Below are 72089 nucleotides of genomic sequence, written 5' to 3' on the forward strand. Positions count from 1 at the left end.
TGTAAATAGTTAAGGCCCTTGTGCAGGCTCAGTATTGGGGGGGGGTGTCCAGCAAAAGGGGGGTCCCTGCGATTGCAGTGTGTATAAAATGGGGGGATTTTTCCTTTGTGTACTGTGCTGAATGTAACACAAGTTTGTACATATGATCACACACCCTATCATGTGTAGGGCTGGAAATAGCCACGCCCCCTTGTAAGTATCTCCTCCCCATCCACAGTCGTGGCCTATTCCAGCCCTGCACCCACCCAGAGGTGTGAATGTATACATTTCTATATCATTGTGGTACACTGTGCTCTATAGGGTGTATACATGCACATCCCTGTGTCACGCTCTGTAAATAAACCTCTCATCACGCGTGTGTGTGTAGAGAAACGTGTGCACTGCTGTGTATAAATACACACACACACACACACACATATATATATATCGAAAACGGATTATATTGGTTTTAAAACTTGTCTAATTTGTTGCGTATGGGGGCCGTAGAAATGTATCATTTTGTTTAAGTCAAATCCAAGTCCCAGCCAACCAGATTCAGGGGGAAGTGACCCTTGTTTGTGTAGTTACCCATAGGAACCAATCAGATCTGCTGAGAAGCGGTAGCCGCACTCGCTCATTGGTTCCTGTGAGGTCCTAGAGCTTCAGCCCCTCCTTCCCTTGGGTTCCTTGATTTCAATATCTGCTTTGGTATCACAACTGCAATGGAGTGTTTAACTCTGCCCATTTAGTGTCAATATTCAATTGATCCAAAAAATGTTGTTAAAATCCGGGCTGTGTGTGTGTTTATACTGGTGCCTAGTTGTACACACACACACATATCTATACACACACACACAGACTTCTGTACTTACCTCTCTGGCCTCATTCATTTTCTCTCGTGATATTTTGCCTTATTTTTCAGTATTAAAGGTTTGAAATGAACTGACCGCGCTGCACCGTGTATATAGCGCTTCCAGCCGAGGCGCTAGAGCCGGGGGCTTTTTGTTTTTATTGCTGCAGTTTTTTGGCCACTCGCTGCTAAGGGCCGCGCCACGGACAGCTTTGTGCATTTAGTGCCCCCCGGCTTTTTAGTTAAATGGATATTCCGTGGCCTCACAAGTTGTGTGTCGCCCTGTGTTTCACAGGCAGACATTTTGCTTCTTTTTCTTGTCTGAGGAAGTTGTGTTCCAATAATATCCTGATAAAAACCTGTATGCAAAACAAATGGCCTTGTTGGTGTTTTGAATAAAGGAATTATGGGAAACTGCGGGACGATGGAGAAATGCTGCGTAAAGCCGAGCCAACATACCCTATGATATTGCAGCTCATTGTCTGCTGCTGATGTGTCCTTGTTACCCCACATCACATATAATATAGAAGCTCCGCTGTGCTGCATGTACTTGTATAACCCACATTTAGTGGATATTCCCTTCCATCGTTTCCATGTCCAGAGGCTTCTTGTGTTTGTGTGTCGGCGGGTGTTGCTTACAGAAGGACTAGAGATGGGCATCTGGCTGTAGATCTGCGTATATATCAATGAAAGAACAAAAGAGAGACCGCTCCATTGCGTCGCCTACCCCAACCAGGTGCTCAGTCCTCCGTGTCCTTTACTGTAACATATGGCAAACCAAAACGGATGGACGGCACTTCTGGACAAGGCTTTATTAGCCGGTAGCTGTACGTTGCCCGACGCGTTTCGGGAGTGTATCCCTATGATTAAGGCATTGTACAGCTACTGGCTAATAAAGCCTTGTCCAGAAGTGCCGTCCATCCGTTTTGGTCGGACAAATATAGTTTGCCCGTGCTCATTGTTTTGTGCCTGTTAATGTTATATTTTGCTGGGAGCACAGAATCAACTTTGCTACAACAGGAGCAGTTGGTGACAAAAATACAGAAAAGTTCTGCACCTCCAATGTCAACGCAGAGCAATTCTCAAGTACTCCCTCCATCTATAATCCATATAATCCCTGAGCATCAACTCTTACTCTTCCTTATTGCCTAATAGCATTGGTACCCGCTGCCCCCATCCAGCATTGATCTCTTGTGCCCGTTTGTATTCTTCTCCCCTGTAGATCATTGTTGCCCTACAATTATTCTTCCTACATTGATTCCACTTCTATTAATCCCTTTGATTTTTTTCTTTTTTGCAGTTTTTAGTTGCTTCCTGTCCATTCCTTGAGAATAGGTCTCCAGAGTCCACCCTCTGTTGCACCTTCAATCCCTTTACTCTCTAGTTTTGCTTCTAGAACAGTTTTGCACCCACTAGAAGTTGAAACCTTGTTGCTGGTAGTTCCATCTAGGCTTGCAACTAATTAGCTTCATAGATATGCTGTATGGCGAGATTTATGTGGGCACCTGGCTGTCCATCTCGTTCCAATCACAAGTGGATTAATATGAAGTTGTCCCCCTCCCTTTGCTGCTGTAACTGCCCTGGTGCTTCTCGGAAAGGTTCCCACTAGATATTAGAACTTTGTTGCTGGGAAGTTGCTTCTATTCAGCCACAAGAGCATTAGTGAGGCTGGGCACTGATGTTGGGGATCAGGCTCACAGTCGGGGTTCAAGTTCATCCCACGGTTTGAGTTGGGTTGAGGTCAGGTTCTTACCATTTCAGCAAACCCTTTCTGTAGGGACTAGGGAACATTGAGATATAAATAGCCCTTCCCAATGCTTCTGCTCCCTCGATGCTGCCATGTTGTAAGAATTCTCTGTGTATAAAATGTGTAGTGGAGCCAAGCAATCTATTTGTAGAGTGTCTGTCCTACGTATGACCCTTATCATGATCAGTGGGTCAATATAATGGTTACAGGAGAAAAAAAAAAAACACAGAAATTGAACTGTTTTATTTTTAAGTTCAAAGGGTGATTCTGAAGTCCAGCACTCTTGTCAGGCCCATCCATATTTCTGGAGATTGTAACCCATAGTTCTAAGAACAGGGTGTTTAGTGTTCTCCACTAGCGGACATGAGCTAGCTTCAACAGGAGCCTGGACTTTGTACCCACCAAGTAGAGGAGGAAGAAATCGATCATCCCCAGAACACAATGAGGACAGAGGTCTAGAGTGGAAACTACCTAAAGTTTGCCTCTGCTACTCTTGAGTACACCAACCTCCAGTGTATGCAGCCTCTACGTAAGGATATTGGCAGAACTTCCAGTTTGACCGCAGGTTCTGAGGTTCGGGCAATAACTGCAGCTAAACTTTATTGTTGAATTTGGTTACAATTCACCAGGAATGTTAATTACAGAAACTGTTATGTAGATGGCAGGAGAGCTTACATTTGTGTGCTGGTTGCACTTATTTACATATACTAAACCTTATGTCCGTCCCATCAACAGTCAAAATAGGGCACCTAAATATGAACTTCCAGGGAAAAACACCTCTACAACCCTAAAGCCAATGGTAAGTAAAATACAGAATAATTACATTCAAACTCCTTGGAGCCAAGGGATGAGTTTATTATACAGTTATTTTATTTTCCTCGACTGTTAAATGGCAGTGGGCACAGTTGGTTTAACCCCCCCAAGACATGTGAGAAGACAGGAAATGGCCTACAAACCTTCCCCTTCCTATTTCCTTTCCTGGGTGAAAGGAAACTCCCCTGCTAACAACAAGGCTAGAGAAAACTTGTAATGTTACAGTCCAAGAAAAAATCACATTAAGTGTGATACAATTTCTCCTTTAAATGTGAGTGGGACTTGGGCATCAATGGGGCAAGGACATTTTCCAAATGCTGCTTGACCAGCAAAAAAAAAACATCCAGTTTCATGTAGCAGAACTTTAAGGTAGTAATGGAAGCAGCCACTTTACAAAGGTCTTCTGGTGAGCCTGGGGCCCAGTGTGCCACCACAGCCCTGGTTGAGTGAGCATTAGCCAAAGATGGGCCGGCCACTGAACTGACTTGGTAATCTTCTTCAATGACAGATCTCTTCCATCTTCTGATAATATATAATAACACTTGGAAGCCCATATTCAGTGCTTCTGAAATAATCAGAAGCTTGCCCAACCTTCTCATAGATATTGCCCTGTCCAGATAAATTGTAACCCACCACAGCAAGCATGGGAAGGGTCAGGCTCACTAAATCTTGACTCCTATGAAACAATTTCATGTAAAAAGTAATCAGGCAGTCTCTTGAAGAGAACAGACGGGATTGGAATGCCATAGAGCCTGAATTTCGAATCGTTTTCTGGTCAATGTAATTGCCAACAAAACATTGTCTTCCAACATAAAAACGAAAGAGCCAAATGTTCCAGTGAGTCAAAGGGATGAGAAGTCCATAACCTTGAGCCTTTAGCTCTGGGCTTGAGTCTAAGACCTGAAAAACATCATGATTAATGGTTTCTGGGCCCAACGTGCCCCAGTCATAGCTTTCAAGGTGGATACCAGGATCTTCATAGTAGTTGGACTGAGCTCCTCATAGAAACCTATTGCAGGAAATCAACCACTCAGAAACCTCTGCAAACCTATCCTCTTGTTCTTTCAGTCATTGAAGAAATCTATTCCTGAAGTTCAACAATGTCTCAAAGATCTTAAGAGCCAAACCTCTCACCGTCATCCCTTGCCTTTCAAGCTGTAAGACTTCTGATCTTGGAACTGCCATCTGGAACAGTTGTGAAAACCAGTAGTATCTGGGCTACCACAGAAGAATCATCACTCAAGCCCTGTCTTGGCCCTGGAGGGTAACCCAGATGGAAAGAACAATGAATACTGAAGGTATCTGCCACTTCCACCTTCTTGTCTGAAACCTGAATAGAACCGCTAATGCTTGCAATGAATCCAAGATGTCATCAGATCTACTTCTGGCTGATCCAACTTTACGATCACCTCATAAATAGATCTCTTCCTTCAACTCCCTTTCCCTAAGATGCAGAGATATTCTGCTTCACCGATCCTCCCAGACATTCACCTTATCCCAGAAACAGACAGCCGTCCGCTCCAGTAGATTCACTACTACGTGTCTTTGTTCTCCTGGTCTTGGTAGCAACCTGTTTGTTTAGGTCCACTACAGTTGCTGTTACCAGAATTCACTCTGACCCATTTGGCCCTTCAGCATCTGATGAAAATGTAGTAGAGCAAGATGCAGTTCTGTCAGTTCCCTCCAATCAGAAGGGAACCTTCTCACTCCTGCGAGGTATCCCCCATCCTGAACCACTTGCATTTGTGGTGAGGCCTTCCCTGTTGGTGGTTGTCAAAGGCTTCCCCTGAATCTATTGCCAAGATCCTCTTGAACTTTGATGGCCAACCAGATTATCTAATTCAGCATGCTGTTGTGATTCCAGTGCCAAAGAAACACATTGTACAAACAATGTCCCACAGGATCTTTCCTGTCGACAAACCTGATCTTGAATGTCCAGTGTTTTTGCGGTGAAAGAAAACAGTTTTTTGAAACCATCACAACTCCCAGAAACATGATCTTTTGTGTTTGGCATTAAGGGGTAGATTTATTAAGGGTCAAATTAAAAATTCGAATTTTCATTTTTTTTATGATTAAAACTGTCAAATTTGATTAGGATATTATCTAAACTTGATTTGAGTGTTTTCAAATATTTCAAATTCAGCTATTCGCCACCTAAAACAAGCCAAATTACTGTTTAAGTCAATGGAAGTGGTCCAGGGATCCGCTTGAAGGTGTTTGCAGCCTTTCTGAGTTTTTTAAGGAAAACAAACTGGAATCTAGATTGATTGAATTTGAATCAAATTCGATTTGAGTTTCAGGTTGTTTAAGTTTGTTCGAGTTTTTTTAAAATTTGATTTTATCAATACATTTCGGCAAGTTGAATTTCGAATGCATTCGAATTTAAGGCAGTTTTAAAAAATAAAAAAAAAACTCGCATGAATTCGAAATTCGACACTTGATAAATGTGCCTCCCTGTGTTCAGAAAAATGATCATCCAACCATAATCTTGAAGGAACCTCCACCTCAATTCCACATGAATCAAAATGTCCTCTAGATAAACAAAGATGTTCACACCTTTCAGTCTTAGGAATGAAAAAAATGTAATAAAATGATTTTCACTCAGACTCGGGTATTTAAAAGGGTTGGTTCACCTTTAAGTTAACTTTTAGTATGTTATAGAATGTCATTTCAATTGGCCTTCATGTTTTCTTTCTTGTAGTTTTTTAATTACTTGCCTTCTTCTGATTCTTTCCAGCTGTCAAATGGGGGTCACTGACCCCATCTAAAAAACAAATGCTCTGTAAGGCTACAAATGTATTGTTATTGCTACTTTTTACTTCTCATCTTTCTATTCAGTCCTTCTCTTATTCATATTTCAGTCTCGTATTCAAATCAATACTAAGGGGCAGATTCATCAAGGGTCCAAGTGAAAATTTGAATTTAAAAATTAGATTTCCGAGCTTTTTCTAGTGTACTTTGACTGTCGAATAGTCCAACATTTTTAATTTGAAAAAAATTCAACTTTCTCTAGTCGGCCCTACTGTCAGTGCAGACGTTAGGGGTATTTGTCTTCATCACCTCTGGAGGCAGGACAGAAGAATTGATGTCTCTTGGCCCCTCCTACTGGTTATATGAGCTGGCTCCACCTCTCATCCTCAGTTCTTTTGTCCTGCCTCGGAGGTGTAGGACAGGCAATATTTCTCTCTTATTTTTTATTTTTTATTTTTTTCTCTTCCTTTTGTTTACAGCTTCATTTTTATTACCCTGTACTGTCAGGCACGCAGAGCTGCCGTTTTCAGGGTACAACAGGAACCAGGAGGACGTGGATTGCGGGCTGACACTCAAACTGAACACGCAGAGCTGTTCATGAGCAGCCTAGCAGACATGCAAAATCGTGCATGCGGGACCCAATGACACGCAGAGCTGTCTAAATGGGTTGCCTCACATATGCTCCAGGCATTTACACTTCCAAACTAAGACTACCGTTTTGGGCACTATAGACGCGTATTTTCACTGTATGGAGGGTTCGCAGTGTTCCCCTCTATGCGCCAATAACACTACAGGGCGCGGCTCACTCTCCAGAGGCGCGGGTTGCTAGGCAACGCCAGAACGCCATAGACTCTATACGCGAGTCTTTCGCGCCATTCCCGGCGCGTGTTAGACGTACTGACGTCAATGTCGGGCGCCATTTTAGTTCACCGCAACTTCATGTACAGCGCCTCCGGAGGCAGCCAACGCTTCCTCCTGCTCATTACACGGCCGTTCTGACTTGGCGACAGACTCCAGCACACTCAGATTACCACAGACGGCTGCAGGCACTGCTGCACTCACGCACACCAGCCTGCTAGAAACGTGAGTCCATTCCATTTACACAATATGGAAAAAGCTGATTCTCTGAGGGAACTCAGGGACGAGTTACTATCCACTAAAAAGGCAAAGAAGCCTGACAAACAGCCTAAATGCAAAACTTGCAAACATTCCTTACGGAAGTCTGAAAAAATATACTGCTCAGACTGTAAGAAACCTAGGGCGGAGGAGACACAAGAACCACCTGTGCTTTCCCCACAACCTGCTCAAGCCCTAGCTTTAGAGGGATCCAATTCTGCCCCAAATACCCCTCCACCAGCCATTCCTGGTACTTCACAACCTAGAGTGGAGACTTCTCCAGCCATGCCTTGGGAACAACTTAATCCATCCCCTGTACATCCACCTGCACCACCACAACTGGGAGAGTTTTTGCAGTGGATCATGCACACTGTTCAGAATCCACAGGTTCAGACAGGAAAACATTCTAAAAAACGTAAAAATCGAGTTCCTGAATCCTCAGCCTCAGAATCTGAGGAGGGGTTAGCATCAGACTCAGAGGAAGATAAACCCCCCTTTTTGGAATCCGAATTATCTGATCATGCACATTCATCCAACTCTGACTCTGATGATGATACTCCATCTGCAGCAAATCCAGATATGTCCAAGAAATTACTTAGGGAGATGCTACAAACTTTAGAAATCAGAGATGAGACCGTCACTCTGTCTAAGGCTGATAAACTACTGGGAGTCCATAAAAAGCCCAAGCAAACCTTTCCTGTTTTCGGTGCTATTACACAGGCAATTGAGACCGAATGGGCTCAACCAGACAGACGCATTGCTCTCACCCAGAGATTTTTCAAAACGTATCCTGTACCCGAGGATTATCAAAAGAAATGGGATAAAGCCCCTAGGGTAGATTCGGCGGTTGCTCGCCTATCCAGGCAGACCGCACTACCTGCGGAAGAAGCCGCATTCAGAGATCCCCTAGACCGCCGCATGGAATCTACTCTAAAAAGAGCATATGTTCAGGCGGCAGCAATTTTACGCCCGGCCGCAGCATCGGCGGGACTATCTCGCACGGCCAAGCATTGGGCACAGGAACTTACGCTTCACCCACCGTCATCTCACCAACAACTTCAAGCTGAGGTAGATAGGCTGAGTTCTACTCTAGCATTTTTAGCGGATGCTGCTATGGAGGTAGTAAAGTTGGCGGCCAAATCAACTGCAAACATTGTTGTGGCACGTCGTGCACTCTGGCTACGACATTGGTCGGGGGACACCGCTTCCAAACTAAGACTACTGTCACTTAAATTCGCAGGAGATTCGTTATTCGGCCCAGACTTGAAGCAAATTATTGCAGAGGTCACAGGGGGTAAGAGCACCTTTCTACCCACTGGAAAAAGACAGAAATTTGAGATGTCAAACCGAAACCAACCCAGACGAAACTGGACCTCCCAAAGTAGGCCCTTTCGGTCCACCTACAGGCCAACACCATCAGATCAGGGTAACAAACGGCCCAGACCCAGCTGGCACCAACAAAGCCGCACAAATAAGAAACCAAACACACCTAAACCCAACTCCGCCTGACTCCCAGCAGGGACTCAGTCCGCAACAAATAGGGGGCAGACTTCAGAGATACCTAGGAGAATGGCAAACACATGTATCAGATTCTTGGGTACTCAGCATAATTGGTCAGGGTTACAGAATTCCTTTCACTCCTCATCTACCACAAAGAAGGTTTCTCCCGTCTTCCACCGCTCCACACAAACAACACTTGCTTCAACAAGCAATTACAACACTGTTGAACACTGGGGTCATAGAGCCCGTACCAGAAATCCAAAGGTACAGGGGGTTTTACTCAAACCTTTTTCTAGTACGGAAGAAGGAAGGAACCTTCAGACCAGTTCTAAATCTCAAGCCACTGAACCCTCTAGTTGCAAATCAAAAATTCAAGATGGAATCAGTCCGAACAGTAATTGCAGCCATGGAACCAAATGTGTTCATGACCTCGATAGACTTACAGGACGCATACTTACACATTCCTATTTATCCGGAATCCCGCAGATTCCTACGGTTTGCCGTCAAAGACTCACACTATCAGTTTACGGCATTGCCCTTTGGGCTTTGTACTGCTCCACGGGTATTCACCAAGGTGGCTTACATCAGATCGTTGGGGATCCGCATAATCCCTTACCTGGACGACCTTCTCATTCTGTCCCCTTGTGCTTCACAGGCAGCCAACGACACAGCAACATGCTTACGAGTCCTTACTCAGCACGGCTGGCTGATAAACTACCGCAAAAGCAATCTCACTCCAAGCCAGAACATTCTTTTTCTAGGCCTCCAATTCAATTCAATTTGCCAGAAGGTGTTTCTTCCATCAAACAAGGTGGAAACTTTGATCTCCACCACTCAAGCTTTCCTGACCGCGACAACGGTTTCGGCAGAGGACTGTCTTCGTCTTTTGGGGTTCATGGTCTCCAGCCTGGAGGCCATTCCATTTGCCAGGTTTCACATCAGACCACTTCAACGCAACTTCCTAGCTTATTGGAACAAGAACCACAGGGATCTACAGCAGCAAATTCCAATCAGTTCGCTCACCAGAACCAGTCTAGTATGGTGGACAGTACCAGACCATCTACGACAAGGTCGAAGCTGGGCAAATCCCTCGTGGGAGATAGTAACTACAGATGCCAGCCTACGGGGCTGGGGGGCAGTCTACAAACATCACACGCTTCAGGGCCTGTGGACGCCAGAAGAAGCGTCCCTACCAATCAATATCTTGGAGCTTCGGGCAGTTGTACTAGCTCTACAGAGATGGACACCCCTACTACAGTCCTTACCGATCAGAATTCAATCGGACAATGCCACAGCAGTGGCCTATATCAACAAGCAGGGCGGAACCCACAGCGCAAGAGCTATGCAGGAAGTATCACACATCCTGAGTTGGGCAGAACAGTACGTTCCCAACATATCTGCAGTATTCATCCCAGGGGTCCAAAACTGGGAAGCAGACTACCTCAGCAGAACGACAATAGATCAAGGAGAGTGGTCACTGAACAACGAAGTGTTTGCCCGCTTAACTTACAAATGGGGCATGCCGGATATCGACATGTTGGCTTCCAGGCACAACCACAAAGTCCCCCTTTACTGCGCCAGAACAAGAGATCCGGGGGCAGCCTTTGTGGACGCACTCGTCATTCCGTGGAATTTCAGACTAATATACGCATTTCCACCATTGGCCATCTTACCAAGGGTAATCAGAAAGATCAAACTGAGCGAGGCCACGGTGATTCTCATAGCACCAGACTGGCCCAACAGAGTGTGGTACACAGATCTGATTCGACTGTCCATTGCCAAACCTTGGAGACTGCCACTCCAACCAGCTTTGCTCTCTCAGGGCCCTCTCAAGCATCCACATCTACCCCTTCTACGTTTAACGGCGTGGCTCTTGAATCCGCATGGTGGACCCAACAGGGGTTCTCACAGACAGCAGTAGACATTTTATTGAAAGCACGCAAACCATCTACAGCCAGAATATACCATAAGGTGTGGAGAACTTTCATTGCCTGGTGTGACCGGCATCAGACCCCTTGGCAACAGGTGTCCACCATTCACGTCATCGAATTCCTAACGGATGGTTTTCAGAAAGGCCTAAGCTTACGCACTTTAAAGACTCAGGTGTCGGCCTTGTCAGTCCTCACACATAATCGTTGGGCGGACGATACCACCGTTCAACAATTCTTTAAAGGAGTGATTCGATTCAGACCACCTCTCAGGGAACCGCTACCACCATGGGATCTCCCCTTAGTCTTGGATGCCCTGCAAAATCACCGTTTGAACCACTCAGTACGTGTGATCTCAAATGGCTGTCGCTCAAGGTAACCTTTCTTATTGCAGTGACGTCAGCTAGACGAGTCTCTGAGATTGCTGCATTCTCATGTAAGGAACCGTGGTTGGTTATACATCAGGATAAGGTGGTTCTGCGCACTACTCCCACGTTTCTGTCCAAGGTCGTTTCTGACTTCCATTTGAACCAGGACGTCGTTCTGCCGTCCTTCTGCCCTAATCCACAAAATGATAAAGAGGCAAAATTGCATACATTGGATGTCGTCAGAGCTGTTAAGATTTATTTGAAACGGTCAGCATCGTACCGTTCTTCCGACTCTTTGCTGGTCTCTTACTCGAAGGCTTATAAAGGAAAAGCTATTTCTAAAAGAACTGTGGCACACTGGCTTGTGGAAACTATCCATTCTGCTTATGATAGACAACAGAGACCTAGACCATTTGCTGTGAAGGCACATTCCACCAGAGCTCAAAGCACATCCTGGGCTCTTTTCAATTTGGCATCACCTGCACAAATCTGCACTGCCGCCACATGGGTTTCACCCAACACTTTCATTAAGTTTTACAAGTTAAATGTTTTTGCTTCACAATCTGCCATTTTTGGCCGAAAAGTTCTTCAAGCTGCAGTAGCTCAATAGCTAGTTCAATCTGCAAAATTCAGTATTGATTACCCACCCAGTTCACGGGACAGCTTTGTTACGTCCCCTAACGTCTGCACTGACAGTAGGGCCGACTAGAGAAAAAGGAATTTTGTACTCACCGAAAAATCCTTTTCTAGTAGGCCCGTACTGTCAGTGCAGTAAGTCCCACCCAGGCTGATTTTAGTATGGGCCACGGGACCTCTTTCTCGCTATCCTTTCTGCCTTTTGTCTCTTGCCCTTCCTTCTACTCTTTCTGTCTCCACCAACTGAGCTTTACAACCGAACTGAGGATGAGAGGTGGAGCCAGCTCATATAACCAGTAGGAGGGGCCAAGAGACATCAATTCTTCTGTCCTGCCTCCAGAGGTGATGAAGACAAATACCCCTAACGTCTGCACTGACAGTACGGGCCTACTAGAAAAGGATTTTTCGGTGAGTACAAAATTCCTTTATTTGAATATCGAAATATATCATGTACTTTCTCTTTAAAACTTCGACCATTCGCCATCTAAAATCTGCCGAGATGCTGTTTTAGCCTATGGGGGAACTCCTAGAACCTATTTGTAGTCATTTGGTGGACTTTTGAAAAATCTAAGTTTTTTGGGGCAAATACTTTTATTCTAATATGATCGAATGTGTTAAAACTTTCTTTTGAGCGATTCGAATAAACAGCCTATTCACCCGAAGTTAAAACTTCGATTTTTTTAAATAAATTTTGATTAAAACAAAACTCCCCCATTACTTCAAAATTTGGCCCTTGATAAATCTGCCCCTAACAGTTAATTTTAAGGTGAAAAACCCATTTAAAATTTTACTTAGGGGTAGGTATGTCCATAGGGGAAGTATTTTCAGCTAAAGATTATTCTGCGTCAGGTACTGCCTTATTTAACTCATCCATCCTGGGGTCATCCCATAATTGTGGAAGAAAACAAATCTCAATCGATTGTCCCAGAAGATCTGGCAGCCAATCAAAGCCGAGCTTCCCGTTTGCGTTATTAAAATGTTACATACGGGAAGCTTTGGTGAGATTGGAAAGACTTTGTTAAATAATATTCATATTCTACAAAAACATGATATATAAGGAGTTCCCTTCCTTTGTTATATTCTGTGCATTGAACCGTAACTTTTATTTTATTCTTTTCATGTCATATTTTGTGATAAGAAATACTGTAAAAAAAATTTCAAAACCAAAACAATAAAAATCTAAATTAAAAAAAAAGCACTTTAAAACATTAATAAAAGATCGAAAATGCAGTCACCTTCTTGCCCTCATTAACATATGGCGACTTTTTTTTTTAATAATTTTTTTTTTTTAGAAGAAACAATTAACATTTGAGTTCAGGCAGCTGAGATGGCTAACAATAAAGCATAATGATATTGTCACATTTTTAATGAGGAATACCATAAATATATTTAGTTAATGTGCGTAAGATAATTTGCATATATTCAAATTTCAAGTAATAAGTTATAAATTGTGTCTACAGCTTTGATTTTCAGCTAATATGCTATTGATATGTTTGTATCATACGAATATAGTAAAATGAATCAATAATATGGAAAATGATGTCTCTGTTACTGTTGTGGACATTTTTCAGCACTCCCCCCATTTTCTAGCCCTAATCTATCACCACTTCTTAATAAAGTACCTTGTGGCGTATTCTCCATTAATAATCACCTTCTCTTTTAATTAACAGCACCAGATTTATGCTTTCAAGAGACTTTGCCATCCCTGACCTTCATTATAACACAAAAAGCTGAATCTTGGGGGAATGGGGACATCTTTAGCTGAGAGGGGAGGGAGACTGGTACCAACAGATAAAGGGGAAAGAACTGAAGGATCCGAAGGAGGACTAACAGATTCTTGTTCAGGCAGAAGGAACTGAAGGCAAACTTGTGAACAAATAAATGGAATTTACAGGCGATTAATTAAAATGGCTTCTCGATCATAAATATGGCGCCAGCACTTCTTCTTTCCTGGTATAAAAGACTGAAGGGGAACTCAGGGCATAGCCTTTCCTCATATAAGGGACCAGTGCCCTAACTAATGATTCTTATCGAGGCATTACCACCCCAGCCAAATATATGAAATGCAGCATGAAGGGGCTCAGTGAATGTGGCAGTGAAGGTGTGTAAGTGTCTGATTGGCTCACTCAGCTCATAAAAGGACAGACGTCCCGCCTCATAGTCCAATGAGATCCTGATTCTTCTACAAAGAGTCACATAATCTAACTTGGTTTCATTACCGTCGTGTCTCTTCGAGCAATTATATCCCCATCTGCACAAACTCCAGGACTTGTTATTACTCCCAATGCCAGTTTGATCCCCTCTCCTCTCTATACTGGTATAGGCCACCCCTACCTCCCAGTCCCCCATTTCACTGCCCTCCACTTCCCAGTAATGTCGCCCTGAGGAAAAGCTCTTCGTGCTTAAAACCTGAGCAGCATCCTGAAATCTCTCTGGGGTGTGTGAGTAACGTTGTTCAGTTTTTGAGTACAAAGCAGTTTTTTTGTCCCCTGATACAGATATTTTATACCCAGTCGTCTTTATATCCAATAACAGGTCTGCAACCTTCTCTCCATAGATCCTTCCCTTTATCCAAGTAGAAAACTCAGCTAAGCCTGTGAGTAATGTCTCTGAGACCTGATCCACATCCAGATCCCCTACAGCAGGGACATTTATATAATATCCATCAGCAACTCTATCGGATTCCTGTAGGACAGTGAGTGGATCTGCCATGTTGCACAGCTCCTCAATTTGATGGATCTTCCTGGGCAGCTCGTCCTTCTTTATTTCCAGCTTCTGCATTAGATCTGAGAGTTGGAGAGAATGCTCCTCTTTCTGCTTGGAAATCTTACTCAGGAGTCTCTTCTCTAGGACTTCCCACCACTCCTTGATGTCTCTAAACAGGGCAGTGACTGTCTCTGTGTCACCGGCTGCTTTTCCTTCCACATCTCTCCTGAGCTCCTGCAGCCTTAGGATTCGTTTCTCATTCTCCTCTATCTGTGGACTCAGGTTCTCCAGAACATGCCTCAGTGTCTCTTTCTTCTTCTCAGAGGCCTCACTCAGCACCCTGTGGCCCCTGTGCTCACCGGCCAGACAGCAGGACACACAGACACAGACAGACTCCTCCCAGCAGTAATACTCCAGAACCTTGTCATGTGTAGAGCATTTTCTGTTCCCCACAAAACTGGTGGGTTCCGTTAAGATGTGTTCTGCTGACTTGCTGTGCACCCTCACATGATCGTCACACAGAGAAGCCTCACAGTTCAGACAGGATTTAGCAGCAGGTACAGGAGAGTGAATACAGTAAGTACAGTAGATCCCAGTCCCATCATGCTCTGGGTGACTAGAAAGGAATCGCTCTGCTATGTTACCCAGAGTTCTGTTCCTGGGCAGGGCAGGGCGCTCCTCATACTCTGCTCTGCATTCAGGGCAGGAATAAGCCCCAGATCCCTCCTGGGTGCCCAGCACCCTCTCAATACAGCCCCGGCAGAAGTTATGGCCACACGGCATCATTACTGGATCAGTATAAATGCTCAGGCAGATGGAGCAGCTCAGCTCGTCTCTCAGATCAGCGGCCGCCATCACTGAAGCAGAAAAAAAACCAAAACTGTAAGTTCTCTTTCTAAGATACCAGCTATCCCTTCTCTATACACAGGGTGCAGCAAGTTTCTCTTGCTCCATGGCTACCCAGTAGCTGTAGTGTTGTATAGTTAAATACAGTATAACCCGAATTTACGTCCCCGGATCTTACGTTTTCACGCATTTTACGTCCTTTTTTTGTGGTCCCCCCCGCCTCAATGCATTTCTATGGGTGTTTTTCCAGTTTTTTAAATTTTACTTTCCCTGATTTTACATTGTTTTTTAAGGCTTGCCCCTACCCAAACGCTAGGTTTTTAGATTAAAAAAAAGCCCTTACCCCCGTGATTTAAGGCTCCTTAAACTTCAGAATCCTCCCTGCAAGTCTGTCCTGAGATCCCGTTAGAAGCAGAAGTGGGCGGGTAGCTGTGCCGGGAAAGGAAAACGTGACCCTGCAGGCAAAAGTGACCAGCACAGTGAGACTGGAGAAGGAGGGGCTGAGAAAGGTGACTGTGCAGGCAGAAGTGAGCTGTGCTGTGCAAGTACCTGACCCATGCTGCAGATGGAGAGGGCTGGAAACATAAAGTGGAGAGTGATGCTGGGACACAACACAGAGGACTAAAAAGCAGTCGGAAATGGTGAGCTGTGTTGAAGGGGGAAGTACATGTGAACTTTTAAATAAAAAAATGACTCCTATACTTATTTCTTTACATAAATGTGTGTTTAATATATTTCCCTTATTTTACATCTTCCCGGATTTTACATCTTTTTTCCATGGTCCCCTGAAAAACGTAAATTCAGGGTTTTACTGTACATAAAACTTTATTTTAGGTATCAACATTCTTTTAAAAAAATTGCATTTTCATTCATTTAGTCCTTTATATCTATTTTTGTCATGGAACAACACTCTAAACGTGAGAATTTGTACTACCGGTATTTTCAATTTTTTACTATTGCTATCCATATACATTTTTGGAAATAGTCTTTGCCTACAAAGCAATCAGTTCCTCATTTTCTATCTATGCTTTCCCAATTACTCTTTTACAACAGTAGTATTTAAAGGCTGTAAAAGAAGTCTCTGTTCCGTCTGATTTGTAATTATTAATTATTTATCTCTTCTATTAAAGGGCACCAATCATGGGCAATATCATTTACTAAGTAAATTCACTATGTGAAAGTTCAAGAAATCCGATTTTTAAAACAGTTAGAATTGTTTGTATAATGTAAATGATCAGCTCACTATTCCTTCTGCAAGATCTCCCCTATCTCCGCTGCAGTTCTAGCTGAGGCAGCCATCTTGGATTTCACTGGCTCCTCCTACCTATATCTTCCCAGCCAACTGCAGCTCTGAAATCTCGCACATGCTCAGTTGAAATTTTTTGTTGCTTATCAACCCTTCTAAGCTATTTTCAAATCAGCCAAACGTCTGTGTGTTAGCTGCTGTTCAGTAGTGCTGCCACCTGCTGGAAGTTACTGTGTGTCCTTCATTTGCATAATGACATCACCAGCAGGGGACAAGATAGGGAAATCTCCTGATACTTCTAGTGGAGGAGTTTACTAAAACAAGGCATTCTGGGTAGAATACTCAAAGCAGTGCTAGAATCTGAGCATGCTCCTGAAATTTGCATATTAGAGTCTCTGTTATAGTCACAGTATGGCCTCCTTCAGTGAAAGAACCCATTTGACAAAGTAAGGGATTTTTTTAAAACCTGCAGTTTTTTCAAAAAACTATATATATAGTTTGATTAAACATGTTTAGCTTGTACTGGTCAGATTGTTAATATGTGTTTGATTTTGGCTGTGATAGGTGCCCTTTAACTTTGTCACGTCTGAGTTAAGCCACATGGGGGGTCCTTATATTTCCTTCTTAAGAGAATAAATTGAAAACAGTAAGGGGCACATTTACTTAGCTTGAGTGAAGGAATAGAATAAAAAATACTTCGAATTTCGAAGTATTTTTTTGGCTACTTCGACCTTCGACTACGACTTTGAATCGAACGATTCGAACTAAAAATCGTTCTACTATTCGACCATTCAATAACCGAAGTACTGTCTCTTTAAAAAAACTTCGACCCCCTACTTAGCCACCTAAAACCTATCGAGCATCAATGTTAGCCAATGGGGAAGGTCCCCATAGGCTTTCCTAGGTTTTTTTGATTGAAGGAAAATCGTTCGATCGATAGATTAAAATCCTTCGACTCGTTCGATTTGAAGGATTTTTCCTTCGATCGTATGAACGAAGGAAATTAGGTAAATCCTTCGAAGTCGAAGGATTTTACTTCGACGGTCGAATATCGAGGGTTAATTAACCCTCGATATTCGACCCTAAGTAAATGTGCCCCTAAGTGTTGAAACTTCAATCTAAGTATTGCATGTGAATCAGGGCAAGGACACACGTTTGCATTACGTCCCTCCAAGAAACGCATCGTCTCTAAGCAGATTCCTGTAGTTGCACTGAGGAGCGCTGGATACTCAATGTGTGCTTTGCCTTTAAGTGTTTCACACGTGTTAGAAACCAGAAGGCATTTGGTGTTTGCTGTGCATGCTGGGAGTGCTGACTGAAAAGAGGGAGTTAGTGGAAATAACTGGCTACTGTGTTTTCTGAGGGTTGCCTGGCTGAATTAATTAATCTCTTTTTTCTCTATAGGTTTGAGTTAAGTTGGTGGATAAATATGTTTTATATATAAATATGATATAGTTATTTAAGGGGCACCTTTATTAGGATTAGTATTAGTGGGGGGAGGAGAAGGGGCAGTGGAGGCTAATGAGGGAGGGAGGTTTGTTACAGTTACGATAGGAAGTGGGGGATGGAAGGGTAGGGGGGCTGGTCCACAGCTTGTTCAAAGCAACAGATTCGCAATTTTGGGTGAAGATACTGGGGAGGAAAGCTCTGAGCTGGTGTGTATGGAGCAGACTGACTCTCGGAGCACCCTGGGGGGCAGTGTCTCTAAGGAAAGACAACTTACAGTTATAGGGGATTCGATTATTAGAAATGTAGATAGTGTAATCTGTCGTAAGGACTCTTCATGCCCAACAGTCTGCTGCTTGCCTGGTGCTAGGGTTCTGCATGTGGTGGAACAGTCTGCTGCTTGCCTGGTACTAGGGTTCTGCATGTGGTGGAACAGTCTGCTGCTTGCCTGGTACTAGGGTTCTGCATGTGGTGGAACAGTCTGCTGCTTGCCTGGTGCTAGGGTTCTGCATGTGGTGGAACAGTCTGCTGCTTGCCTGGTGCTAGGGTTCTACATGTGGTGGAACAGTCTGCTGCTTGCCTGGTACTAGGGTTCTGCATGTGGTGGAACAGTCTGCTGCTTGCCTGGTACTAGGGTTCTGCATGTGGTGGAACAGTCTGCTGCTTGCCTGGTGCTAGGGTTCTGCATGTGGTGGAACAGTCTGCTGCTTGCCTGGTGCTAGGGTTCTACATGTGGTGGAACAGTCTGCTGCTTGCCTGGTACTAGGGTTCTGCATGTGGTGGAACAGTCTGCTGCTTGCCTGGTGCTAGGGTTCTGCATGTGGTGGAACAGTCTGCTGCTTGCCTGGTACTAGGGTTCTGCATGTGGTGGAACAGTCTGCTGCTTGCCTGGTACTAGGGTTCTGCATGTGGTGGAACAGTCTGCTGCTTGCCTGGTGCTAGGGTTCTGCATGTGGTGGAACAGTCTGCTGCTTGCCTGGTACTAGGGTTCTGCATGTGGTGGAACAGTCTGCTGCTTGCCTGGTACTAGGGTTCTGCATGTGGTGGAACAGTCTGCTGCTTGCCTGGTGCTAGGGTTCTGCATGTGGTGGAACAGTCTGCTGCTTGCCTGGTGCTAGGGTTCTACATGTGGTGGAACAGGCTGCTGCTTGCCTGGTGCTAGGGTTCTGCATGTGGTGGAACAGTCTACTGCTTGCCTGGTGCTAGGGTTCTGCATGTGGTGGAACAGTCTGCTGCTTGCCTGGTGCTAGGGTTCTGCATGTGGTGGAACAGTCTACTGCTTGCCTGGTACTAGGGTTCTGCATGTGGTGGAACAGTCTGCTGCTTGCCTGGTGCTAGGGTTCTGCATGTGGTGGAACAGTCTGCTGCTTGCCTGGTGCTAGGGTTCTGTATGTGGTGGAACAGTCTGCTGCTTGCCTGGTGCTAGGGTTCTGCATGTGGTGGAACAGTCTACTGCTTGCCTGGTGCTAGGGTTCTACATGTGGTGGAACAGTCTGCTGCTTGCCTGGTGCTAGGGTTCTGCATGTGGTGGAACAGTCTGCTGCTTGCCTAGTGTTAGGGTTCTGCATGTGGTGGAACAGTCTGCTGCTTGCCTGGTGCTAGGGTTCTGCATGTGGTGGAACAGTCTGCTGCTTGCCTGGTGCTAGGGTCCTGCATGTGGTGGAATGAGTGGACAGATTATTGGGAGGGGCTGGGGAAGACCCGGCGGTCTTGTTGCACATTGATACCAATAAGAAAGTTAGAGGAAGGGGGTAAGTCCTCAAGAACAAGGTCCCCAAACTTTTTTACCCCTGAGCCATATTCAAATGTAAAAGAAGTTGGGGAGCACCACAACCATGAAAAGTGTTCTTGGGGTGTCCTATTTGAACTCTGATTGGCTATTGGTAGCCCCTATGTGAACTGGTAGTACAACTGTTTTTTATGAAACTAAAACATCTCCGAACCTGGAATTCAAATATAAGCACCTGCTGTGAGGCCACTGGGAGCAACATCCAAGAAGTGGGTGACCAACATGTTCCTCATGAGCCACTGGTTGGGGATCACTACCAGGATTAAATATATGTTACTAATGCAAAAAGCCTGACTGGTACCATGGGAGAGCTGGAAGTACTGGAACTGGGGATCTGAGGGAATGGACCGGTACCTGGATTAAGGGGCCCATTTACTTAGCTCGAGTGAAGGAATAGAGGAAAAAAACTTCGAATTTCGAATGGTTTTTATGGCTACTTCGACCATCGAATGGGCTACATCGACCTTCGACTTCGACCTTCGACTTCGAATCGAACGATTCAAACTAAAAATCATTCGACTATTCGACCATTCGCTAGTCGAAGTACTGTCTCTTTAAGAAAAAACTTCGACCCCCTAGTTCGCCACCTAAAAGCTTCCAAAGTCAATGTTAGCCTATGGGGAAGGTCCTCATAGGCTTGGCTAGCTTTTTTTGGTCAAACAAAAATCGTTCGATTGATGGATTAAAATCCTTAGATCGAACAAATGTGTAGGAAACCCACGGGTTGTTTGTTACTTTCATGTAGTCATGTAGTTAATTAACCCTCGATATTCGACCTTAAGTAAATTTGCTCCCATATGTCTGTTAATCATGAAAAGCAATCACATTCTCTAACTTGACCTTTCCTTAATAAAGCCATGGTTATTCCTACCTATAATGTCATTCTCCAGAACATCATTTTCAATGTGATCCCTTAACAAGCCTTCAAATGACTTTCTCTCCACGGATGTCAGACTTACTGGCCTATAATTGCCAGGCTGAGATTGTAACCCCCTTTTTAAATACCAAGAGTGGAAAACATTGTCACGGCTAGAAAATAGACAATAGTAACTGGCTTTACTAAGACACTACACTAATTCTCACTATTGTCTATGGCAGGGTAGTTTGTAGCCACTGAATGTAGCCACTACTAGTGTTTTAATTGCCAGATCTCTCATGAACAGTCTATTTTTATTTGGTTCAAATTCTTTCAAGAGGGTTTTGGCAAAGGCCAATGGCATTAAGGTCCAAATTTGAACCTTTTTGCTCTTTTGGTTGGTTTGCTCTGATTGGTCCAAAAATACAAAAGTCTCTTTAAATTTGGAATCTTATTTTGTTCCTAAAGAAACTGTGTGTAAATGTAAAGTACCTCATGAACCTTTTGAGGACTGCACCACTAAAGGGCCCATTTACATCCGCCAGAGGAGCAACCAAAGGGCAGTTTTGATTGTAATCGCCGTGTTTTTAATCAGTGCAGAGTTTTTTCCTGGAATTCCAGCATTTTTGCATTCAAGCACAGGATACACAGTAGATAACAGATAAGTACTACTATAGTTTATATAAACAAGCTGCTGTGTAGCCATGGGGGCAGCCATTCAAGCACAGGATACACAGTAGATAACAGATAAGTACTACTATAGTTTATATAAACAAGCTGCTGTGTAGCCATGGGGGCAGCCATTCAAGCACAGGATACACAGTAGATAACAGATAAGTACTACTATAGTTTATATAAACAAGCTGCTGTGTAGCCATGGGGACAGCCATTCAAGCACAGGATACACAGTAGATAACAGATAAGTACTACTATAGTTTATATAAACAAGCTGCTGTGTAGCCATGGGGGCAGCCGTTCAAGCACAGGATACACAGTAGATAACAGATAAGTACTACTATAGTTTATATAAACAAGCTGCTGTGTAGCCATGGGGGCAGCCATTCAAGCACAGGATACACAGTAGATAACAGATAAGTACTACTATAGTTTATATAAACAAGCTGCTGTGTAGCCATGGGGCAGCCATTCAAGCACAGGATACACAGTAGATAACAGATAAGTACTACTATAGTTTATATAAACAAGCTGCTGTGTAGCCATGGGGGCAGCCATTCAAGCACAGGATACACAGTAGATAACAGATAAGTACTACTATATGTCCCACCATTTAAATATTCAGTGTCCCAGAAAAAATCTGATTTTACCTCGGAAAATGTCTCTTTATCACTGCACTGACCCCTCCCTGTTGCTCTTCAGGATAGAGTGAGATATTGACGTGTACTTTTATACTTCCACAGGAAATGGTCATAACTGTGACTGACATTCCTATCTGTCCAATAGCACTGCTTGTCCCGCCCCCTCCCTTAATTCTGTATCCTGCCACAATGTATTGCTGGCACTCATTCTATACTGTCAGTTCCCACTTGAACTTTTGTCATTTAATCTCAACTGCAACGTCAATGTACAGCGGGAAAACAACTAAATTGATAAAGGGAATGGAAGGGATCAGTTATAGGGAAAGGCAAGTTGGGATTGTTACACTGGAGAAGAGACAGTTAAGGGGAATATGATCACTATATATAAATATATAAGGGGATATGATCACTATATATAAATATATAAGGGGGATATGATCACTATATATAATATATAAGGGGATATGATCACTATATATAAATATATAAGGGGATATGATCACTATATATAAATATATAAGGGGATATGATCACTATATATAAATATATAAGGGGGATATGATCACTATATATAAATATATAAGGGGATATGATCACTATATATAAATATATAAGGGGATATGATCACTATATATAAATATATAAGGGGATATGATCACTATATATAAATATATAAGGGGATATGATCACTATATATAAATATATAAGGGGATATGATCACTATATATAAATATATAAGGGGGATATAATCACTATATATAAATATATAAGGGGATATGATTACTATATATAAATATATAAGGGATATGATCACTATATATAAATATATAAGGGGGATATGATCACTATATATAAATATATAAGGGGATATGATCACTATATATAAATATATAAGGGGATATAATCACTATATATAAATATATAAGGGGATATGATCACTATATATAAATATATAAGGGGATATGATCACTATATATAAATATATAAGGGGATATGATCACTATATATAAATATATAAGGGGGATATGATCACTATATATAAATATATATAAGGGGATATGATCACTATATATAAATATATAAGGGGATATGATCACTATATATAAATATATAAGGGGGATATGATCACTATATATAAATATATAAAGGGGATATGATCCTATATATAAATTATAAGGGGATATGATCACTATATATAAATATATAAGGGGATATGATCACTATATATAAATATATAAGGGGGATATGATCACTTTATATAAATATATAAGGGGATATGATCACTATATATAAATATATAAGGGGGATATGATCACTTTATATAAATATATAAGGGGATATGATCACTATATATAAATATATAAGGGGGATATGATCACTTTATATAAATATATAAGGGAATATGATCACTTTATATAAATATATAAGGGGATATGATCACTATATATAAATATATAAGGGGGATATGATCACTTTATATAAATATATTAAGGGGATATGATCACTTTATATAAATATATAAGGGGATATGATCACTATATATAAATATATAAGGGGATATGATCCACTTTATATAAATATATAAGGGATATGATCACTATATATAAAATATATAAGGGGATATGATCACTTTATACATATTAAGGGGGATATGATCACTTTATATAAATATTAGGGGATATGATCACTATATATAAATATATAAGGGGGGATATGATCACCTATATATAAATATATAAGGGGATATGATCACTATATATAAATATATAAGGGGATATGATCACTATATATAAATATATTAAGGGGGATATGATCACTTTATATAAATATATAAGGGGATATGATCACTATATATAAATATATAAGGGGGATATGATCACTTTATATAAATATATAAGGGGATATGATCACTATATATAAATATATAAGGGGGATATGATCACTTTATATAAATATATAAGGGGATATGATCACTATATATAAATATATAAGGGGATATGATCACTTTATATAAATATATAAGGGGATATGATCACTATATATAAATATATAAGGGGGATATAATCACTTTATATAAATATATAAGGGGATATGATCACTATATATAAATATATAAGGGGATATGATCACTATATAAATATATATTGATATGATCACTATATAAATATATAAAGGGGATATGATCACTATATATAAATATATAAGGGATATGATCACTATATATAAATATATAAGGGGATATGATCACTTATATAAAATATATAAGGGATATGATCACTATATATAAATATAAGGGGATTTGATCACTATTATATAAATATATACAGGGGGATATGATCACTATATATAAATATATAAGGGGATATGATCACTATATATAAAATATATAAGGGGATATGATCACTATTATATAAATATATAAGGGGATATGATCACATATATAAATATATAAGGGGGATATGATCACTTATATAAATATATAAGGGGATATGATCACTATATATAAATATATAAGGGGATATGATCACTATATATAATATAAGGGATATGATCACTATATATAAATATATAAGGGGGATATGATCACTATATATATACATATATAAGGGGGATATGATCACTATATATAAATATATAAGGGGGATATGATCACTATATATAAATATATAAGGGGATATGATCACTATATATAAATTATATAAGGGATATGATCACTATATATAAATATATAAGGGGATATGATCACTATATATAAATATATAAGGGGATATGATCACTATATATAAATATATAAGGGGGGATATGATCACTATATATAAATATATAAGGGATATGATCACTATATATAAATATATAGAGGATATGATCACTATATATAAATATATAAGGGGATATTGATCACTATATATAAATATATAAGGGGATATGATCACTATATATAAATATATAAGGGATATGATCACTATATATAAATATATAAGGGGATATGATCACTATATATAAATATATAAGGGGATATGATCACTATATATAAGGGGATATGATCACTTATATATAAATATATAAGGGGATATGATCACTATATATAAATATATAGGGGATTTGATCACTATATATAAATATATAAGGGGGATTTGATCACTATATATAAATATATAAGGGGGATATGATCACTATATATAAATATATAAGGGGGATATGATCACTATATATAAATATATAAGGGGATATTGATCACTATATATAAATATATAAGGGATATGATCACTATATATAAATATATAAGGGGGATATGATCACTATATATAAATATATAAGTGGGATATGATCACTATATATAAATATATAAGTGGGATATATCACTATATATAATATATACGGGGGATATGATCACTATATATAAATATATAAGGGGATATGATCACTATTATAAATATATAAGGGATATGATCACTATATATAAATATATAAGGGGGATATGATCACTATATATAAATATATAAGGGGGATATGATCACTTATATATAAATATATAAGGGGATATGATCACTATATTAAATATATACGGGGGATATGATCACTATATATAAATATATAAGGGGATATGATCACTATATAAATATATAAGGGATATATCACTATATTAATATATAGGGGATATGATCACTATATATAAATATATAAGGGATATGATTCACTATATATAAATATATAAGGGGATATGATCACTATATATAAATATATAAGGGGGATATGATCACTATATATAAATATATAAGGGGTTAAGGAAGGAAGTGGTGTTACAGGGAGAGTTGGGAAGTTGTGGGATTGTTTCCATGAATCAGTGCTAGTGATGTAAATACATTACAGAGGTACAAGATACATTTGGAACAACCTAAGTATTTGCTTCATTTTACATGTAACTGCTCTTTCTTCCCCTTTATTCACTTATTTGGAATGGAAGTGAATTTTTTGGGCAGTATTGTTATATAATACACAAAAGCCATGAATATCTTATAAACGATGACTAGTCATATGTCACATGACTCACTAAAACTTAATAAGCAGCTTCATAAGTAACCTCAGAGTTCCATGATTTGTAAAATATTTATATGATTATGGAACTGCGCGGTGATTATAATATCCTTATAATACACAAAAGCCATGAATATCTTGTAAATTATATCCTTATAAACGGTGAGTTGTGATGTCATCAGTTATAAACGGTGAGTTGTGATGTCATCAGTTATAAACGGTGAGTTCTGATGTCATTTCTGTCACATGACTCACTGAAACTTGTGTATTATAATAAATAAAGTACCCCCAGTTGTAAAATACGAGGATATTATAAGTTACCTCGGAGTTCCATGACCTGTATAAAAACACTCGGCCTTTGGCCTCGTACTTTTATATGGTCATGAAACTCCTCGGTAACTTATAATATCCTTATATTTTACAATAGGGGGCACTTTATTCACTATATAAATACAGCTGAAAAGATCAGTATCAGAAGGGGTGGGATTGATTTTTAGTAAGAGAGGAAATAGTTACTAATTTAGGGACTGGGGTCAGGGAGAATTTTTTGCAACTTTTTTATCAAAACCCCAATAAATGAGCTCAGGGGTGTATAGGCAGAGACACCCCAGTATATTAATAGTATATTCACTGCTGTAATAAAACCACCGGGTGATGAACCCTGTTCCTGAGGTTTTCTCTGCAGCAACAGTTTCTGCACTTTGGGTGGGATACAGACTCTTGGGTGGGTGTAAGTGTCCTGCTGGGAGTTACAAGTAATTGTCAGGTGGCTCGCTGGACTTCTCTATTAGATCCTTTGTACTAGACATACTAACATAGTAACATACTAACATAGTAACATAGAAACATAGTTACATAGTAACATACTAACATAGTAACACAGTAACATAGTGACATAGTTGGCTCCCTCCTGTCTGCTGGGAGGAGCTACTGGTGAATAAAGCATCCGACCCTTCCTTGTACCTATCTAATGTATCAGCCTGTACCACTGATTCACTTCCCAGCTCTCCCTGTAACACCCCTTTCCCTCCTCTAATCTCATTGGCTCCCTCCTGTCTGCTGGGAGGAGCTACTGGTGAATAAAGCATCCGACCCTTCCTTATACCTATCTAATGTATCAGCCTGTACCCCTGATTCACTTCCCAGCTCTCCCTGTAACACCCCTTTCCCTCCTCTAATCTCATTGGCTCCCTCCTGTCTGCTGGGAGGAGCTTCTGGTGAATAAAGCACCCGACCCTTCTTATACCTATCTAATGTATCAGCCTGTACCCCTGATTCACTTCCCAGCTCTCCCTGTAACACCCCTTTCCCTCCTCTAATCTTATTGGCTCCCTCCTGTCTGCTGGGAGGAGCTACTGGTGAATAAAGCATCCGACCCTTCCTTATACCTATCTAATGTATCAGCCTGTACCCCTGATTCACTTCCCAGCTCTCCCTGTAACACCCCTTTCCCTCCTCTAATCTCATTGGCTCCCTCCTGTCTGCTGGGAGGAGCTACTGGTGAATAAAGCATCCGACCCTTCCTTGTACCTATCTAATGTATCAGCCTGTACCCCTGATTCACTTCCCAGCTCTCCCTGTAACACCCCTTTCCCTCCTCTAATCTCATTGGCTCCCTCCTGTCTGCTGGGAGGAGCTACTGGTGAATAAAGCATCCGACCCTTCCTTGTACCTATCTAATGTATCCAGGCCGTGTCGCCTTTTCTGAAGAGGAGTGCAAGCGGAGTTTCAGCAAGTTATTTCTTAATAAAGGCTTTGCGATTTTAAAGTTTAATTAGTCTTGGTGTTATATTTTTCTATGTATAAAAACACACTTTTTGATAAAAACATCTTTGATGTTACTGGTCCTTTAACTACAGGTATGGGATCTATTATACAGAAAGCTCTGAAATACAGCCATGCTCATTTAGAAAAACGATTTCTTATTTCGGATTGATTTGTGTTTAATAACAAGAAATGAAGTGCAACTCATAAGAACGAATCCACGACCAGGTGAGTGATCTTGGGATTTAATTGGTTTTCATTGTCCGGATTATTAATGATCGGGGGTCACAAGGCTGAAAACGAAGCAGAAAGTTGTGACCAGAATAGGCCTTAGAAAAACCAACCCGGTGCAACTTTATTCCTCACCCTGACAAGTAATTAGCTGTTACAAATAATTAGCTAATTAATAAATGGAATAACTTCCATCAAATGCCAGTCCTCCTCCTATAGACTCACCTAGGGGCCCATTTACTTTGTTTGAGTGAAGGAATAGAGGAAAAATAGTTCGAATTTCGAAGTATTTTTTTGGCTACTTCGACCATCGAATGGGCTACTTCGACCTTCAACTACGACCTTCAACTTCGAATCGAACGATTCAAACTAAAAATCATTCGACTATTCAACCATTTGATAGTCGAAGTACTGTCTCTTTAAAAAAAACTTCGACCCCCTAGTTCGCCAACTAAAACCTACCGAGGCCAATGTTAGTCTATGGGGAAGGTCATAACAATTTTCTGATCAAAGGAATATCCTTCAATCGATAGATTAAAATCCTTTGAATCGTTCGATTCGAAGGATTTAATTGTTCGATCGAACGATTATTCCTTTAGATCGTAGGAATAGCGCAAAATCCTTCGACTTCGATATTCGAAGTCGAAGGATTTTACTTCGACGGTCGAATATCGAGGGTTAATTTACCCTCGATATTAAACCCTAGGTAAATGTGCCCCCTGGAGACGCTACTTCCCCCTCCCCCACAGCAAAATCATTTCAGGGTCCCCATAAATATAGGGAAGAAAACATTATTCATAGACATTTACTGAGACTGAGTCTGTGCCCCCACTGAACCCCCCGATGGCTCCTGAGCCCCCCAGTTTGACACAATGTGCTCCCTCTATATCAGGGGGCCCAGAAGGTGGAGCGGATCTACCAGGAGACTTTAGTTGGGGATCAATCTCAAGACACTGTCAGAAAACAATTTGCCTAAATCACCCTCATTCTTTTCCTTCAGTTATTTATTATGTTACTGTTACATGGAAAGTTTTTTTTAAAGAGACAGTACTTCGATTATCGAATGGACAAATAGTCGAACGATTTTTAATTCGAATCGTTCGGATCGAAGTCAAAGTCATAGTCGAAGGCCGTAGTATCCTATTCGATGGTCGAAGTACCCAAAAAAATTTGATTCAACGTTTTTTTACTTCGAATCCTTCACTCGAGCTTAGTAAATGTGCCCCTATGTGACTGAACCCGCTGCATCAGTAACGAGTATCTCATGATAATGTGCCCATTCTTATTGCCACTATGACATCACTTTCCTACTTGTTGCCCTGCCCGGGGGCATTACATGGGCAGCAGATATTCTGGCCTATCTGAGACAAGATTATTTTGTGTTGCTACAGAAGTGGATACTGGGCCTGTATGTAATGACATCATATAATATATATATATAATAATATAATGACATCATCATCTAATAATAATATAATGACATAATATAATATATATAATAATAATAATAATATAATGACATAATATAATATATAATAATAATAATAATAATAATATAATAATAATATAATGAAATAATAATAATAATATAATGACATATTGACAGAACTCCCCATAAGGAAACAGTATCAGTAGAGACGTGACCTTCAGAAGCAGAGAATTAATCACTGGCTGTTGGGTGAAAGTCTAAGAGCAGATTTGAGGTGACTCTTGGCACCCGGGTGCACAGTCATTGGAGGACGAGGTGCAGATGATCAATGGGGTAAATGTCCTTCTCTATTGGCTGCTGAGCCGGCGGCAGATAATGGGACAGAACCAGTTCCACTTGCTGTTACTTTCGTAGCGTCAGGGCCAGTGGGAAAATAGTAATAATGGGGGGATTGTGTGCAAGATCATGATTTTGGGTGCTCTTGTCATTAACTCTTCATGTGCCAATGACAAGTGAAGTCGAGGTGGCAAGTGCTTCAGTGACCCATTTATAATAAATGGATCAGTATAGGACCAGCAAGTTATTATTGTGTGGGTCACCCCATCTGGACCTGCACCCAACCCTTCCCACCCCATCTGGACCTGCACCCAACCCTTCTCATCCCATCTGGACCTGCACCCAACCCTTCTCATCCCATCTGGACCTGCACCCAACCCTTCCCACCCCATCTGGACCTGCACCCAACCCTTCCCACCCCATCTGGACCTGCACCCAACCCTTCCCACCCCATCTGGACCTGCACCCAACCCTTCCCACCCCATCTGGACCTGCACCCAACCCTTCCCACCCCATCTGGACCTGCACCCAACCCTTCCCACCCCATCTGGACCTGCACCCAACCCTTCCCACCCCATCTAGACTTGCACCCAACCAGACCTGCACTTTTATAGATTTGTGAGACCTGATCCCACCCTGTCCTCCAGTGACATCATAAAGTCCCTCTGGGGGTGCAGAGAATCATATAAATAAATACAAGCATTAGTTCTGTGCCCCAACAACCAGGACCCATTGGCACCTACAGAATCCTTGTGCCTCTGTTTCACCTCCCAGTGGCTGCTGGGAGTGGTAGTTCACTATCATGTGCAATTTCTGAGTATTTGACAAGGCTCCCCCAGGTCTGGACTGCAAGTCAAAATAATCCCTGTCATTACAAGTAGACAGAGGCCCAAACAGCCCCACGATGGCATCTTACAGCAGCCCCCCTGCCATTTGTTGGAACCCACAGATTGCCAGTTCCCTGCCCCTCAGGGATTATATTACATATATAGATACAGTATATAGATATATCACCATTGAGGGCGGTACCAATGAAAACGGCAAGGAGCCGATACAGCAATGTTATCACACAGGCTGCTCAGTGACTGACGGAGCAGAATCTGGTTCTGTATCAGCCTATAAGGCAACTTATCTCCTGGGCCTCACCTTCCCCTCAGGGACATAATGATTGGGGGAGTCACAGGAGTAGAACTAAAAAGGGGGTTATTGTCCCTTTAATGATCAACACAAGCCCCATTCATTGTATTTATGTTACAAAAGTGGGGCGGTACTGCCCCTTTAATACCCCAGGGTTGTTCCTCATTATCCAGACACAGTTTCATGTTATATTCAGAGAACATGTTCCGGGCCCTGTGGTGCTCTGTTCCATGCAGAAACACATACTGGGTTTAACTTCCCCTTTACTTGGATGGACAGGCAAAGAAGCAGATCCAAACTCATAAAAGGACCAACTCACCCCCCAAAACATGACATTATAAACAAACCCAGAGTTGAATTGGGATGAGAACCAGTTGTGTCACAGTGACATGTGTCTGTGCACCCCAACAGCTGCCTCCTGGGGTGCCTCAATGTCCAGTCTGTAGTGTTGGCCAATGTATGTAATGTGGGCCAGATTTGTTCTGTTGGTACCAGTGAGCTGACGCTCAGATAGTGCCCTGTATCCATCTCTATTGAGCTGCTGCCATGCTGCCCCCCTTTATTCTTTACAAGTGGATGTCCAGCTCTTGTGGAGACATTTGTTCTGCATTTTGCCCCCCTAGGATATGGAATAATGGCACCGTTATTCTTCTTCCAGTTGGGCACTAGAGTAATACTGAGTATCTTGCAGCAATGGGTGGGGCTTGTGGCCTGATATCAGGAAGATCCTCTGGACCCAACTGAATGTTACTGAGCCTTATTGCTGATTGGCTGCTTTGTAGCATAGAGACTTCATGTTTACTCTGTTGGTTCAAGAGAAGGATCTCATTATTCTTGAGCCGCAGGTTCAAATCCCCCTGAGGCACCAGGTCCAAAACATGGAGATTTTGTGTTTTTTGCTGCTTTGTAAATCTCTAGTGGAACATCCGACAGACAGATGGACACCCTTGTACTTTGAAGGTACCGAGTCTTATCTACACCTTGTTGTAAGGAGACTGTTATTAACTGAAGCTGCTTCTGACTCTGCTCATTTAACTGAACCCCAATTTAGTGTTGCCCCTGGGTGGAGAGCTGTTCATTTGTGGAGCACATCTGCCCAGGGAGTGGAATCTCTGTACCTACTACTGTATAAAAGGTGCAGGGTGCACAGCATTGCGTCTGTGGGTGCATCTGAATGACATGCAAGTTGGGGGGGTCACCTACATTACCCCCCCCCACACACACCTGCACTGCTGAACACCATCAGAACTGTATCCATGAGCCCAGAGACCTGCAGTGGCTCAAGGACAGAGTGTTAGATAGATGGGGCCCCATCACGTGATCATGGCTCTGGACTCATTCCCATACAAGTAGGGAGAGGAGTTTGGTTCCAGGGTTCCAAGGTAAGAGAACGGAGCAACCAATTCACCCTGTTTGGTGATTTCCCAGCAGGCCCTGGGCTTTATCTGCCAAGAGTTCTGGAGGGAAGATGGGGTTCTATACTGGCATTGACATATATCACAGTGACCTGTAGGGGACCCAACTGTCATATCTGAACCTAATGGGCAATGAGTCCTTGGTATTCCTTCTGGTCCACTCTCCTCCTCATCCATCCAAGTCCCCACCCTCAAGGGACCAGATTCCACTTAAACCCAACATTTAGCCCGTTATAGGTGGAATAATATTATGATTTCTGGCTAAAAACTGACCAACATCCAGAAAATCACTTCAAATGAAGGTTCTGACCCATTGGTACCGACATCTCTCTCTGGGCAGCGATCATGAACCCAGTGCTGGACCCCATGATACTCAGTCAGACTGGGGCTCAAGGCTCCTCGCTACGTCTCATAAATACTGGGGGAGCACTAGAGAAACACCCCAATAATACTCATTCATTTTATTAAAATCAGTGAATATTTTATGCTCCAATTCTGTGAACATAAATACACTAAATTTGCCCCAATCTTCCCCATTCAATGTCCCTCATCATAAGCTTCTAATAATAATAATAATATATAGAATCCATTTCTGTAATATTTAATAACATTAATGGGAAATATTAGTCAATCTGAGGTCATTTGCACAAGGAAACTCTCGGCCGGAATTCATTCCATATATTTCTTTTTTATTCAAGTTTTAACAGAGACATTTATGTGCTTATATATCAAAAATCTAATTTGTGAAGTTTTAGAGGTTTTTTTTCTACTTTGATTCACAAAACCTGAATGTTACCATATTTATTACAAGATGCAAATTTAAAAAATGTGATTGAATACAATTGTGAAAAAAAACTTGAATACCTCAAATTTGTGAGCTTACAAAAAAAACCCCTCACTAATCTCGAATTTTAAAAATGGAGAACTCCCATTGACTTCTACATGAACTCCCAAGCTTTTAGATACAGACGTTTTACATTCAAGTTTTTTGTGCTTAATACAAACATTTGAGTTTTGGAAAATATCATTCAAATTTGTTTTTGTGCAAACAAATTTGAATTGAATTTGAACCTTGATAAATCAGCCCCTTAAACATATCGCAGAAAAACAAAACTGTTAATTTGAAAAATCAATATTTTGGATACATAATTCAAGAGAATAAGGTTGCGCTGAAATAGTACAGTAACAACCAGAGAGGATATTATAACTATATATATATATACATTATTATTTAACAAGATAATTGTCAGTCTCTGTCTGTTCAAAAATAAAGTAAATTAGAGAATTAAAGTTGTGGAAAATTCATTCATGGTCAAGAATAGGCAGAATATAATAAATTAAAGTGAGGTTCCTACTCAGGAATTATACATGAATTTTTGGATGACTATTTTTTTGCCAGTATCCTGTAAGTATCAAGATATATATTATATAGAGCAAGCGTTCAGAAATATTCTCTAGTTTTTAAATCTGAATCTGATCACTTCTTGTAAACAAAGGCATCACAAAAATATTCAAACATCTTTCATTAGAGGAGTTTCTTCTTTAATGCAAAACAGACCCGGGCAACCCAGTTTTTTGAAGGGCTGTTCAGGTCAAAACTGCCAGATCGGTTTTCCAAAATAGGAAACGGGGCAGGATTCCCCAAGATTGACACAGTGATTGTCAATCACTGGTCATAGCCCCGCCCCTGATATCACCGGACCTCCCCCTTATATTATGGTCCCATCCTCGGCCGGGAGTTACCACTGGGTACGCCCTATGTACAACCTGCAGTGATAACAACTGAAACAAACTTCTTGATTTGGGCAACAGGTTTGATTTTAGCTTTAGAAAAAGTTCCTACTTCTTCAGATAAAGCCAGGAGAGCAAAATGAGGGGAGAGTTTGAATTGAGAGTTTTCTTTGTAAATAAAATTAAAAAAAATCCCTATTTTAGGGCAGATCCATAAACAATGAAAGATCGTTATGTTGGGCTCTTTACATTTGGGGCAGAGAGAGTAAGTTGAATTTTTTTGAAATCCTAAAAGAGGGTCTCCAGAATCTGGGTCAACAATTTGTTGCATTTGGGAGAAACCTTTCTTTTTCCAGTAGGGAATCAACATTTTCCTTTCATGTTTAAAGTAAAGTAAATCAAATGGAAATAAAAAAAGTTGTTACAATCACATTGTTTAAAAAGAATTTTCCATGTGACAAATGTGTCCCAATAAAGAACATTCGTCTTCATTTCAATATTTACAAATAATTCGCTGAATGTCCAAGGCAAGTCAAAGTATAAGTCAGTAAAAGTCTCTTTTTCAGAAATCCATTGGATTCGGTATCTTCTGAGTGAGACAAGGCTGAACTCTATAAAATCTGGAACGTTCAATGTACATGAAGGGATTTATAGCAGAACTGAAGATAAAAACAAATTCACTCAGAGTTTATTTTAGCTTTCGTTGAAGAAAACTTCTGAAAAAGAAAAACTTCCAATTGAGTTATTATCAACTCGGTTCTGAGTGACAAAAATAATTCCGGATTCTGCACATATTGAGCATATTTTTGGCAAGACCATAGGTGATGGTCCTACTAGGCTGGGAGCAGAATACACAGAATTGTCTATATCTTCACATGTGTCCTGGGTATTAAATATCAAACCACCACTACATTTATCCTTCACATAAAGGTGGTCCTGTATTTATACAGCCGTGTGTTCTGGGGTAATATCTATGGAAATGACCCTGGGATTCAATAAAGGAATGAGAAACACAAACACGTCCACCTTACACACAAACACACACACACACAATGGCACATGAGCAAATGGGCACACACTGGAAGCTCATCTCTCATTGGCTATGAGGGGAAGGTGGGCTTTAGGGTTAGGGGGTTTAGGGAGATGGGAGAGACTACAAGTTAGGGACTGAGGAAAACTCAGAGTAAGAAGGAGGTGCCTCTTTTTCACTTGAGGAAGGGGTTGTACCCTGAAATAATGGCTACTGGAACTGGGAGCAGAAGTGAGAAACCTAAGGGAGGCTGGTACATTACAGGGTATATTGTCCTCTTCTCTTGTTCATCTTAAACAAGCCCCCGGTACTCCCTTCCTTTCCTGGAATCCCTGGGCTAAGGGCACCTCTGGGAATAGCATTCTCTGTTGGGGAGTCAGCGATGCCATAACTCATGATTCTAACCCAGGAATCCAATGCCAAGAAGGCAGCATGGAGGGGCTCAGTGAATGTGGCAGTGAAGGTGTGTAAGTGTCTGATTGGCTCACTCAGCTCATAAAAGGACAGACGTCCGGCCTCATAGTCCAATGAGATCCTGATTCTCCTGCAGGAAGGGCCGTGGGGCAACTTGGTTTCATTCCTATCATGTATCACTAAATAGCTGCTTCCCCATCTGTACAAACACCAGGACATGTTATTATTCCCAATCCAAGACTGACCCCCACCCCTCTCTACATTGGAATAGGTCACCCCTAACCTCCAGTAACCTAATTCACTGACCTCCACTTCCCAGTAATGTTGCCCTGAGGAGAAACCCCTGGTGCTTAAAGCCTGAGGAACTTGAAATCTCTCTGGGGTTTGTGGCCGACGCTGGTCTGTACGTGAGTAGGAAGCAGATTTCCTGTCCCCTGATACAGATACATGATCCCCAGCCGTGTTTATATCCAGTAACAGGTCTGTAGCCTCCTGCCCATAGATCCTTCCCTTTACCCCAGTCACAATGGCAGCTAAGCCTGTGAGTAATGTCTCTGAGATCAGATCCACATCCAGATCCCCTACAGCAGGGACCTTTATATCATCTCTGCCCCCCTCATTATCTGCAGCTCCATGTGATTCCCGTTCCTGTAGGACAGTGAGTGGATCTGCCATGTTGCACAGCTCCTCAATGTGACGGATCTTCCTGGACAGCTCGTCCTTCTTTATTTCCAGCTGTTCCATCAGATCCCAGAAGTAGAGGGAAAGTTCCTTTTTCTGCCTGGAGATGTCACTCTGGAGTTGCTTTTCTAGGACTTCCAGTTGTTCTCTTATGCCCCTAAACAGGGCAGTGACTTTCTCTGTCTCACCAGCTGATTTTTCTTCAACTTCTCTCTTGAGCTCCTGTAGCCTCTGGACTTCTCTCTCATTCTCCTCTCTCTCTGGACCCAATTTCTCCAGAACATTCCTCAATTTCTCTTTCTTCTTCTCAGAGGCCTCACTCAGCAGCTCCACTCTGTGGCCCCTGTGCTCTCCAGCCACCCAGCAGGACACACAGATAGAGACAGAGTCCTCACAACAGTAATACTCCAGAACCTTGTGATGTGCAGAACATTTTCTGTTCCTCATAGAAGTGGTGGGTTCCATCAGGACATGTTCTGCTGACTTGCTGTGTACCTTCAGGTGGTCATCACACAGAAAAGCCTCACAAAGTGGACAGGATTTAGCAGCAGGTACAGGAGAGTGAATACAGTAAGTACAGTAGATCCCAGTCCCATTCTGCTCTGGGTGAGTAGAAAGATATTGCTCTGCAATGTTCCCCAGAGTTCTGTTCTTGTGCAGGGAAGGGCACTCCTGATACTCTGCTCTGCATTCGGGGCAGGAATAAGCCCCAGATCCCTCATGGCTACCCAGCAGCTTCCCAATACAGACCCGGCAGAAGTTATGGCCACACGGCAGAGTTACGGGGTCAGTATAAATGCTCAGGCAGATGGAGCAGTTCAGCTCATCTCTCAAATTAGCAGCCGCCATCATTGAAAGCAAGAACACAAACAAAACTCAAAGTTCTTTCTCCCAGTTTTATCCTTATAGATACAAAGGGTGTGGCAGGTTTATCTCTTGGACTTTCTGTTAACACAATAAACACAATGTTTTTATCTTTAACACTATACATCCCAGCAGCATCAACCCTTGTTACTTATATCACCTGTATATGGGACATAAGGATTTTTTGGGGGCGTCCCCATAATCTTAGCCAAAAATATGTTGTCATATTTTGGGAAGGTTGGAAGACAAAATCAGTGGAGCCAAGTGAAAATCCTCAACTTGAGTTTGTAAAGCTTCCAAAGGAAATGTATGAGAAGTCAAAGAAGGCAAAAAAAAAACTCCTCTCCTCAAGATTCATCCCTTAATTGTTATCCTGTTCAGGTTGGAACATCACATGGGGAGGGATAGTGGCCATGATGAACTCATTCTGTGGCTTTGTCAAGATGTAACCCCACCTAAGTCTGAAACCTCTTTGGGCAGAAACGTATCACTCAAAACCACCTTATCTAGAAAGATAGAAAGAAAATCTTCAGATATAGAAAGTGCCTGGAGTTCTTTCAATCTTTTGGATGAAGCTATAGCCAATGAGAATAGTGTTTTAGTCAACATCTTTACACATTGAAATGGTTCAGACATAAGAACCTTCAGGACAAACAGGAGGTCCCAAGAGGGCACTTCATCTCATTTTCAGATCTAATACCCACTTAACAGCTTAAAGTGTCAATAAATTGCAATTTCCTGAAGAAATTCAACTACTATCTCTGAAGGAGGTGCAAGAAATGTTTGTCATGCATCAATAAAGACATTTTTTACAAATCCAAAACAGGAGTTTGCTAATGTACCAATCACTTTGTCTGAATGGTCTTTCGTTATCATGATTTGCATTTTTATGTCCTTGCCTTAAAAGACCACCTCGGTTGATGAGGGTATAGCAGAGGTTGTGCTCGATGCTGTCTCCAGGAGGTCCACCTGTGCGATACCCATTTTGCTGTTGCAGCTGCTGATCTGATCCAACTCCCATTCTCACAAATTCATTTGTCTTCTTCTAACAAATATAATTGACCTTTAGTATGGGCTGCTCAGTAAATAATGATAAGCGTGATCTGAAATAACTTCTTCTCCCTTATTTGCTGATATATTTAAGTCCTGTAAAGTTCTTTGAAACAATATTGATCGATTGATTGAACTATAATCTGGTTTTGAAACACATGAATTGCTTTGCTTTCTACAATCAATTTCTTTCTTGTTGGAAGCTCTATTCTTGGTGTCCATAGTCCAGATTCCTTCAGCATGAAGTCCATCTAGATTTGTGTCCCAACACTTGCATCTCTAGTCAATAGTCAGATGTTTCCAGGTTGTTTCCTTTAAACTGTTTTATTGTTTGAGATTTTGTGCCACCCTAAATTGGATTGTAGCAGAAAATCCAGCTACAGTGGATTCTTCACCTTGTCTGGAAGCACAATTACTTTTTTGGTGGTGATGAACATGATTCCTGGAAATTTCATGGACTGGAATGTACTGGGAGTCTCTTTTGGACCTTGTAATAACTAATAATACTGAACTCATCTCTAACATTTGTGTGGGTGAGGGGCATTTAGGGAATAGTGATCATAACATGGTCTCCTTTGAGATTCTGTTGCAGAAGCAATTCTATAAGGGACGAACTAAAAAAGGGACTTTATACTTACTGGAAAATCATTTTCTAGTAGGCCAGAACTGTCAGTGCAGACGTTAGGGTTTTGTCTTCAATCACCTCTAGAGGAAGGACAGAAACATGATGACCTTGCCAAGGAGTATGATGTCGGTGAGGAAGTTTCTCCATACGCTATGGTAGAGTTTGGCTGTGGATGGTTTGCCTTTCCCCAGTAGAATGTCTGGGAGAACCCCTGTTGTGTCCACCAAGTGGCCTCAATAGCCAAGCCGTTAAAAGGAGTAGGGATAGGTTTGGGTCCTTTAGGGGGGCCCTGGGACAGCAAGTCTGGTCGTTTTGGCAGTGGCTAAGGTGTTGCTATGGATAATTGGATCACATCTGTGTACCACACCCTTTTGGGCAAGTCTGGTACTATCAGAATCACTGTGGTATCGCTAAATTTGATTTTTCTGATTGCCCTGGGTAATATGGCTAATGGTGGAAATGCATATACTAGTCTGAAGTTCCAGGGAGTGACCAGTACGTCCCCGAATGCTGTGCCTGGGTCTCTCGTCCTGGCGCAATAGAAGGGAACCTTGTAGTTGTGTCTGTAGGCTTCCTCTGGTGTGCCCCATTTGTATGTCAATTGGATGAACACTTAGTCGTTTAGTGATCATTTCCCTTGGTTGACCGTTGTTCTGCTGAGTTAGTCCACTTCCCAGTTTTGGACTCAGAGAAGCTGGTTACGGAGTGCTCTGCCAAAGTTAAAATCCGGGTCACCTCCTGCATGGCCAGCTTGCTGCGTGTTCCGCCCTGGTTGTTGATATATGCCACTGCTGTGGCTTGTCGGATTGTATCCGTATTGGTTGGGATTGTAATAGGGTTGACCAACCCTTCTGTGTTAGAACATTTGCCCTAAGCTCTAAGACATTGATCCCTGTAAAGTGTAGTGTCTGTACACTGCTCCCCAGCCCCTGCGACTGGCATCTGTGGTTACTATTTCCCAAGGGGGGTTGCCCAGCTCCGACCCTACTATAGGTTGGCTGGCGTTGCCCACCATGCAGGACTCTCTCTGGTGTTTGGGTTTATAAGTATTTGTTGTTGCAGGTCCCTCTGGTCCTTGTTCCAACAGCCTAGGAAGTTGTGCTAGCGGAATGTGGAATCCAGGGCAGATGGATGGCTTCCAGGGCAGAAACCATGAACACCAGGAGGTGAAGGCTGATACTGTCGCTGCTGCCAGGAATGTCCGAGTGTTAGTGATCAATGTGTTGATTTTGTCTGGTGTTAGAAACACCTTCTGGCTGAGTGAGTTGAATTGGAGGTCTAGAAACAGAATGATCTGGCTCGGGTTGAGGTTGCTTTTGCGGTGCTTGATTACACACATATACACACACTATTCTCTGCAGTCAGGGACGTGGCCCCTCTTTTTATTATTATTTTATCATCAGCAGTATCAACCTTTGGGTTTAACCTCCCTTCATCAAGATACAATGTCAAGTGCAACGATCACCTTTATGAGCATAACCCCGCCTGTTCACCCACAATCCAATACTCACAATGAACACATTTTTAACCCATTGGTAATTCAAATTCAAAATAAATAATAACGTGTAAGTCCAATTTCGATAAAAAAGTCTTTCATAATATGCAGTGGAGGTTCACAAATCCAATGGTTCTTTAACATTTTTTCATAATAAATAGTAGAAAAAATAGTAGAAAAATACATCAACCATAAGAAAAACAAATTAGTTACACATAATTGAAAAGAGTTACTTACTACCGGTGGGTTTGTTACTACCACCAGACTCTTTTGTTATCCCCCAGATATTTCTCATCTATAAAGAAAAAGGGGGAAAACATGTTAAACTAAAACTCTCATTGAGGCCCTTTGGAAAAAGTGTTTTTATTTGCCAAATCCAAAAGGCCTCATCTTAATAAAGATTTCTTTACATCATTACCTTCTGTACCACCTCTAAAATCTGCCATCTTAATTGAGAAATATTATGTTTTGTTTTGAAAAAATAATTCGCCAATAAAGTCTGTTTTTATATTTTTCTTTTCCTTTCTCTTTATTTCTGTTGGTATCAGTACTTTCTCCTCTTGTATTCGATCAGTCTTACTTTAAAAGCCCTGGATGTCTGACCCACATAGACAAGTCCACATGGGCACTTCATCAAAGCAAGTGGTTGAGTGTTGTCAGGGCCCGAAGGCTCCGTTTGAAGTTGTGGACCCAGGAGGAAGCTTGTCGATTTAAAACACAGTTCGTGGTACAAAAGGGATCAAGAAGAGGAGTAGTGAATCCAGGCAAAAAGATCAATTCAGACAGGCTCTTAGTCAGGATACAGGCCGAAGTCAAGATCAGGAGTTGAATAACGATAAGTCACACCCAGGAACACAACAGAGTTGAACCTATAATCGGGCAATGACTGTAGTCTTCTGGCGTCCTTTTATAGTTGAATTTTCAAGCCAAAACATGTGTGATGATGTCATGCGTCACACGTTTGGACACTGGCGTTAAGACGCTTGACGCTGGCGTCATGACACTGCGTCCGAATTGACGCTCTGACATCCAACGTCCACGTGGTTCCTCCTGGGTGCTGCCATCTTGGATGGAATGCCGCCGTGGAACGACGTGCTGGACATTGCTCCTTACAAGTATTCATGTTCAGATACAGTAATTCGGATTCTTCCTCGGAGTCTGAGGCTAAACCCTCCTCTGATTCCGAGGTGGAAGATTCAAGGGCCCGAGTTTTGCACTTTTTACCATACCTTCCTGTTGGTACTTGTGGAGTTTGGACTTTATTCATAATTCACTGTTGGATTTTGAGCCCAAGTCATGCCTGGTGACAGTGCCGCTCTAGCTTGCGATGTACTACGAATGGTTGTACTTCTGGGGTATCTGGAGTTGAGCCAATGTCCTTTAAAGGTTGGGCCTGAGCAGGTTGTGGGATAACACTGGTGATTCTTGTATTTCCTCTGCCCTAGATTTTCTGCAGTCTGAGCAACAAATCTTTTCAGACTTTTGCATGTTTTGCATCTGGACTATCTGTCAGGCTTTTTTGGAAGGGAGCCTTCTTTTTAGCTGACTGTAATTCATCCCTTAGTTCTTAGAGGGAGTCAGCCTTCTCCATAATTGGTACTTATTGATTAGCGGTGCATCTTCGCTGTGTTTAATGTGAAAAGTGTATCACCCCTGTGTGACGTTTGTGGAGCGGTTCTGTTCCGAGCAGGTGCCTCTCTCCGGCTGCTAAGTCCAGTCGCTTGTCAGGAGAACTATGTTTGCCGACTTCCCGCTGCGTTGTGCTGCTCATTGGCGTCTGGTAGCGACATAATGACGTCTAATGCACGCAGAGAAAAGGCCGCTAAAACCCCGGCACTGTATTTCCTACACACGCTAGTTGTTGTCTGGCAACCTGTGTACGGACATGTATGTAATGGCGGCTGTACCTGTTTCTCTGCACTGTGCCGCCCGGTAATGGTACATTTAGTGGGATTTAGCTCATGTTACACTCTGGGGAGGCTCAACTTAGCCAGTTCTGCGTGTCTAAGGGAGGATTTATGAACCGCTGTGTGTGCTCAGTAAATATACGTGCTAAGGATTAAAAACTCGCCCCAGTTGAACAGACAATTCAGAGGATTGTGCCTCTGTATAGATCTTGGGATAAGTATCAGTTCAGTTTGAGTGCTAGCCTGGTGTATCTCCTTCCACTCATTTAGGATTACAATTCTGCGTGTAGTCTAGTGTAAATACTGTATGTTCCTGTAGTCAATATTCAGCTGTAAGAAAAAAAATTTTGTCGTGAAAAATAATTGCCTGTATTTCACCTCCAAGTCTGAAGATTAGAGGAGGAGCCAGCACTTATAGGCAGTAGGAGGGGCCAAGAGGCATAATTTTTCTGTCCTGTCTCCAGAGGTGATTGAAGACAAAACCCTAACATCTGCACTGACAGGAGGGCCGACTAGAGAAACACTACATTTTATCTGTGCAACTGTGACAGTATAAGGGCATCTCTGCAACATATTAAGTGGAAAATGCTTTTCATGGGGTTAAACACAGAAGAAAAATAGGACATATTTAAAATGCTGCTTAAATATACAAGTTGTTATATTCCCATTTTAAGCAAGGAACGTCGTCACAAAGGAAAACCTTTGTGGTTTAATGGAAGTGCTGGTAAGAAAAGACCTGCTTTTAAGGCTTTCACGTTACAGCCGGAACATTTATAAGCTACAAGGAGGCCAATAAATCATGCAAAAAAGCTATCAGACAAGCTAAAATAGAGTATAAAATGAATCCAACATTATTATTTAAATATGTAGATAGTAAAAAAAAATGAAGCCGGAAGGGGTGGGACCCTGGTCGATGAGAACAGAGAAAAAGCAGAGATTTTGAACTGTTATTTTTCATCTGTTTACACATGAAGAACCAACTAATGAAGGTTTCCTTTTTAATAGTCCCAATTCTAGTAATATAACTAATGATGTATGGTTAACGTACGAGGAAAAGAGACTAGAACATGTAAAGATAAACAAAGTTCTGACATCAGATGGTATTCATCCCAGGGCTCTGTGATTGCCAAAACTCTTTACTTAATTTTTCAGGACTCATTGAGATCTGGCATAGTGCCGAGAGACTGGCGAATTGCTAATGTGGTGCCTCTATTCAAAAAAGGATCCCGTTCTCAGCCTCAAAACTATAGGCCAGTTAGTCTGATGTCAGTGGTAGGAAAGCTTTTTGAAGGGTTAATAAAGGATAAGATACTGGACTTTATAGCAAATAACAATACTATGAGTTTGTGCCAGCATGGTTTTATGTGTAATAGATCTTGCCAGACTAACTTAATTTCTTTTTACGAGAAGGTAAGTAGAGACCTGGATTCTGGGATGGCAGTGGATGTGATTTACTTAGACTTTGCTAAAGCATTTGATACAGTGCCACACAGAAGGTTACTGGTTAAATGAAGGAACGTTGGCCTGGAAAGTACTGTTTCTATTTTTGCAGATGAGACTAAATTGTACAGCACCAGTGTCGGAGATGTTGCCTGCAGCCCACCAGAAAACCTCATTTCAATGGTCCGCATAATAAAAGGTCACCCCCTCCCAATCCCCAGCTGCTCATCAGCAGAACAATGGGAAGGTAACCAGATAGCAGCTCCCTAACACAAGATAACAGTTGCCTGGTAGATCTAAGAACAACACTCAATAGTAAAATCCAGGTCCCACTGAGACACATTCAGTTACATTGAGTAGGAGAAACAACAGGCTACCAGAAAGCAGTTCCATCCTAAAGTGCTGGCTCTTTCTGAAATCACATGACCAGGCAAAATGACCTGAGATGCACCTACACACCAATATTACAACTAAATACACTATGGTATATACAAATTAAATACAGTAAATACACTTGCTGTTCAGGAATGACATTTTATATTGTAGTGTGAATTATTTGAAGTGTAAATAGTGTAATTTAGAAATAAAAACTATTCCATAAAAATCATAAGACAATCTGCAGTTGGTCTTCAACTCTCCAGTTTGCAATTTCAGCATCTGGTTGCTATGGTCTTAATGACCCTAGCAACCAGGCAATGGTTTGCGTCAGAAAGCAAGTAATTTGAAAGCTATAAGAAATGCAATATGAAGACCAATTGAAAGGCTGCTAACAATCTACCATTGTTTAACAACATAAAAGTTATCTTAAACATATAGTACAAACTTTGTGCCTGCTCATCCCCACCCTGGTAATAGTGACACATTGGACATTTATATACTTTTTCTTAAATTACCTCTTTATTTTTGTTTTATATATAAAAACTTCCCTTTAGCAAAAATGAATTGTCAGTCTTAAAGGGGTGGTTCACCTTTAAGGTCACTTTCAGTATGTTATGGAATTCTAAACAACTTTTCAATTGGTCTTCGTTATTAATTTCTTATAGTTTTATAATTATTTGCCTTCTTCTTCTGACTCTTTGCAGCTTTCAAATGGGCGTCGCTGATCCCATCTAAAAAACAAATACAAATATATTGTTATTGCTACTTTTTATTCCTCATCTCTCTATTCAGGCCTCTCCTATTCATATCCCAGTCTCTTATTCAAATCCAGGCATGGTTGCTAGGGGAGTTTGGACCCTAGCAATTAGATTGCTTAAAATGCAAATTGAAGAGCTGCAGAATAAAAATCGAAATAACTCAAAAACCACAAACAATAAAAAATAAAAACCAATTGCAAATTGTCTCATAATATCCCTCTGTACATCATACAGTTATCTCAAAGGTGAACGACCCCTTTAAGAGTGAGTCAGCTCAGGTTCTTTTTAAAATGAAAAGGTAGAGTAGAGTCAGTAGTACTGACAGTAGCAATAAGAACAAGGGCCCAGGGGCCCACCATGTTTATGACCCACTGGGTTTTTTCCGGGGCCCCGGGAGGCCAGTCCGACCCTGTGCAGAACTATAAGTCCCATCTGCAGAGAGATTTGACTCAACTGGAAGACAAGGCCCATCAATGTACAAGATCTGTCAGTTCTATTATTAGTTACAGCTGTAAAAAGTCACTACCAGTCTGAAGCGCATCCTCTGCAACAACAATTGTGAATTGTTAGAAGCCTTTTCCATTTACTTATTACATGAGGAGCCATTAGTAGGATATGGAGACTTCATCTGGAATCTTATTGCACCTCAGTCAATTAAAAGGGACTTCTCTTATATGAACAGGTAAGAAGTAAGTGCATCCTACAGCTCGGAGACTGTCTCTTTATTGGATTGTAAGCCCCAGGCCAAATCTCTCATAGTTCCAGAATTTTATGTTACTTCTATTGTACCCGTCAGGCCCATCTATAGTCCTATTAAATCTTTTATTTGCTCATCGACCTGTCAAGCCGGGGGAACTGACTCAGGAACCCGAGGCTCTAACCCATACCTCCCAACTGTCCCATTATCAGCGGGACAGTCCCTCTCTTGACAGCTCAACCCACAGTCCCGCATTTGTACTGGAAAGTCAATACTGTCTCTGCACTGAACAGACAGAAAAAGAAACAAAGTTTCTAACTTAATTGGCTTTTGGCAGAGAGCCCAGAACAGCTAACAGGTGCAACTAAGATAATTGTGTAACAATTTGTAGATAAGCAAACAAGTAATTGTAACAATATAAGATAACAGGTCCCTTGGGAGAAGTCAGACTCACAGCTTAAAGGGCAACTCACCTTCATTAGCAAAACTATAATAACTGGAAAAAAAACACAGAAATATGTTCAAACTTTCATAACCTGCCAAATCTTATAAAATGAACATGTTAATTAGGGGGTGTGGCCACAAAAATGGGTGCGGTCAAAAGAGACCTGACTAATGAACCTTCTGCTTCTTATGGATCAATTCCCTGAGTCCATAACTGGCCCTCGATCTACAATAGCAACAGTGAGGCCTATTGGAACAGGAACCTGAGGAGCCTAAATACAGAGTAAAGTCCTTCCCTGACTGACACACTAAGGGGCCCATTTACTTTTTTTTACATTAGCTCGAGTGAAGGAATAGAGGAAAAATAGTTTGAATTTCGAATGGTCGAATATGGCTACTTCAACCATCGAATGGGCTACTTCAACCTTCGACTACGACCTTCGACTTCAAATCGAACGATTCAAACTAAAAATATTATATTCGATAGTCGAAGTTCTGTCTCTTTAAAAAATTCTTCGACCCCCAAGTTCGTCACCTAAAACCTACCGAGGCCAATGTTAGACTACGGGGAAGGTCCCCATAGGCTTTCCAAGGTTTTTTTTGATTGAAGGAATTTCGTTCGATCGATGGATTAAAATCCTTCGAATCATTTAATTGTTTAATCAAACGATTATTCCTTCGATCGTTCGATCGAACGAATTGCGCTAAATCCTTCGACTTCAACTTCCTTCGACTTCGAAGTAGAAGGATTTTACTTCAACGGTCGAATATCGAGGGTTAATTAACCCTCGATATTCGACCCTAGGTAAATGTGCCCCTAAGTGAAATCTGTATTTCATGCACTTTACTAACCTCACTTCCCATACGATCTCTCTCTCTCTCTCTCTCTCTCTCTCTCTGGTCTCTCCTTTTCTATCTCTCCATACACAGTCCCCTTACTCTATAAGGATTGCCTAATACTGCCCCCTGCTGGCTGGGGGTGACACTGCATGGTTCTCATTTGTCAGCCCATGCCAATATATACAGTATGTGAGTGTATAGATAGGACTGTATAGGTATGTCTGTATGTATATATGTGAGAATATGGATAGATCAGTCATTGTTAATCAAATAGGTGAAGAGAAGATAAAGAGGAGGAATATACAGAGAATATAAGTGAAGAGTTAATTTTCTGGGGACACATGAATATGAATTAAGCAGCTCACTAGGGATGGAACCAGGAACAACTGACTGATCCCTGATATAAAGCTGATGACAGGGTGAATAACAAGTAAATGACAAGTAAATAACAGGGTAAATAACAGGGTAAATAACAGGGTAAATAACAGGGTAAATAACAAGTAAATAACAGGGTAAATAACAAGTAAATAACAAGTAAATAACAGGGTAAATAACAAGTAAATAACAGGGTGAATAACAAGTAAATAACAGGGTAAATAACAAGTAAATAACAGGGTAAATAACAAGTAAATAACAAGTAAATAACAGGGTAAATAACAAGTAAATAACAGGGTGAATAACAAGTAAATAACAAGTAAATAACAGGGTAAATAACAAGTAAATAACAGGGTAAATAACAAGTAAATAACAGGGTAAATAACAGGGTAAATAACTAGTAAATAACAAGGTAAATAACAGGGTAAATAACAAGTAAATAACAGGGTAAATAACAAGTAAATAACAGGGTAAATAACAAGTAAATAACAGGGTAAATAACAAGTAAATAACAGGGTAAATAACAAGGTAAATAACAAGTAAATAACAGGGTAAATAACAAGTAAATAACAGGGTAAATAACAGGGTAAATAACAAGTAAATAACAGGGTAAATAACAAGTAAATAACAGGGTAAATAACAAGTAAATAGGGTAAATAACAAGAAAATAACAGGGTAAATAACAGGGTAAATAACTAGTAAATAACAAGGTAAATAACAGGGTAAATAACAAGTAAATAACAGGGTAAATAACAGGGTAAATAACAAGTAAATAACAGGGTAAATAACAAGTAAATAACAGGGTAAATAACAAGTAAATAACAGGGTAAATAACAAGGTAAATAACAAGTAAATAACAGGGTAAATAACAAGTAAATAACAAGGTAAATAACAGGGTAAATAACAAGTAAATAACAGGGTAAATAACAAGTAAATAACAGGGTAAATAACAAGTAAATAGGGTAAATAACAAGTAAATAACAGGGTAAATAACAGGGTAAATAACTAGTAAATAACAAGGTAAATAACAGGGTAAATAACAAGTAAATAACAGGGTAAATAACAAGTAAATAACAGGGTAAATAACAAGTAAATAACAGGGTAAATAACAAGTAAATAACAGGGTAAATAACAAGTAAATAACAGGGTAAATAACAAGTAAATAACAGGGTAAATAACAAGGTAAATAACAAGTAAATAACAGGGTAAATAACAAGTAAATAACAAATAAATAACAGGGTAAATAACAAGTAAATAGGGTAAATAACAAGTAAATAACAGGGTAAATAACAGGGTAAATAACTAGTAAATAACAAGGTAAATAACAAGTAAATAACAAGTAAATAACAGGGTAAATAACAAGTAAATAACAGGGTAAATAACAGGGTAAATAACAAGTAAATAGGGTAAATAACAAGTAAATAACAGGGTAAATAACAGGGTAAATAACTAGTAAATAACAAGGTAAATAACAAGTAAATAACAGGGTAAATAACAGGGTAAATAACAAGTAAATAACAGGGTAAATAACAGGGTAAATAACAAGTAAATAACAGGGTAAATAACAAGTAAATAACAGGGTAAATAACAAGTAAATAGGGTAAATAACAAGTAAATAACAGGGTAAATAACAGGGTAAATAACTAGTAAATAACAAGGTAAATAACAGGGTAAATAACAAGTAAATAACAGGGTAAATAACAGGGTAAAAAACAAGTAAATAACAGGGTAAATAACAAGTAAATAACAGGGTAAATAACAAGTAAATAACTGGGTAAATAACAAGTAAATAACAGGGTAAATAACAAGGTAAATAACAAGTAAATAACAGGGTAAATAACAAGTAAATAACAGGGTAAATAACAGGGTAAATAACAAGTAAATAACAGGGTAAATAACAAGTAAATAACAGGGTAAATAACAAGTAAATAGGGTAAATAACAAGTAAATAACAGGGTAAATAACTAGTAAATAACAAGGTAAATAACAGGGTAAATAACAAGTAAATAACAGGGTAAATAACAAGTAAATAACAGGGTAAATAACAAGTAAATAACAGGGTAAATAACAAGTAAATAACAGGGTAAATAACAAGGTAAATAACAAGTAAATAACAGGGTAAATAACAAGTAAATAACAGGGTAAATAACAAGTAAATAACAGGGTTAATAACAAGTAAATAACAGGGTAAATAACAAGTAAATAGGGTAAATAACAAGTAAATAACAGGGTAAATAAGAGGGTAAATAACTAGTAAATAACAAGGTAAATAACAGGGTAAATAACAGGGTAAATAACAAGTAAATAACAGGGTAAATAACAGGGTAAATAACAAGTAAATAACAGGGTAAATAACAAGTAAATAACAGGGTAAATAACAAGTAAATAACTGGGTAAATAACAAGTAAATAAGAGGGTAAATAACTAGTAAATAACAAGGTAAATAACAGGGTAAATAACAAGTAAATAACAGGGTAAATAACAAGTAAATAACAGGGTAAATAACAAGTAAATAACAGGGTAAATAACAAGGTAAATAACAAGTAAATAGGGTAAATAACAAGTAAATAACAGGGTAAATAACTAGTAAATAACAAGGTAAATAACAGGGTAAATAACAAGTAAATAACAGGGTAAATAACAAGTAAATAACAGGGTAAATAACAAGTAAATAACAGGGTAAATAACAAGTAAATAACAGGGTAAATAAGAGGGTAAATAACTAGTAAATAACAAGGTAAATAACAGGGTAAATAACAGGGTAAATAACAAGTAAATAACAGGGTAAATAACAGGGTAAATAACAAGTAAATAACAGGGTAAATAACAAGTAAATAACAGGGTAAATAACAAGTAAATAACTGGGTAAATAACAAGTAAATAACAGGGTAAATAACAAGGTAAATAACAAGTAAATAACAGGGTAAATAACAAGTAAATAACAGGGTAAATAACAGGGTAAATAACAAGTAAATAACAGGGTAAATAACAAGTAAATAACAGGGTAAATAACAGGGTAAATAACAAGGGGTAAATAACAAGTAAATAGGGTAAATAACAAGTAAATAACAGGGTAAATAAGAGGGTAAATAACTAGTAAATAACAAGGTAAATAACAGGGTAAATAACAAGTAAATAACAGGGTAAATAACAAGTAAATAACAGGGTAAATAACAAGTAAATAACAGGGTAAATAACAAGGTAAATAACAAGTAAATAACAGGGTAAATAACAAGTAAATAACAGGGTAAATAACAGGGTAAATAACAAGTAAATAACAGGGTAAATAACAAGTAAATAACAGGGTAAATAACAAGTAAATAGGGTAAATAACAAGTAAATAACAGGGTAAATAACAGGGTAAATAACTAGTAAATAACAAGGTAAATAACAGGGTAAATAACAAGTAAATAACAGGGTAAATAACAAGTAAATAACAGGGTAAATAACAAGTAAATAACAGGGTAAATAACAAGGTAAATAACAAGTAAATAACAGGGTAAATAACAAGTAAATAACAGGGTAAATAACAAGTAAATAGGGTAAATAACAAGTAAATAACAGGGTAAATAACAAGTAAATAACAGGGTAAATAACAAGTAAATAGGGTAAATAACAAGTAAATAACAGGGTAAATAACTAGTAAATAACAAGGTAAATAACAGGGTAAATAACAAGTAAATAACAGGGTAAATAACAAGTAAATAACAGGTTAAATAACAAGGTAAATAACAAGTAAATAACAGGGTAAATAACAAGTAAATAACAGGGTAAATAACAAGTAAATAACAGGGTTAATAACAAGTAAATAACAGGGTAAATAACAAGTAAATAGGGTAAATAACAAGTAAATAACAGGGTAAATAAGAGGGTAAATAACTAGTAAATAACAAGGTAAATAACAGGGTAAATAACAAGTAAATAACAGGGTAAATAACAAGTAAATAACAGGGTAAATAACAAGTAAATAACAGGGTAAATAACAAGTAAATAACAGGGTAAATAACAAGTAAATAACAGGGTAAATAACAGGGTAAATAACAAGTAAATAACAGGGTAAATAACAAGTAAATAACAGGGTAAATAACAAGTAAATAGGGTAAATAACAAGTAAATAACAGGGTAAATAACAGGGTAAATAACTAGTAAATAACAAGGTAAATAACAGGGTAAATAACAAGTAAATAACAGGGTAAATAACAGGGTAAATAACAAATAAATAACAGGGTAAATAACAAGTAAATAGGGTAAATAACAAGTAAATAACAGGGTAAATAACAGGGTAAATAACTAGTAAATAACAAGGTAAATAACAAGTAAATAACAAGTAAATAACAGGGTAAATAACAGGGTAAATAACAAGTAAATAACAGGGTAAATAACAAGTAAATAACAGGGTAAATAACAAGTAAATAGGGTAAATAACAAGTAAATAACAGGGTAAATAACAGGGTAAATAACTAGTAAATAACAAGGTAAATAACAGGGTAAATAACAAGTAAATAACAGGGTAAATAACAAGTAAATAACAGGGTAAATAACAAGGTAAATAACAAGTAAATAACAGGGTAAATAACAAGTAAATAACAAGTAAATAACAAGTAAATAACAGGGTAAATAACAAGTAAATAACAGGGTAAATAACAAGGTAAATAACAAGTAAATAACAGGGTAAATAACAAGTAAATAACAGGGTAAATAACAAGTAAATAACAGGGTAAATAACAAGGTAAATAACAGGGTAAATAACAAGTAAATAACAGGGTAAATAACAGGGTAAATAACAAGTAAATAACAGGGTAAATAACAAGTAAATAACAGGGTAAATAACAAGTAAATAACAGGGTAAATAACAAGTAAATAACAGGGTAAATAACAGGGTAAATAACTAGTAAATAACAAGGTAAATAACAGGGTAAATAACAAGTAAATAACAGGGTAAATAACAAGTAAATAACAGGGTAAATAACAAGTAAATAACAGGGTAAATAACAAGGTAAATAACAAGTAAATAACAGGGTAAATAACAAGTAAATAATAGGGTAAATAACAATAAATAACAGGGTAAATAACAAGTAAATAACAGGGTAAATAACAAGTAAATAACAGGGTAAATAACAAGTAAATAACAGGGTAAATAACAAGGTAAATAACAAGTAAATAACAGGGTAAATAACAAGTAAATAACAGGGTAAATAACAAGTAAATAACAGGGTTAATAACAAGTAAATAACAGGGTAAATAACAAGTAAATAGGGTAAATAACAAGTAAATAACAGGGTAAATAAGAGGGTAAATAACAAGGTAAATAACAGGGTAAATAACAAGTAAATAACAGGGTAAATAACAAGTAAATAACAGGGTAAATAACAAGTAAATAACAGGGTAAATAACAAGGTAAATAACAAGTAAATAACAGGGTAAATAACAAGTAAATAACAGGGTAAATAACAGGGTAAATAACAAGTAAATAACAGGGTAAATAACAAGTAAATAACAGGGTAAATAACAGGGTAAATAACTAGTAAATAACAAGGTAAATAACAGGGTAAATAACAAGTAAATAATAGGGTAAATAACAATAAATAACAGGGTAAATAACAAGTAAATAACAGGGTAAATAACAAGTAAATAACAGGGTAAATAACAAGTAAATAACAGGGTAAATAACAAGGTAAATAACAAGTAAATAACAGGGTAAATAACAAGTAAATAACAGGGTAAATAACAAGTAAATAACAGGGTTAATAACAAGTAAATAACAGGGTAAATAACAAGTAAATAGGGTAAATAACAAGTAAATAACAGGGTAAATAAGAGGGTAAATAACTAGTAAATAACAAGGTAAATAACAGGGTAAATAACAAGTAAATAACAGGGTAAATAACAAGTAAATAACAGGGTAAATAACAAGTAAATAACAGGGTAAATAACAAGTAAATAACAGGGTAAATAACAAGGTAAATAACAAGTAAATAACAGGGTAAATAACAAGTAAATAACAGGGTAAATAACAGGGTAAATAACAAGTAAATAACAGGGTAAATAACAAGTAAATAACAGGGTAAATAACAAGTAAATAGGGTAAATAACAAGTAAATAACAGGGTAAATAACAGGGTAAATAACTAGTAAATAACAAGGTAAATAACAGGGTAAATAACAAGTAAATAACAGGGTAAATAACAAGTAAATAACAGGGTAAATAACAAGTAAATAACAGGGTAAATAACAAGTAAATAACAGGGTAAATAACAAGGTAAATAACAAGTAAATAACAGGGTAAATAACAAGTAAATAACAGGGTAAATAACAGGGTAAATAACAAATAAATAACAGGGTAAATAACAAGTAAATAGGGTAAATAACAAGTAAATAACAGGGTAAATAACAGGGTAAATAACTAGTAAATAACAAGGTAAATAACAAGTAAATAACAAGTAAATAACAGGGTAAATAACAAGGTAAATAACAAGTAAATAACAGGGTAAATAACAAGTAAATAACAGGGTAAATAACAAGTAAATAACAGGGTAAATAACAAGGTAAATAACAGGGTAAATAACAAGTAAATAACAGGGTAAATAACAAGTAAATAACAGGGTAAATATCAAGTAAATAACAGGGTAAATAACAAGTAAATAACAGGGTAAATAACAAGTAAATAACAGGGTAAATAACAGGGTAAATAACTAGTAAATAACAAGGTAAATAACAGGGTAAATAACAAGTAAATAACAGGGTAAATAACAAGTAAATAACAGGGTAAATAACAAGTAAATAACAGGGTAAATAACAAGTAAATAACAGGGTAAATAACAAGGTAAATAACAAGTAAATAACAGGGTAAATAACAGGGTAAATAACAAGTAAATAACAGGGTAAATAACAAGTAAATAACAGGGTAAATAACTAGTAAATAACAAGGTAAATAACAGGGTAAATAACAAGTAAATAACAGGGTAAATAACAAGTAAATAACAGGGTAAATAACAAGTAAATAACAGGGTAAATAACAAGTAAATAACAGGGTAAATAACAAGTAAATAACAGGGTAAATAACAAGTAAATAACAGGGTAAATAACAGGGTAAATAACAAATAAATAACAGGGTAAATAACAAGTAAATAGGGTAAATAACAAGTAAATAACAGGGTAAATAACAGGGTAAATAACTAGTAAATAACAAGGTAAATAACAAGTAAATAACAAGTAAATAACAGGGTAAATAACAAGTAAATAACAGGGTAAATAACAAGTAAATAACAGGGTAAATAACAAGTAAATAACAGGGTAAATAACAAGTAAATAGGGTAAATAACAGGGTAAATAACAGGGTAAATAACAGGGTAAATAACTAGTAAATAACAAGGTAAATAACAGGGTAAATAACAAGTAAATAACAGGGTAAATAACAAGTAAATAACAGGGTAAATAACAAGTAAATAACAGGGTAAATAACAAGTAAATAGGGTAAATAACAAGTAAATAGGGTAAATAACAAGTAAATAACAGGGTAAATAACAAGGTAAATAACAAGTAAATAACAGGGTAAATAACAAGTAAATAACAGGGTAAATAACAGGGTAAATAACAAGTAAATAACAGGGTAAATAACAAGTAAATAGGGTAAATAACAAGTAAATAACAGGGTAAATAACAGGGTAAATAACTAGTAAATAACAAGGTAAATAACAAGTAAATAACAAGTAAATAACAGGGTAAATAACAAGTAAATAACAGGGTAAATAACAAGTAAATAACAGGGTAAATAACAAGTAAATAACAGGGTAAATAACAAGGTAAATAACAAGTAAATAACAGGGTAAATAACAAGTAAATAACAGGGTAAATAACAGGGTAAATAACAAGTAAATAGGGTAAATAACAAGTAAATAGGGTAAATAACAAGTAAATAACAGGGTAAATAACAGGGTAAATAACTAGTAAATAACAAGGTAAATAACAAGTAAATAACAAGTAAATAACAGGGTAAATAACAAGTAAATAACAGGGTAAATAACAGGGTAAATAACAAGTAAATAACAGGGTAAATAACAAGTAAATAACAGGGTAAATAACAAGTAAATAGGGTAAATAACAAGTAAATAACAGGGTAAATAACAAGTAAATAGGGTAAATAAAAGTAAATAACAGGGTACATAACAGGGTAAATAAGTAAATAAAAGTAAATAACAGGGTACATAACAGGGTACAGGTGGAGTTGAAACAGAGGAGGTACCCTGAGACTTGCGCCCTTGCTTTGCTGTGTGTAGCCAGACATTCTAGTGACGGTGCAGTTACCTTTTGATTTTGTTATTCCCACTATATATTGTATATAATGATCCAGTGACTTGCAGCCAATAGCCCAATTAAAGGGCAAGATAATGTTACATGTATATTGGCTGCGCACACTACTCGTTTTAAAATGTGAAGTTTACTCAGCCTTGTGCGGCGGTGCGTAACTTGAATACAATTAAATAGGGACAACAATTTAAAGAGCTTTTTTTCCACACACTGTAGATGATTTCATATAATCCATTTAATAAATAATGAATTCATCATTGGAGTACAATACATTCTATTAATTGACGTTATTTAATGACATCATACAAAAAAGTGATAAATACTATACAATATTAATTCATCAATATATAATTAATTCACCAAAATTCGTGTCTATAGAGTCCATTTCATGTTAGCACCAATTTTTTTAAAAATGAATTGTAGCAGCTTTCTGATTGATTAGAATAAAATTGACGAGGCATTAATGAGGAAAAGTACATCATCCCGTTAGACTTTCCTTATTTGTAAATGATTATTGTGCAAATACTGAAGGATTCGTTAGTCACAGGGCAGCGCTTATTTGTTGCACAAAGATAACTCTCTGACAATAGATGTAACTCGTATCCACTTACTTGTGAAGTGTAGGAAGGTATTGAGGTCGCTTCAAATTGTAAGTCATGAAGAGCTGAAAGGGATACTGTCATGGGAAAACATGTTTTTTTCAAAACACATCAGTTAATAGAGCTGCTCCAGCTGAATTCTGCACTGAAATCCATTTCTCAAAAGAGCAAACAGATTTTTTTATATTCAATTTTGAAATCTGACATGGGGCTAGACATTTTGTCAATTTCCCAGCTGCCCCAAGTCATGTGACTTGTGCTCTGATAAACTTCAATCACTCTTTACTGCTGTACTGCAAGTTGGAGTGATATCACCCCCTCGCTTTTCCCCCCCCAGCAGCCTAACAAGAGAACAATGGGAAGGTAACCAGATAGCAGCTCCCTAACACAAGATAACAGCTGCCTGGTAGATCTAAGAACAACACTCAATAGTAAAATCCAGGTCCCACTGAGACACATTCAGTTACATTGAGAAGGAAAAACAGCAGCCTACCAGAAAGCATTTCTCTCCTAAAGTGCAGGCACAAGTCACATGACTTGGGGCAGCTGGGAAATTGACAATATGTCTAGCCCCATGTCAGATTTCAAAATTGAATATAAAAAAATCTGTTTGCTCTTTTGAGAAATGGATTTCAGTGCAGAATTCTGCTGGAGCAGCGCTATTAACTGATTCATTTTGGAAAAAAATTTTTCTCTTGACAGTAACCCTTTAACCTTCCTATTGCAAAAGCGCTAAAGTTCTGGACAGTTAATAGCGCAATGGGCTCATATAATTGCGGATAATATCAAGTTGCCATTCAGCCGCGAGATTTACTTTCCCACCGCATCAGTGTCGTTTCTGTGGCGGCTTCATCACTAGCGGATCCATCATGGCGGCACTTCAAGAGCCGATTGTAGAATCGAAGAATCTCGGACTCTGGTTGCTCATGTTAATGAATGATACACATTAGTGACGGCGTTCTTTTCCGCGTGTTTCACCTTCAGCCGCTTCGTCAGGGCTTAGTGATGTCATCTTTGCTCGCCTCTTATAGCCCATCTTGTGGTGACATTGAACACAAAAGGGTTAAACCAATTCCTTAACCCTACGGATGCTGCTTTTTCGTATAATACTTTAAAGGAAAAGTTCAGTATAAAAATATAAACTGGGTAAATAGATTGTACAAAATAAAAAATGTATCTAATATAGTTAGTTGGGCAAAAATGTCATGTATAAAGGCTGGAGTGAGTGGATGTGTAACATAATAGCCAGAACACTACTTCCTGCTTTTCAGCTCTCTAACTCTGAGTTAGTCAGTGACTGTAAGGGGGGCCACATGGGACATAACTGTTCAGTGAGTTTGTAATTGATTCTCAGCATTCAGCTCAGATTCAAAAGCAACAGTTATGTCCCATGTGACCCCCCCTCAAGTCTCTGATTGGTTACTGCCTGGTAACCAATCAGTGGAAAGCAAGAGAGCTGAAAAGCAGGAAGTAGTGTTCTGGCTATTATGTTACACATCCACTCACTCCAGCCTTTATACATTACATTTTTGGCTAACTAACTATATTAGATACATTTTTTATTTTGCACAGCCTATTTATTTACCCAGTTTTTATTTTTCCACTGAACAATTTCTTTAAATTGGTGCTATTTTTTCTTATGTATATTCACACTTTTTACTTGTTCTAATAATTTTTTTTATTTATTTATTAAATTATTTATTTATTTATTTGTTTCAACACGAGGGGTTAATCCTTATCAGTTCTTATGTGGTTATACTTATCAATTTGATCTATTAATCATTAAGCAGTCTATAAAACAAGTCCAAATTTACTGTCATCGTTCAAACCATTAGGCCGGAGTGTATTCAATTCATAGATCCCCCTCAATTCCTTCTGAATCAATTTCTCCTCCCCGGATGCCCAATGAAACTTGTTCAATTCCAAATCTTTACATTGTTTGAATCTCCACCCTGCACATTTTTATAATGTCGAGCTTTTTTCTACATTACGGGGCACATCTGCTTAGGGTCGAATATCGAGGGTTAATCCTTCGAGTCTGATATTTACCGCATTTCGTGCGTTCATACGATCAAAGGAAAAATCAAACAATTCAAAGGATTTTAATCCATCGATCGAACGATTTTCCTTCGATCAAAAAACCTAGGAAAGCCTTGGGGGACCTTCCCCATAGACTAACATTGATGCTCGGTAGGTTTTAGGTGGCGAAGTAGGGGGTCGCATTTTTTTTTAAAGAGACAGTACTTCGACTATCGAATGGTCGAATAGTCGAACGATTTTTAGTTCGAATCGTTTGATTCGAAGTCGTAGTCGAAGGTTGAAGTAGCCAATTCGATGGCCAAAGTAGCCAAAAAAAATGTTTGAAATTCGAAGTATTTTTCATTCTATTCCTTCACTCGAGCTTTGTAAATGTGCCCCTTTGATTAATGTCACTGATATGTTCAAGGATACACTTCCAAAAAATATCCCAACACCAATTCTGAGGTTTTAAATTAGTATAAGTAATTCTTGTCCGCTTGATCCTCTATAACACAATGATTTGTAGCAGTTAAAGTCCGCTCACCGTTGGTGGTAATTGGCTCGGGTGCACCTGCCCCGAGCCCTGCGTTTATTACACAAACCTTCCCACGTTATTTCCAACGGTTATTTCCACTCATAGATAAATATAAGGATCGGCTTACCCTCTCCACGAGGTGACCCCAGTGCTGCCGCCCCGAGTCTGTCGCTAAGGGAGACGTTTTCACGATACACATCCAAGTCGTTGCAGCGCACTCCAAAGTCAAAAAGATCGATCAGGCAGGTTATCGGTTAAAAGATCATCCTTTATTGATTTACATCAGGTTAAAAAAGAATTGCTAGCTCATGGTCTGACGCGTTTCGTAACTATGTACTTCATCAGAGACCTGGGCATGCTCAGTTCCAAACCACTACTTATACCCACATGGGGACCTCCCCTTCCCCTTACAAAAGGTGAACTAATTAAAATAATCACTAATTGGCACCACATACAAGTAATCAAGATAAAGAGACGTCACGCATTTCCTGTGACGTCATGTCGTTGTTGGTTTTCACTATTTGTCGCCTCATCTGTTTGGCGATGTTTCTATATGTGTTTTGTCAATGCAATTTTTTCAATTCTCGTGTCACCCAGAAAAGGGTCTCTGTGCATTTTCAGGCGACTAGCGCTTTTGAGTAGCTGTGTGTGGCCGATACCTGGCGATTCCCTATACTTTCTATGCTGAGACATAACAAGCGACTAGTTGCCGCTACTCGCCATTGCAAAATCTTCTCGTCTGGACTGGCCCTAAAAGTCCTGGTCTGTGCCCATTGGGCAGGTGTAACTGAGCAGAAGTAAAGTCCATAGAAAGGAAGAAGTAACATAATGAGATAAGTGACAGCAGTGAGTGTGAGTGTGAGTATGAGAAGTGTATGTGGGAGAGTAACAAAGTGTCACTGACATATTGGGGGAACTGATGGGAAATTGTCTCATCTCTCCGACACCAACAACTGTCACTTACTGCTCTGACTCCTGCCTGGACTTTGCTTTATTTCATCACCCACCTTTGTGTTTGTGTGTGTGTTTGTGTGTGTGTCTGTGTGTGTGTGTCTGTGTATATGTGTGTGTGTGTGTGTGTGTGTGTGTGTCTGTGTGTGTCTATACTCAGTTTCCAACCTAAAAGCTACGGAGTGAGGTAAGTGTGTGTGTGTGTTATTCCCTTGACAAAGGTGTTGTGCCGAAATGTTGGGGCCATTCTCATTTATTTGGCAGGTGTATCTGCTTCTTGTTGCTCTTTTTCTGCCTTGTGTGCACCGTGGGGGGGACGTATATTATATATTACTGATATGTGCACTTTATTGTCCTTCTAAACACTGTTGTTACTGCTAAATTGTTTTTACAGTAAAGTATTTTCTATTAAACCTGAGTGTAAAAGTTGTTTGTGAGTGTGAAGACCTGGTGACCCTGTGAATATTTAGTTGCTCTGTGTAGGGGTAACTTTACCTTTTTTGCACCTCCAACTATATCTGCCCTCCATTTACTCATATTTCTGTATTTCATCCCTTTATATTAATTCCCCAAATACTGTATTTCATCCCTTTATATTTCCCTCCCATAAATACAGTCGCTGTTTTGTTCTCAGACGTCTCCTGGTCCCACACTGTGTGTATTTATGAAGCTGTCGTTTGTGGGTCAGTCAGTTGGGTGACATGTAAATGCCAGTGGGACATTGATATGGTGGTCAGGGCCCCCCATAAAATAAAACCCATAGATCAAACTGTCAGTCTGGGCTTGGTGGGGATGGGGGGGGGGATGGGAGAAAGTTCTGTCTCTCTAAGTCTATGACAGTCTCTTACATACTGTGCAGCCATAGTCACTGTCTCTTCTCCCAGTAGGACATGGAGTTTCCTCTCTTTTTCTAGTATTTGGGGCTCATCCTCCACTGGCTCGTGGCCACATGGCTGGGTGTGTAGGTCCGTCTGTGACACCCCATGTCAATCTCTGTGGCCACTCAGTCTGTAGTGCGTCGGTATCTGTCTGTCTTTGGGCTTCTGTAGCCTTTTATTCCTCTAATCACAGATGTTTTACTCTTTACATTTCTTTATTGTTTGTGTTATTTGGTGGCAGTCTTGGATGGGAAGGGTGCTGATGAGTTGTTTTTGGGTGCTCATAAATTGTTTCTGGGTGCTGATGAGTTGTTTTTAGGTGCTGATGAGTTATTTCTGCGTGCTGATAAGTTGTTTCTGGGTGCTTATGAGTTGTGTTATATGCTGATGAGTTGTTTTTAGGTGCTGTTGAGTTGTTTCTGGGTGCTGATGAGTTGTTTCTGGGTGCTGATAAATTGTTTCTGGGTGCTGATGAGTTGTTTCTGGGTGCTGATGAGTTGTTTTTGGGTGCATGGTTTGCCCTGGGTCTAGTTGTTCATCCGGGGTTTATAGGTTATGTGGGTGCTGTTGTGATATTATGAAAGTGCCCCCTTGTGTAGGGCAAACAGTAGGGAATCTGCCCAGCGCAGCCTGATGGGGGGAGAGTGAGGAGCTCCGGTGGCCTGGGAGAAGGTGCTGACAGAATTCCACATGTTTCCATTGGGCAGGAGTCTCATTTATATCGGTGTGGGCCATAGAGGAGGATTGGGGTGATGACACTCTCATATATATATTTATATATAATCACTATATAATGGGCACCTTAATAACCTGTGTATCCAGGGGTCCCACTGTCCCTAAAGTTGCTTATACACAGCACTGTACTCATACCAGCCAATCACTGCCTTACCCCATTTCTAACCAAAACCTGGGGCACTGGCCATTGCCTTATGTTCATAATACTAAACAATAATATCAGGCCCCGGGGGGGGCAAGGGAAAGGGCAGTTAATATTAGTCTGATATATCAGGTTGTTTTTGGGATGTGCAGTTCAGACACATTCAGTTCCCTGTCCCTCCCCACGGCTGATAATAACGGAGACTTCCAGGAAAAGTGCAAGTCAGCAATTCCCAACCAATCGGCCCCCGCACCCTTATCTACTGGCACCCCCACCCTCTACTGGAAACTGCTCCCTATCAACTGCTCCCATCACTCAATAACATCACTGACAACTGCCCCACGTACTCGCTCCTCCACAAATATATATATATCTACACTCTGCCAGCTACATACTCACTACTACTATAGTAAGCTCCCAAGTCATTAGCATCAACTACTCAGTACCAGTATAGTAAGCAGTCAAGTCATTAGCAGCAGCTAGATACTCACTACTACTATAGTAAGCAGTCAAGTCATTAGCAGCAGCTAGATACTCACTACCAGTATAGTAAGAGGCCAAGTCATTAGCAGCAGCTAAATACTCACTACCAGTATAGTAAGAGGCCAAGTCATTAGAAGCCAAGAAGCAGCTAGATACTCACTACCAGTATAGTAAGCAGCCAATCATTAGCAGCAGCTAGATACTCACTACCAGTATAGTAAGAGGCCAAGTCATTAGCAGCAGCTAGATACTCACTACCAGTATAGTAAGAGGCCAAGTCATTAGCAGCAGCTAAATACTCACTACCAGTATAGTAAGAGGCCAAGTCATTAGAAGCCAAGAAGCAGCTAGATACTCACTACCATTATAATAAGAGGCCAAGTCATTAGCAGCAGCTAGATACTCACTACCAGTATAGTAAGAGGCCAAGTCATTAGCAGCAGCTAAATACTCACTACCAGTATAGTAAAAGGGCAAGTGATTAGCAATAGCTAAATACTCACTACCAGTATAGATACAAAAGGGAAGTTTGTATAGTAATAAAAGTCTGTCAGGGAAGGACTCGTGGCCACATAGAATGATGAAATAACTGTAATATGATTAATTAAATAATAATGATGTAAAACCCAACAAAATACTGTAATTTTAATAGGAACCAATTAAAGGAAAATGATCTTAATATGATAATAACGTTGTTTTATGTTGTAAAAACAGTTTGTAACAGTCAGAGGGAGAGAGATCTGCTGCTACTGAACAAAATTGTATTTGTAGCTTGTTATAGAAAGAAATCTTCCTGATCCACCTGATTTCCAAGGACTTTTACGTGACACTTAGGGGCAGATTCATCAAGGCTCAAAGGGAAATCGAGGGAATTTTCAAAGTTAAAAAATTTGAAATTCAAAGTAATTTTTGGATGCTTCAACCATCGAATAGGCTACTTTGACTTCGACCTTCGATCGTTTGACTATTCGACCATTCAATAATCAACGTACTGTCTCTTTAAAAAAACCTTCGACTTCAATACTTTGCCAATACTTTGCTATGTTTGCTATGGAGACCTTCCAGAACATGTTCCTAGGTTTTTTGTCATCAAAGGAAAATCGTACGATGCAAAAAATCCCACAATTTCGACTTTGAATTTCGTAGTATTCAATTCGATGGTCGAATTTCGAAGTATTTTCCACTTCGAAATTTGACCCTTGATAAATCTGCCCCTTACTCAACACATCCAACCCCTTCTTGTACCTAATGTATCTCCCACTAAACCCTCTCTGAATATTAAGAATCTCCTTTCTTCTTATCTGAATGGGTGCCCTCTTGTCATACTGGTAAATAAAGCATTAGAGAGATTATTATATGGTCCCCTTATATATTTATCATATCACCCCTTATATATTTATATATAGTGTTCATATCCCCTTATATATTTATATAGTGATCATATCCCCCTTATATATTTAGAATATAGTGATCATATCCCCCTTATATATTTATATATAGTGATCATATCCCCCTTATATATTTATATATAGTGATCATATCCCCCTTATATATTTATATATAGTGATCATATCCCCTTATATATTTATATATAGTGATCATATCCCCCTTATATATTTATATATAGTGATCATATCCCCCTTATATATTTATATATAGTGGTCATATCCCCTTATATATTTATATATAGTGATCATATCCCCCTTATATATTTATATATAGTGTATATCCCCTTATATATTTATATATAGTGATCATATCCCCCTTATATATTTATATATAGTGATCATATCCCCTTATATATTTATATATAGTGATCATATCCCCCTTATATATTTATATATAGTGATCATATCCCCTTATATATTTATATATAGTGATCATATCCCCCTTATATATTTATATATAGTGATCATATCCCCCTTATATATTATATATAGTGATCATATCCCCCTTATATATTTATATATAGTGATCATATCCCCTATAATTTATATAGTATCATATCCCCTTATATATTAATAGTGATCATATCCCCCTTATATATTTATATTATAGTGATCATATCCCCTTATATATTTATATAGTGATCATATCCCCCTATATTATTTATTATAGTATCATATCCCCTTATATATTTATATAGTGATCATATCCCCCTTATATATTTAGAATATAGTGATCATATCCCCCTTATATATTTATATATAGTGATCATATCCCCCTTATATATTTATATATAGTGATCATATCCCCCTTATATATTTATATATAGTGATCATATCCCCTTATATATTTATATATAGTGATCATATCCCCTTATATATTATATATAGTGATCATATCCCCCTTATATATTTATATATAGTGGTCATATCCCCTTATATATTTATATATAGTGATCATATCCCCCTTATATATTTATATATAGTGATCATATCCCCTTATATATTTATATATAGTGATCATATCCCCCTTATATATTTATATATAGTGATCATATCCCCCTTATATATTTATATATAGTGATCATATCCCCCTTATATATTTATATATAGTGATCATATCCCCCTTATATATTTATATATAGTGATCATATCCCCCTTATATATTATATATAGTGATCATATCCCCCTTATATATTTATATATAGTGGTCATATCCCCTTATATATTATATATAGTGATCATATCCCCCTTATATATTATTATAGTGTCATATCCCCCTTATATATTTAGAATATAGTGATCATATCCCCCTTATATATTTATATATAGTGATCATATCCCCCTTATATATTATATATAGTGATCATATCCCCCTTATATATTTATATATAGTGATCATATCCCCTTATATATTTATATATAGTGATCATATCCCCCTTATATATTTATATATAGTGATCATATCCCCCTTATATATTTATATATAGTGGTCATATCCCCTTATATATTTATATATAGTGATCATATCCCCCTTATATATTTATATATAGTGATCATATCCCCTTATATATTTATATATAGTGATCATATCCCCCTTATATATTTATATATAGTGATCATATCCCCCTTATATATTTATATATAGTGATCATATCCCCCTTATATATTTATATATAGTGATCATATCCCCTTATATATTTATATATAGTGATCATATCTCCTTATATATTTATATATAGTGATCATATCCCCCTTATATATTTATATATAGTGATCATATCCCCCTTATATATTAGAATATAGTGATCATATCCCCCTTATATATTTATATATAGTGATCATATCCCCCTTATATATTTATATAGTGTTCATATCCCCTTATATATTATATATAGTGATCATATCCCCTTATATATTTATATAGTGATCATATCCCCTTATATATTTAGAATATAGTGATCATATCCCCCTTATATATTTATATATAGTGATCATATCCCCCTTATATATTTATATATAGTGATCATATCCCCCTTATATATTTATATATAGTGATCATATCCCCCTATATATTTATATATAGTGATCATATCCCCTTATATATTTATATATAGTGATCATATCCCCCTTATATATTTATATATAGTGATCATATCCCCTTATATATTTATATATAGTGATCATATCCCCTTATATATTTATATATAGTGATCATTTCCCCTTAACCGTCTCTTCTCCAATGGTCACTATTACCCAGGGGTTCAATGACTTGCACATTTGCTATAAGTTCTGGCTCATTAGAGATCACTAGATACAGAACAGCATTTTTTCTGGGCCATAAAATTGTCATGTAACAAGTTTAACCCTCATCTCCACTTACATTAGGGGGTCTATAGTGACTCCTACTATTAATTTGCTGGATTCTTTATAATCAGTGAAGAGCTCCACCTACAAAGCTTTAGTCAATCATTTCCCCCAATCATGTCCTCCTATATTTTGGCTTTTAGATCCCGCTGAACAAACATAGATACCCCTCCCCCATTTCTATTGCCCCTGCTCCTCCCAAACAAAGTATAGCCCCCCCCCTGGTAACTGCCCAGTCATGTGACTCATTCAGCCATGTTTCAGTATTACCAGACACAGTTACACGAGTACCAGGAAATACACTCCCCTGTGCAAAGGAAGTAGAGACAGTCACATGAGTACCAGGAAATACACTCCCCCGTGCAAAGGAAGTAAGACAATCATGAGTACCAGGAAATACACTCCCCCGTGCAAAGGAAGTAGAGACAGTCACACGAGTACCAGGAAATACACACACCATGCAAAGGAAGTAGAGTAGAAATACACTCCCTCATGCAAAGGAAGTAGAGACAGTCAGGAGAACCAGGAAATACACTCCCTGTGCAAAGGAAGTAGAGACAGTCACACAAGTACCTGGAAATACACTCCCCCTTGCAAAGGAAGTAGAGAGAGTCACATGAGTAGCAGGAAATACACTCCCTCGTGCAAAGGAAGTAGAGACAGTCACACAAGTACCAGGAAATACACTCCCCCATGCAAAGGAACTAGAGACACTCACACGAGTACCAGGAAATACACTCCCCCGTGCAAAGGAAGTAGAGACAGTCACATGAGTACCAGGAAATACACTCCCCCGTGCAAAGAAAGTAAGACAATCACGAGTACCAGGAAATACACTCCCCCGTGCAAAGGAAGTCGAGACAGTCACACGAGTACCAGGAAATACACACACCATGCAAAGGAAGTAGAGTAGAAATACACTCCCTCATACAAAGGAAGTAGAGACAGTCAGGAGAACAAGGAAATACACTCCCTGTGCAAAGGAAGTAGAGACAGTCACACAAGTACCTGGAAATACACTCCCCCTTGCAAAGGAAGTAGAGAGAGTCACATGAGTAGCAGGAAATACACTCCCTCGTGCAAAGGAAGTAGAGACAGTCACACAAGTACCAGGAAATACACTCCCCCATGCAAAGGAAGTAGAGACACTCACACGAGTACCAGGAAATACACTCCCCCGTGCAAAGGAAGTAGAGAGAGTCACATGAGTAGCAGGAAATACACTCCCTCGTGCAAAGGAAGTAGAGACAGTCACATGAGTAGCAGGAAATACACTCCCTCGTGCAAAGGAAGTAGAGACAGTCACATGAGTAGCAGGAAATATACTCCCTCGTGCAAAGGAAGTAGAGACAGTCACAGGAGTACCTGGAAATACACTCCCCCATGCAAAGGAAGTAGAGACAGTGTGTCATTAATATTATCAATGAAGTACAAACAGTGAATGAGACAAATGGGACAAATATAACAGCCCCCCGTGGCTCAAGGAGTAGGGTACGGGGCCCCTTGCACCTGGGCATGTAGCAACTTATGGAAATGGAATCTGCCAGAGGGGATTGGGATAAATGACAGTTAGAACAAGAGGGTTATTTACCCTTTATGATTAGCCCGTGTGCTACTTGGCTCCCTGACATAATGGGCTTTATCTTTTAATTCTGAAAACAAGAGGGGGGAGGGCAGGAGCCCAGGGCATGACACGCGTGTATCTGTGTGACCGTGTCTGGGCGTGTGTATGGGTGGGCACGTTGGGTGGGACTCACAGCTGCATTAACTGATATGTCTTGTCTGCCTTTCCTCTCAGTGTGAGACATGGACACAGTCAGAGACTTCCTACAGCAAAAGGTGAGTCTGACATTTCCATTCATTTATATTACCCCCATGCCCACTATTCTGCATTATGTACCCGCCTGAAGAGAACCCCTTCCTATGCTGATGGTGAGATCTCCTTTCCTCCCCACCAATGAATCACTCATTCCCCTCTCTTGGTAGGGAATCCCATAACCTGACTGTCCTTACAGTAAAGAACCCCTTCCTATGCTGATGATGAGATCTCCTTTCCTCCCCACCAATGAATAACTCATTCCCCCTCTCTTGGTAGGGAATCCCATAACCTGACTGCCCTTACAGTAAAGAACCCCTTTCTATGCTGATGGTGAAATCTCCTTTCCTCCCCACCAATGAATCACTCATTCCCCCTCTCTTGGTAGGGAATCCCATAACCTGACTGTCCTTACAGTAAAGAACCCCTTCCTATGCTGATGGTGAGATCTCCTTTCCTCCCCACCAATGAATCACTCATTCCCCTCTCTTGGTAGGGAATCCCATAACCTGACTGTCCTTACAGTAAAGAACCCCTTCCTATGCTGATGGTGAAATCTCCTTTCCTCCCCACCAATGAATCACTCATTCCCCTCTCTTGGTAGGGAATCCCATAACCTGACTGACCTTACAGTAAAGAACCCCTTCCTATACTGATGGTGAGATCTCCTTTCCTCCCCACCAATGAATCACTCATTCCCCTCTCTTGGTAGTGAATCCCATAACCTGACTGTCCTTACAGTAAAGAACCCCTTCCTATACTGATGGTGAGATCTCCTTTCCTCCCCACCAATGAATCACTCATTCCCCTCTCTTGGTAGGGAATCCCACAACCTGACTGTCCTTACAGTAAAGAACCCCCTCCTATGCTGATGGTGAGATCTCCTTTCCTCCCCACCAATGAATCACTCATTCCCCCTCTCTTGGTAGGGAATCCCATAACCTGACTGCCCTTACAGTAAAGAACCCCTTCCTATGCTGATGGTGAGATCTCCTTTCCTCCCCACCAATGAATCACTCATTCCCCTCTCTTGGTAGGGAATCCCACAACCTGACTGTCCTTACAGTAAAGAACCCCCTCCTATTCTGATGGTGAGATCTCCTTTCCTCCCCACCAATGAATCACTCATTCCCCTTTCTTGGTAGGAAATCCCATAACCTGACTGTCCTTACAGTAAAGAACCCCTTCCTATGCTGATGGTGAGATCTCCTTTCCTCCCCACCAATGAATCACTCATTCCCCTCTCTTGGTAGGGAATCCCATAACCTGACTGCCCTTACAGTAAAGAACCCCTTCCTATGCTGATGGTGAGATCTCCTTTCCTCCCCACCAATGAATCACTCATTCCCCCTCTCTTGGTAGGGAATCCCATAACCTGACTGCCCTTACAGTAAAGAACCCCTTCCTATGCTGATGGTGAGGTCTCCTTTCTGCCTGAAAGGTCTGAGTGGATTCCTCTTGTCCCCTGTGCCATTCTGTGTTCAGTAAAGTAATATTTATATTTTTACACTGATCATTTATACACTCACCCCAAAAATAACTTTCCAGTCTGCCCCAATATCCTGGGACTGGCTGTGTATAATGAGTCGGGTATCCCTGCCCCAAACCTCAGCTGACTGCTTGAGGGAAAAGTCTATTATTGAGCCTTTGGTTGGTACTTCCAATGGGAATCAATGGCGTACTTTTTAATTGTTCCCATTGGCTAGTTGGAATGTAAGGGGGTGCCCTGTGCAGATATATGTAATCCTATGGGAGAGGCATCCAGGGAGAAATGGCGGGTGTTGAAGAGAGCAGGGGCAAATCCATAAAGGTAAGTGACCCTAATCTGACTGGATCTTAAGGTGATGAGGTGGGACCAATCCAGTCAGCCATTGGCAAGTGTGTGGGAGCTGAAGTCTGTAGTGTGAGAAATGGACCTTCTCTCTATTCCACAACATGGTACCGCTCCTCTAGTAATGACTGGGGCACTGCTAGTACCAATGGGGCAATACTGGAATATCTTTCTGTGTACTGGCAGCAGTCATAGACTAATCAGGGGGTGCTTTGTTATTTCAGCCTTAGTTATAGACATGGGGCCACATTCAGTACAGACCTATCTCCCTGATTATCCCATGAAATCAACATTCAAGTCTATGGGAAGAACTGAATTAAGAGAATTGAATCTCATTTATCACAAGATCAACCATAAATTACTGTTTTCTCATTGATTTGAATCTGCTGCAAGTTTTCTCTGTCAGGGGGAATCATAGCAAATCTATAAATACACCCCTAAAATTACTCACCCCAAATCTCCCCCTAAATGACCTTCAGACTGGGCCCCCTTAGCTCATAACAAGGTTACAGATATATAGAAACATTGGGGTGTCACCCTGCTATAGTTCCAGGGGTACCCAGGGTACAAATAAGCACTCACCCCAAATCTCCCCCTAACTGACCTTCAGACTGGGCCCCCTTAGCTCATAACAAGGTTACAGATATATAGAAACATTGGGGTAACAGTCACCCTGCTATAGTTCCAGGGGTACCCAGGGTACAAATAAGCACTCACCCCAAATCTCCCCCTAACTGACCTTCAGACTGGGTCCCCTTAGCTCATAACAAGGTTACAGATATATAGAAACATTGGGGTGTCACCCTGCTATAGTTCCAGGGGTACCCAGGGTACAAATAAACACTCACCCCAAATCTCCCCTAACTGGCCTTCAGACTGGGCCCCCTTAGCTCATAACAAGGTTACAGATATATAGAAACATTGGGGTGTCACCCTGCTATAGTTCCAGGGGTACCCAGGGTACAAATAAGCACTCACCCAAATCTCCCCCTAACTGACCTTCAGACTGGGCCCCCTTAGCTCATAACAAGGTTACAGATATATAGAAACATTGGGGTGTCACCCTGCTATAGTTCCAGGGGTACCCAGGGTACAAATAAACACTCACCCCAAATCTCCCCCTAACTGACCTTCAGACTGGGCCCCCTTAGCTCATAACAAGGTTACAGATATATAGAAACATTGGGGTAACAGTCACCCTGCTATAGTTCCAGGGGTACCCAGGGTACAAATAAACACTCACCCCAAATCTCCCCCTAACTGACCTTCAGACTGGGCCCCCTTAGCTCATAACAAGGTTACAGATATATAAAAACATTGGGGTGTCCCCCTGCTATAGTTCCAGGGGTACCCAGGGTACAAATAAACACTCACCCCAAATCTCCCCCTAACTGGCCTTCAGACTGGGCCCCCTTAGCTCATAACAAGGTTACAGATATATAGAAACATTGGGGTGTCACCCTGCTATAGTTCCAGGGGTACCCAGGGTACAAATAAGCACTCACCCCAAATCTCCCCCTAACTGACCTACAGACTGGGCCCCCTTAGCTCATAAAAAGGTTACAGATATATAGAAACATTGGGGTGTCACCCTGCTATAGTTCCAGGGGTACCCAGGGTACAAATAAACACTCACCCCAAATCTCCCCCTAACTGACCTTCAGACTGGGCCCCCTTAGCTCATAACAAGGTTACAGATATATAGAAACATTGGGGTGTCACCCTGCTATAGTTCCAGGGGTACCCAGGGTACAAATAAGCACTCACCCCAAATCTCCCCCTAACTGACCTTCAGACTGGGCCCCCTTAGCTCATAACAAGGTTACAGATATATAGAAACATTGGGGTGTCACCCTGCTATAGTTCCAGGGGTACCCAGGGTACAAATAAACACTCACCCCAAATCTCCCCCTAACTGGCCTTCAGACTAGGTTCCCTTAGCTCATAACAAGGTTACAGATATATAGAAACATTGGGGTGTCACCCTGCTATAGTTCCAGGGGTACCCAGGGTACAAATAAGCACTCACCCCAAATCTCCCCCTAACTGACCTTCAGACTGGGCCCCCTTAGCTCATAACAAGATTACAGATATATAGAAACATTGGGGTAACAGTCACCCTGCTATAGTTCCAGGGGTACCCAGGGTACAAATAAGCACTCACCCCAAATCTCCCCCTAACTGACCTTCAGACTGGGCCCCCTTAGCTCATAACAAGGTTACAGATATATAGAAACATTGGGGTGTATATGTATGATATATACGGTACATTGGGACTGCTCTAGTATATACTGTATACAGTGTGAGTGGTCCCTAAGCTCAGGTGAGTGACAGTATGACAGAGCATGTGCTGGGAATCAGTAGAGAAAAACATGGTGGCCACTGGGGAATCTTTCCTGACACGTTTTCCCAGCTAAAGGGCTGCAGGTCCGGTGATACAGAACCCAAAATCATCATTTGCAGCATTTCTTGCTTAACAGTTTGTTAAGTGTTAGTTCCCCTTTAAGGGCTGTAACGGAACACTGAGAGTGGATAACCCCTTACAATAACATTGCTGAATTCCCAGAGAGGTGTTACCCCTGCAGGAGACCAGGATATTTCAGGCAGAGTGAGTGGCTCCCCTGCAGAGCTTACACTCTAACGTGTATGTGGGTGTATGAGGGGCTTGTGGATAAGACAAGGGGGGCAGTGTCATATAAACTCTACTGTATGTGTTTCTCCAGCTCCCCATGCAGGGGGCCTCCTATTCAATCTACCGTGGGGCGGAGGATGAGGAGGAACTGCACATTGAGGAGCCGTCAGGAAACCCCAATAACTCACATGGGAGAAAGAAAACCTCTCGACTGTCGCCCACCCTCCAGAAATACATCATCGGCATCGTTCTTGTAGCGTTTGTGGGTCAGTATATTATACGGGCTGTACCATTTGCCCCCATAAATGCCCAAGTGTGGGGCTCCTCTACAGTCATGCTGATGGAATCCCCCCTCCTCCACATACAACTGTCTGCTACTTA

General features: G+C 39.7%; 3 protein-coding genes across 5 annotated transcripts in view; 2 read left to right on the plus strand and 1 right to left on the minus strand.

Moving 5' to 3' along the window:
• Nucleotides 1-1204, plus strand: part of gigyf1.L (GRB10 interacting GYF protein 1 L homeolog) — a 21102-nt gene extending 19898 nt beyond the window's left edge. For both annotated transcript variants that reach the window (XM_041587410.1, XM_018253878.2), the window contains one exon: nucleotides 1-1204. This exon is cut by the window's left edge and continues 1961 nt beyond it. The gene's annotated coding sequence lies outside the window, so the exon portion shown is untranslated.
• Nucleotides 1205-12407: 11203 nt separating this feature from the next.
• Nucleotides 12408-37456, minus strand: LOC108711820. Its single transcript, XM_041585722.1, has 3 exons — nucleotides 35264-37456; nucleotides 15795-15841; nucleotides 12408-15251 (listed from the first exon to the last, which is right to left on the minus strand). The coding sequence occupies exons 1-3, from the start codon at nucleotides 36946-36948 to the stop codon at nucleotides 13702-13704; spliced, it is 3282 nt and encodes a 1093-aa protein (XP_041441656.1). The 5' UTR covers nucleotides 36949-37456; the 3' UTR covers nucleotides 12408-13701.
• Nucleotides 37457-59529: 22073 nt separating this feature from the next.
• Nucleotides 59530-72089, plus strand: part of LOC108711816 (transferrin receptor protein 2) — a 25109-nt gene continuing 12549 nt past the window's right edge. Inside the window, exons 1-3 of one of the 2 annotated variants that reach the window (XM_018253889.2) lie at nucleotides 59530-59566; nucleotides 67228-67268; nucleotides 71800-71974. In XM_018253889.2, coding sequence (XP_018109378.1) covers nucleotides 67236-67268; nucleotides 71800-71974 — 208 coding nt within the window. In that variant the 5' untranslated portion in view covers nucleotides 59530-59566; nucleotides 67228-67235. Of the gene's footprint in view, nucleotides 59567-67227; nucleotides 67269-68962; nucleotides 69056-71799; nucleotides 71975-72089 lie in introns of those variants that run through there. The other variant, XM_041587411.1, reaches the window with a different exon arrangement.

Source organism: Xenopus laevis, chromosome 3L (genome assembly GCF_017654675.1).
Source record: "Xenopus laevis strain J_2021 chromosome 3L, Xenopus_laevis_v10.1, whole genome shotgun sequence".
Lineage (NCBI taxonomy): Eukaryota > Metazoa > Chordata > Amphibia > Anura > Pipidae > Xenopus > Xenopus laevis.

Excerpts from the sequence above, each read along its gene's own strand:
- LOC108711820 (XM_041585722.1), bottom strand. The coding sequence starts at position 36,948 with ATGATGGCGGCTGCTAATTTGAGAGATGAGCTGAACTGCTCCATCTGC. Across the intron at positions 15,842-35,263 it reads AGAAGAGGACAATATACCCT|CATCACTCTCCACTTTATGT; the intron begins GTAATGTACCAG and ends GTTGTGTCCCAG. Across the intron at positions 15,252-15,794 it reads CCTCTCCATCTGCAGCATGG|TGATGGCGGCCGCTGATCTG; the intron begins GTCAGGTACTTG and ends TTTCTGCTTCAG.